Below are 69,885 nucleotides of genomic sequence, written 5' to 3' on the forward strand. Positions count from 1 at the left end.
TGATTTCTAAATGTAGAATTTTTTTGTTTGTTTATTTTTTTTGTTTTTTTGGACTGCATATGAATGAAAACTTAAATTATTATATTTATTAGTGTAAAATATCTCTAAGATTAAAAATCTTATAAATCCACACAAGTGGGGTTATTTTATTATAGTTTTAATTACTATTTAAAAATGGTTTTTATTCTTGTTTAGATTAGTTAAGTTTTAGTAACAGTTTAGTTTTTTTTTAAATTGTCTATAAAGGTTTTTTTTTTTTTTAATTAACTTTTATTTCAATTTTAGTTATTTTACATAAAATTACTATAAAACTAAATGAGAAATGAAATAAATAAAATAAATAAATATATAAATAAATAGTTATACCAAAAAATAGTTTCAGTTAATGTTTATTTTATTTCAGGCAAAAGAATGTATAGGTTTTTTTAAGAAATGTATAGTTTTAGTCACTCAAGCACAGAAAATATTTCTTGTTTACAAAGATAGAGTAGTATCTGTTGGATGAGTATTTTCGAGTGTGTTTTTGCTGTTGCATCTTCTTCCTCTTTCAGCAGTGTCATTTACTAACAGCTAATGATTAACTAACACACAGAATAAGGCCCTGCTGTTATCTGCACGGCCGTAAACGCACTGTCATGAGAACATGAAAAAGGAAAAAGTCCTGTCAGGATATTTAGAGGAATTAATTCATATGATTTTTCTGAAGTTTGATTGGATTTCATTCTCTTGTATTAAGTTTTTCAAACTCGTTGAGATAAAAGTGTGAACTTTTGTAAACTACTTCTGTTTGCTGCCTCAGAAATACTGAAGTGTAAAACAAGATAGTAATCTCTTTATCTGAGGATGTGATGTCACACTAATAGGCTGAATTTGTTCTAACAACAGGAAACTGATGTGAGGATTTATTTTTAAAGCATGAGCTGTATACGTTATTTGTGGAAATAAGCACGCACACCGACCCATTTACATAAATGTTTCTTTTTTTGCTTTACAGCTGTAGGTAGTTCTCCATTTATAAGTAATGCAGGCTTTCTTCTCTATTTTACTTGTTTGCATGTCTGTTCTACTTCAAGTGATAATTCACAAACAATCTGTCATTCTGTCACCCTCATGTCCTCTGTGACTTTCTTTTTGCTTGTGAAGATACACTGACTTATTTTGTGTGAACGAAAATAATGTTCCTCAGAAAAAAAAACTTAATAGCATTATTTATCTTATTTAAATACTCAAAACTAAAACTAACTAACTCTTTTAAACTTCACCAAATGTTATTTTTACTTAAAACAACCAATTCAATTTCAGTGTAAAATGTAGTAGGAAAGACCAGTAAAAAATAACATTAAAAAAAATATTATTTCAAACTTCTGACTTAAAGTCTTTGACCGGAGTAGTGGGTTTTTTAAATTTCATTGACTGTCATCTTCCAGTTTCTAAAGATGCAACATTTTTTTTTTTTGTGGTTTTCACTATTCTGCTATCAGTACCACCATCATCTCATTCTATACAACAACATCAGGTCTTTTCAGAAGAAACTCAGATAAAATTAGACTAACCTCAAAGCATGAACTTACCGGTTTAACTTCCTCTTTCCAAGTTTAACCAACATACGTAGTGTTCTGTTTTAGTGAACTCTGCCATCCGTCTGATGGTGATAAAATCTTTTCTCCAGCTCCAGGCACTGGACATCACGATGCACCACTCTCTTTATTTGTCCTTCGTCCACATCTTCCCTCCTGCATCACAACAGGGTTATGTTTTATTTCCACATTCCTGAAGGTTTTTAAAAGTCATTTTATAGAGATTAATGGGCCGGATTTCTATTTGTGTGTCAGTTTCCAATCACTGGAATTACTGTATATAAGGCAAGACACCCTAGGTCAAAAGAGTAATAAAATTAACTATTTCAAGACTGCAGACATTTTTTTTTTTAAATGTCATGTTTGTGTTATGTTTATATGCAAATGATGCATTATTCAAATAACTATTCACTGAATTACATTAAAATGGATAAGGCCAGGTTCAAAATTCTTGTTTGATTTTGTTGATTTATTTGAGTTAAAGTTTTTTCCAGCAGGGATTTTGGAATTCTCCTTTTAATATTCCATAAATCAGAAAATACTGTCAACAACTGTATTGTTTGTTTTTTTTTTTTTTTTTTTTTTTTGGGGGGGAATAAAATGTTCACTATACACTATAAATCAGTGTGAATGACATATGAACAAATCCCTCTGTAAAGCTCTTCAGAATATAACTACTAAGCTTGGTGAAAGTAAGTGCTGCTAAAGTGGAGGAAAAAAAACTTTTAAAGATATGTATTGTAATTGAAATCTACAGACGCAAATGGATGAAGTGCAATAATACAACCATTTGAATGATATATGAATAAAGTCCTCAGTAAAAATCTTCAGAATCAAGATACTACTAAGTACTACTAAATACTAAAACTACTAAGTTTGATATATGTCCTGCTGAAGTGGAGAAACAAACTCATTTTGAGAAAATCGAGAAAATGAGAAAAGTGCAATAATAAAATCAAGCGAATGATACATGAACAAACCCCTCAGTAAAAATCTTCAGAATATAGAGAGGAATAAAACACTAAGTTTTAGTTTACGTAAGTGCTGCTGAACTGGAGAAAAAAAAAACTTTTAAAGATATGTATTATAATATTATAAATAGAAGCAGACTTATTTTGAGAACACCAACTTTAAAAATATATATTGTAACTGAAATCTGCAGATGCAAATAGATAAAGTGCAATAATAAAACCATTCGAGTGATATATGGGCGAACCCCTCAGTGATAATCTTCAGAATCAAGCTTGGAATAAAACTGCTTAGTTTGGTATACGTCAGTGCTGCTGAAGTGGAGAAACAAACTTTTAAAGATGTGTATTGTAATTGAAATCTACAGCCGCAAAAAGATAAAGTTCAATAATAAAACCATCCGAATGACACATGAACAAAACCCCTCGATACAAATCTTCAGAATCAGGATAGGTATAAAAATATTATATTATACTAGATGAGTAAAGTTTGAGAACAAACTTTAAGTTGGCTTGAAAAAGCCTAGCCTTGAAAGTTTGAAGCAGTTGTAAAAGTATGAAAGCAGCTAACATGATTTAACACATTGCTTACATGATTTAACATGTTGTTAACATGATTAGCTTGTTGTTTGTATTTTTATAGGCTTATTACAACGTTGTTAGCATGATTAGCATGTTGTTAGCATAATTATCAAATTACTAGAATGGTGTTAGCATGATTAGCAAGTTACTAACATGTTTCTAGCCTGATTAGCATGTTGATAGCATGGTGCACACATGATTAGAATGTTACTAGCATGTTTCTAACATGGCTAACATGTTACTAGCTTGTTGTTAACATGTTTCTAACATGATTCGCATATTACTAGCATGTTGTTAACATGATTAGCATATTACTAGTATGTTGATAGCATGATTAGCATGTTACTAACATGTTGTTAGCATGTTTTTAGTATGATTAGCATGTAACTAGCATGTTGCTAGCATGATTACCAAGTTACCAGCATGTTGTTAGCATGATTAGCATGTTACTAGCACGTTGCTAGCTTTTTTCTACCATGATTAGCATGTTACTAACGTGTTGCTAGCATGATTAGCATGTTGTTAGCATGTTTCTAGCATGATTAGCATGTTTCTAGCATGATTAGCATGTTACTAGCATGTTGCTAACACGATTAGCATGTTGCTAGCATGATTTAACTAGATAGATTAGAAATATTAGAAATATTAAAGTGAAAGCTTAAATTAGTAAATGGATTAGAAATAGTACATAGAAGTGAAGCTTGATTGAGTCTCAAGGGATTCTGGGAGTTTAGATTTGAATTTTGTCAGTTGGAGTTTGAATAGTGTTGCTCATTTGAACATTCCGTCAATGTAAGTCTATGGGATTTTTGGTGGTTTGATAGTCTGGTTTACGAAAACCGTAAGCCGGATCAGTCTGAAAAGATACAGCACACCGAGTCAGACCAGTCTGAAGGTCTGGGCCGAGTTTGGTGGTTCTAGCTTGAAAGCTCTAGGAGGAGACAGATACCGAAATTTGGCTCAGAAGAAGAAGAATAACTAGACATGTACATTTCCTGAAGAAAATGTGAGTGGTGCTTGCTGTGACAAAACTTGGCACTTGGTTGCTAGCGTGTTGCTATGCAGTTGCTAGGGTACTTGGAGTGGTTGCTAGGACGGTTGCTAGGGTACTTGGGGTGGTTGCTACAGTGTTGTTAGGCAGTTACTAGTTATCACAGATCGTTACTATGGAGTCTTATAGAGTTCTTAGCATGTTCTTAGCCTGATTTAGCACTTAGCTAATCACTTTTAGCATGTAGCTATTCATTGCTAGCATGACTAGCATCTTAAGGATTCCTGTTTGCTAGCATGAGTTAAAAGAACCAAGTCCCGTGTCTCTACGATATTCTGATATAGAGATATTGGTCTTGCTAGATGGTTGCTAGGAAACACTGTTTGATTGCTAGGGAGTGGCTTGGCAGCTGCCAATGACGATACTCCAAAGTCTGCCTGCCAGTATGAATGGTATAAACCAACCCCCATGTCTCTATGACATTCGGATATGAAGATACGCCTCTTTGGGTTTGGGTTGCTAGGGTGCTCAATAGTGGTTGCTAGGGCGTGGCTAGGAAGTGGTGAAGGTGATGGCTGTTTGCTGCCCCGAGTCAAATGAACCCACCCCCATGTCTCTGTGACACTGTGATCCAAAGATATTCATCTGGGCTTTTATAATGGTAGTCTATGGGATCTGTTGGTAGGGTGCTCTAAATGGTTGCTAGGGCGTGGCTTGACAGCTTTACAGTGATCCTAAGAGCCTGATTGGTTGGCTGAGATAAATGAGCCCTCCCAAATGTTTCTATGACACTGTAAACCAGAGTGCAATGCAAAATGCAAAATTTCTAGCAGGAAAAACACATGCTTTTTAATGGGCCGTCCCTCACCATTGTACGTCTATGGGGCAACTTTGGGGGGCTCTTGCGCCCCAGGGGTACAACTTGTACCCCACTGCGGGGTATGTTCTCACACAGCTTGCCAGCCTCTTCAAATGTGGTGAATCACATGTTTCTACGAAATTCCTGCTCTGTGCTGCAACCTGTCAAATTTGGCCGCAATGTTAAGTCTATGGGTCGCTTCCATTATGAGCGCGGCTGCCGCACGTCTACATCTGAAATAATAAACTTGAGAGCGCAAAAGACGCGATATGTGAAAGGCCCCTTAAATAGTAGATCAGTAAGTTGGCTTTCTCAAGCCAACTTAATTATTATTATAGTTTGGTATATAAGTGCTGCTAAAGTGGAGAAAAACTCATTTTTAAGAAAAGCACCTTTAAGAATGTATATTGTAATTGAAATCTACAGATACAAACAGAAAAATTGCAATAATAAAATCCAGTGAATGATATACAAACAAACCCCTCAGTAAAAACCTTCAAAATATAGAGAAGAATAAAACTCTATGGCCTGTTTCACAGACAGGGCTTAAACTAAACCAGGATTAGGCCATAGTTCAATTAGGACATTTTAGCAATTTTTAAAAACATGCCTAGGGAAGATTACTGGTGTGCGTCTCAAGACAAAACAAAGGCACTGGCATATTTTAAGATCAGTCAGTGCAAGTTTATTTCAGTTGTAACAGCCTAGAATGACATTTTAGTCTAGGACTAGACTTAAGCCTTATCTATGAAACCAGGAGTAGGTTTCCGTTTATGTAAGTGGTGCTGAAGTAGAGAAACAAACTTTTAAAGATATGTACTGCAACTGATATCTACATAATCTATATAAAGTGCAATAAAATAAACACTTACATGTGTAATTTGAATGGGTTTGTTTCACTAATCTGAAATAACATATTACGAAAAACCAATTAGCCCACAATGTCATCATTTACTAGTCAAAAAGCAATGTGGCCCTGTAGCGTCTTGCATGAAGAGATTATTTATTTCTGTACAAATGTCTCACACTTGTACAAATACAGATATTTGAATGATAAATAGAAAAATGCACAAATTCCCACAACTTTTATTACGATGAAAATCTACATTGTTGTGCAGTTTTAGTGATTTAAAACATCAATCCACTGATTAAAAAAGACAATTCTTGGCTTTTTTTTTTTTTTTTTTTTTTTTTAAAAAGGGCACTTATACACTTGAGCAAATGGAAAAAAGCCTGATGTGTAGAAAATGTTTTTGAAAGAAGGGCAGCAGTTGAGATCTCAGTTCCTGTTTTTCTAATCTGTCAACATCCAGAACAGGTCTCACGCTAATATTAACATTATTATTGCTCTGAACAGGCTGATGGAGAATATTGGTGTGGTAAACCACTTTCATATTTCTCTCACACTTTTGGCTCCTCTTAAGATGTTCTGTTCTGCCTGATGTAGGTGTTAACCACTTGTGCTAAAACTCACAACCTCATCTTACAAGATGTGAAACACAAAATCATCTTAGGGGGTTATTTTAAAAATCTGTTGGCCATTATAAAAAAAAAAAAAAAAAAAAAAAAGTAATTTAAGTTACACTAAGCCACTTAAAATGTGATTACATTACATTGGAAAATTACAAAATAGGGGAAGGAGCTTTTCTTAGATCAATTTCACTTTTTTTTCTGAACCTTTTGCAATGACCTTTAAACAGCTAAATCAGACATTTAGTGAGTGAATTCAGTGTCTAAAAGAGGCGGCTTCATACTAATACTTTTGTCTTTCTACTTTTAAAATGTCTTTAATGTTGTGGCACAAAAACATTATAATCACTCATTAAAAATAAATGTATTACATATAGAGCAAATAGAGAAGATGTTTGCATGTGACATTCCCATCATCAGCATGTTTTTCTGGCTGTTAGATGGGTGTCAAATTTTCATGAGGTTTAGCGGAAAGGCTGACAAGAGTATGTTGGATTTCTGGCATGTCTGTTTGTAAATGAATGTTATTTTAAAACTTATTTCAGCGATGTCATTTTGACTATTTCAAGATTACAAACAAAAACTTTAATAGTATCTCAGTGCTATTTAAAATGTGGTCCTGGACCACAAAACCAGTAGCATGTGTATATCAACAATACATTGTGTGGGTCAAAATTATCGATTTTTCTTTTATTCCAAAAATCATTAGGATATTAAGTAAAGATCATTAAGATATTTTGTAAATTTCCTACCGTAAATGTATCAAAACTTAATTTTTGATTAGTAGTATGCATTGCTAAGAACTTTGTTTGGACAACTTTAAAGGTGATTTTCTCAATATTTAGTATATGGGTCACAAATACCACTGATGCACATATGAACTGTCATGAAATGCAGTGTATTAAATGCAGTGTACTGCCCTGTATGCAATTTTCAGACTGAAACTCTTTCTCAACAGTTTTCTTCCCTTTTCTTTATCAGCTTCAGCTAACATGTAAACACACACAGAGTCTCGCCCAGTTATAAGTGCGCTTCGGTTCTCCCACAGAGAGCGGCCGCTGCCTCAGACTCGCTGGCCTCTGCTACTGTAAGCTTTTGACCAAATTTGTCACTTCTTTCGACTCTCAAGACGCCTTGTGTTTAGACACATTTATGAATAGTCGAGCTGCTGACAATGGGCAACGCCTTCACACACTGTTTCATCTGGTGTCACACTCCGCTGTTGCCCATTTGCAACCATAGTTAGCTAACAATGCTTTTGGAAAATACAACCCTGTATGACAACATTCCTCGTCATCAAAATTTACAACATTGACTTTGTTAGCGCTCATTGCTGGTCTTGAAATGAACAATTATTCTGTGCAAGTTAATCCACTGAAGTTAACTTGCAACGTTAATACAGTTAATCCACTGGTGTTGTTTTACACAACAATTGAGGAATTTTAAACTAAGTATGTTACAGACATTTCATGGAGATCCCAAAGATTTATACCAATTTGTGGAAAATGGGCATGATGTCCCCTTTAAAGGTATAGTTACCCAAAGTATACCCAAAAATTAAAATGGGCTTGTTAAGTGGTAACGTAACACATCCATCGAACGCACCAATGAATGCGGTTTCGGGGTCCAAGCCCCAATTCATTTCACTTGAGAATACAGCAGCCGTTTATGAGCACTGTTTATTCATATTAAACATTTAAGCTAAAAATGTTCAAAGTTCCGGTGTACACTACAGTCTTCATGCACAACGTCCCAAATACAAATAATTTTTGTATTTATATTTTCATTGTCTGGCTATCTGGGATTTCAGTACGGAGTTAAAGGGTATAATTATAATTATAATCACATTGTGAGTGTATAATTAGTACCATCTGTTGTTTTCTCATGTCATCTGATCTGATCTGAGCTTTTGGACCACACATGCAGGCTTTAAAACAGACATTTAGCTGTTTTTTTCTGTATATTTTACTCACAGTGTAGGTCATTTTGTGCCTCATATTTTTGTTACGTGTGTTTGACTTATAACATTACGAACAACTTTACAGACTTAAATGAATCAATAACAATACTGAAATTGCAGCATTAGCATTTTAAGTTACATTGTGTTCAGATGTCATATCAATTGCATTACGTTTTCAGTTGCATTCATTTAATTAAGTTTAACTTACTCGTTTGAACCTTGATCGTACTCACCTGTCAGTAACTCTCTAGTGATCATGAAGAGCTTGATTAGCTTGTTCAGGTGTGTTTGATTTGGGTTGGAGATGAACTCTAAAGGAAAGTGCACCTTGACGGTCAGAGTTGAGAACCTCTGATTATCGTATAATATTTAGTCGTGGGACAAAATCTTCAAAATCCTATAAGACTGCGAAAGAACAGAAGCAAATTAAAGCCGTTTTTCAACTCGTTATAAATTTAAACATTCTTTCTCACAAATTGGGTCACGCCTTGTTTCGGGCCACGTGTGTTTGAATTGTGCTCTTTCTCTCACAAAACAATTTTTCTATGGCTTTTGATATTTTTGCAATAAATAAATTCAGAGAATAGATTCAAAGTGTCATGTTTTTCTTTATACTGTACATATTTTTAGGAAATGGTAACATTAAGTTGATAAGGAGTGGGACTAGCAACTCAAAATGTCTTTTTAATGCTACATTGTTACTAAAATCGCAGTTTTTTTTTTTTTTTCTTCATTACTATTAAGTAATGTGTAAACGCGCACACAGAGTCTTGTCCCCTTATAAGTGTGCTTCGGTTCTCCCACAGGGAGCGGGCGCTGCCTCAGACTCGCTTTTGACTAAATTTGTCACTTCTTTTGACTCTCAAGACGCCTTGTGTTTAGACACATTGATGAATAGTCGAGCTGCTGATAATGGGCAACGCCTTCACACACTGTTTCATCTGGTGTCACACTCTGCAGTGCGCTTCCAAAAACGTTCCGCTGTTGCCCATTTGCAACCATAGTTAGCTAACAATGCTTTTGGAAAATGCAACCCTGTATGACACCATCCTCGTCATCAAAATTTACAACGTTGACGTTGTTAGCGCTCATTGCTGGTCTTGAAATGAACAATTATAAATTAATCCACTGAAATTAACTTGCAACGTTAATACCTTTAATCCACTGGTGTTGTTTTACACAACAATTGAGGAATTTTTAAGTATGTTACAGACATTTCATGGAGATCCCAAAGATTTATACCAATTTGTGGAAAATGGGCATGATGTCCCCTTTAATACCCAGAAATGAAATGGGCTTGTTAAGTGGCAACGTAGCACGTCCATCGAACGCACCAATAAATGCGGTTTCCGGGTCCAACTCCTAATTAATTTCACTTGAGAATACAGCAGCCGTTTATGAGCACTGTTTATTCATATTAAACATTTAAGCTAAAAATGTTCAAATTCACGGTGTACACTACAGCCTTCATGCACAGTGTCCCAAACACAAAAAAATGTTTAATTATATTTTCATTGTCTGGCTATCTGGGATTTCAGTATGGAGTTAATGGGTATAATTATAATCACATTGTGAGTGTATAATTAGTACCGTCTGTTGTTTTCTCGTGTCATCTGATCTGATCTGAACATTTGGACCCGGAAGTCATGGAAGAGGTTTATTGTCATTGTTTACTCACCCTCATGTCGTTCCAAACCCGTAAGACCTTTGTTTGTCTTAGAAAATATTTTTGATTAAATCTGAGAGCTCTCTGACCCTCCATAGACAGCAAGGGTCCTATCATGGTCAAGGTCCAAAAAGGTACCAAGAACATCAACAAAATAGTCAATGTGACATCAGTGGTTCAACCGTAACTTTATGAAGCTACAAGAATACTTTTTGTTGTGCAAAAAAACTAAAATACATTTTTTCAGTTCATCGTCTCTGCGTCACCCTGGTGCTATTTTGGAAAGTACCATTAGGCTCATACACATGCTTTGATCTGTATTCAAATTAAGCCTAAGTGACTTGATTAGCTGGATCAGGTGTGTTTAATTAGGGTTAAATCTAAACTGTGCAGGAGCTAAGTTTGACACCCCTGTTATAGGCCATTCCAATTTCAGAATGCTTTTTTTTCCTTTTCTTTGGAACAAACTATTTTCAACATTTCTCTTGAGCTGCAGGGGCCTCATCTGTTATCAGCAGTGCATAGAAAAGATTTTATGCACTGTTTATTTTTGCAAGGTTCTATATTTTGTCCTTATATTTACACACATACCTACATACAAGCACAAGTTGGTAGATCGTGAAACTGTTCTTACAAATGAGGGCCCAGGAGATTCAGGTAAGACTTGAAGCAGAGGCTGATGGAGACCTCGTGTGGTGAACTTGAGTAATGACAAAGATCTCAGTCTCATTATTTTAGTACAAAATGAGCTTCTTTATAAGGGCAGGAGAAATGTTTTTACAAATTGCAATGATCAATGAGAGTTTGTTAATACACTTTCAAACCACACATGCAGCCTTTAAAACACACATTTAGCTGTTTTTCCTGTATATCTGACTCCCAGTGCAAGTAATTTTGTGCCTCATATTTTTGTTTTAATGGTTTAATGTGAGGAATATTCAAAAACACTTTAGAGATCCTGGATAGACTTTTGATGGTCTGTTTTACAGAGGAGTAAAAGGGAAACGTGCCAATCATGACAGATGTTTTTTTTTTTTTTTTTTTTTTTTTTTTTTTTTTAGATGTTGTTTGTGGTTGTCTTTTATTTTCACCACAAACAATTTTCCTTGTGGTTGATGCTTTTGTTTGGGGTTCATTATGAGCCCTGCTGGTATAAAAACAACTAAGGGTGACAGCTTATTAACATATTAAGTAATGTCTTAATGAAAATGTAAAACTTTTTTTTTCTCCTTTTCTCTTAATATGATCATTGAGTCCAATTTCTCTTGAGCTGCAGGGGCCTCATCTGTTATCAGCAGTGCATAGAAAAGATTTTATGCACTGTTTATTTTTGCAAGGTTCTATATTTTGTCCTTATATTTACACACATACCTACATACAAGCACAAGTTGGTATATTGTGAAACTGTTCTTACAAATGAGGGCCCAGAAGATTCAGGTAAGACTTCCTTTGAGAGACCTCGTGTGGTGAACTTGAGTAATGACAAAGATCTCAGTCTCATTATTTTAGTACAAAGGGCAGGAGAAATGTTTTTACAAATTGCAATGATCAATGAGAGTTTGTTAATACACTTTCAAAACACATGCAGGCTTTAAAACAGACATTTGGCTGTTTTTTCTGTACATTTTATTTACAGTGCAGATCATTTTGTGCCTCATGTTTTTGTTTCAGTGGTTTAATGCGAAGAATATTCAAAATACACTTTATAGATCCTGGATAGACAGTGGAGTAAAGTTTTTCATTTTTATTTATTTATGTATTTATTTATTTTGAAGATGTTTGTGTAAAAACAGCCAAGGGTGACAGCTTATTAACATGAAGTAATGTCTTAATGAAAATGTAAAACTAAAAAAAGCATTAGTCAATGGAAAGTTTGCAGCATCAGTTGAAATACTGTTAGCAATATAAACTGAGATCTGACTAGCAAGATTCTGAATCTGATATATGCCTCATATTTTATTCCAGCACCTTTTGACTAACTTGTAAAACTACACGAACACCACATTTATCAACCTCAGCTTTGCGTATTCTTATGCTGAAACGAAAATATTGACGTTCTGACAAAATCCAAAGACTTATAACATTACGAACAACTTTACAGACTTAAAAGAATTAATAACAATACTGAAATTGCGGCATTACTATTTCTAAGTTACATTGTGTTCAGATGTCATATCAATTGCATTACGTTTTCAGTTGCATTTACTCAATTAAGTTTAACTTACTCGTTTGAACCTTGATCGTATTCACCTGTCAGTAACTTTCTAGTGATCATGAAGAGCTTGATTAGCTTGTTCAGGTGTGTTTGATTTGGGTTGGAGATGAACTCTAAAGGAAAGTGCACCTTGAGGGCCAGAGTTGAGAACCTCTGATTATCGTATAATATGTAGTCGTGGGTCAAAATCTTCAGAATCCATAAGACTGCGAAAGAACAGAAGCAAATTAAAGCTGTTTTTCAACTCGTTACAAATTTAAACATTCTTTCTCACAGATTGGGTCACGTCCTGTTTCGGGTCACGTGTGTTTGAATTATGCTCTTTCTCTCACAAAACAACTTTTCTATGGCTTTTGACATTTTTGCAATAAATAAATTCAGAGAATAGATTCAAAGTGTCTGTCATGTTTTTCTTTATACTGTACATATTTTTAGGAAATGGTAATGTTAGGTTTGTAAGGAGTGGGATTAGCAACTTAAAATGTCTTTTTAATGCTACATTGTTACTAAAATTGCAGCTTTTTTTGTTTGTTTGTTTGGTCTATTAAGTAATGTTTAGGTTCGGGGTATACTCAAAAAAAAAAAAAAAAAAAACACACACACACCTCTTCAAACATTACAAAATAAATTGTTTAAACAATTTCAAAAGAGGAGTAAAATCCAAGACCTGCATTCTACCCTGGATTGGCCTTTAATTTATAAATCCAAAATGTCTCTTTAAGCTTAAGTTCTCCATTTCTTTCCTAACAGTATTGTTCACATGGTCAATACCTTTTATTCTAAGGAAAAATGGATTACTATTAAATTATATTCATCATTTAAAAGCACAAATATAATTAATATGAATAAGTGCCTAATAAAATAGCATCTAAAATAGATTCTAGTAGCATGAAAATAGATACTACTAAGTTATATATAAAATAAATTTTGGAATGGCTTGTCATACAAATTTGCAACCCTGATTTAAAAGGGTTGTATTTTAACGATTATAGATTGACTATTTACAAATTGAAAATTAATGATGCCACAACTGCGAATCAGCTGAGCTGAACTTGTATTGTCAGCACTTCTGCACAGCTTGCTCTTTACCTGTATGCTTCATCCAGCAACTTTTTTTTTTCCCCCTGTAAGAGTGGATGTGGCCATTTGTAAATTTTTTGGGTCTGGCTTCCAGTCTCATCCACATCCACATTTTTAGCTGTACAAATCAACTCGTTTTGCCGTTTGATATTGCAAAATTGTTGTCTTACCATGTAATTTTAATGATTTGTCTTAATTATGAGCACACTGATTTGTAGTACAAACAGTTTTACTGTTTACTGCAAATTGTTATTCTTCTCATTTTCCCATAGCGGCTAATGAATTGGAAGTCCAGCCATAAGTTTACTTCTGCACTGAAGAAAAAGGTGGATAAAGTCAGGACGTCACATGACCCATCACACACAAACACAGAGGCACTGAATCACTCACTGAACTTTTATTGCAAAACAGTGATGAACATTTTGATAGCTTAAAGTACAAAACATGTAATAACCAAAACATTTACCGAAGTGCAGTCTTAATGAAAAAATAGGCAGAAAATAGAAAATAAAAAGAGGGCAAAACCCTCTACAAGTAGATCTATCCACACTTCCCTGAATTATATCTGTCTACCAAAACTGAAAAAAAAATCTGAGAGCTTTACTGATGACTCTCTCAAAAAGAGGGAAAAATGTTACCCGTCTATTTCCAAGTTCTCAGTCTGAATGGAAAAATGCATGTAAATGTGCTAGCAAGCATGGAAGTAGAAAGTCTTGGTCCGAGTAACCATCAGTTATTCGCCGTGAAACCTGAGATGTGGAATTGTCTCTGTGCTGTCAGTGTAACATCAGTCAGATCCCGACTCCTCCTCTGAGCTGGCGGGTGTGGATGCGGCTTCCTCTTCCTCATCATCATCATCATCAGAAGCCTGTGACAGATCAACCAGGTTAAATGATGCACAACTAAACTCCAATAAGCCAAAGAAAAAAAAAAAAACGCGTCAGTCACAAACCTTGCGTTTACTGCCTCTGCCGTGGTCAGATTCAGACGAGCTCTCCTCACTGGAGATGAACTCTTTACTCTTAAAGCTCTCATTTCCACCCTCCTTCTTTCTGTCCTTTTCTCCTCCACTCTTCCTCTTAGCTTCCACCTTCCCTCCTTTCTTCTTCTTTTCTCTGAAAGTACAAGTAATGTTAAAGTAAGGCAGGGCACAAGGATGCATTAAGCATGTTACAGAAGATTTCTATTTCAAATAAATGCTGTTCTTTTGAGCTTTCTATATATATAAAAAAAATTATACAAATACTCACACAATGTTTAAAAATGCTTTAAAACAAAATTGTAATATAAAGAGTGAGTTTGATAGATAAGTTTGCTCACTTAGTATTAGATGCTGCTGCTGCTCCTCCTCCACTTTCTCTGTACTCTTTCATGGCTCTCTCATATTGTTTCTTGGCCTCTTCAGCTTTTTTGTCCCACTCCTGCAAAACACACGAGAAACACTGAGCTGAACGCACTGCTGAATCAAATAAACAAACCAGCTGACAGCACAACATCAGGAGTTTATGCTTCAATCATCTGTCTATGGCACAACAAAAACCACAGACAAATAATTCACTAAATGGCAATCAAACATCAGTGCTGCAACTCACTCTGCATTTGCAGGAGAGAAAGCAATTCTCCTAAAACTAGACTCTATGCATGAAATATTACATTTGGCAAAGAACTAAAGCCCACAAACAATGTGTTTTTCATGGATGAAAGAATCAAGACTGTATAATGAAAATTATGAAAATATAGGCATTAATGATGGACATCTCTAACAGTTTCTGCAATGAATTCAGTTTCAACTGTTCACACGGTTCATACACATAAAATGAAATGACTTAAGGACTCCCCCCACACCCCCCTAAAAAAAAATTCACACTAATGTCTTCCATTTAAAAAAAAAAAAAAAAAAAAAAAAAAGAAAAGAAACGGACCAATAAAAATATAAATTAAAAATGGCAAAAATAAAGTGAAGCACATGCGAAATATTACTGCTGAAATATTACAAAGAATAGCCTACTATACTTCTACTACAGTAAAACCATGGTTAATTTTCTTAAAGGAAATTGTATGTGCATACTTTTATTTCTTTGTTTTGTTTTTATAACCGTACTGCCTTAACGGTTTGATGTTTTCTACTGTTTAAGAAAAAAAAAAAAAAAAAAGACTGGTGAAATCGCTTCAAAATCCCGAAACAAATGATTTACGATCCGCACTACGAAGTTCTGATCTAAATCAAATGATTTGCGAGCCAAGCTCTGAAGTCCCTCAAACCATCATTTCAGATCAAGAAAAGCAGATTGTGAATCATTTGATTTAGATCAGCACTACAAATCGCATATAACAAATCATTTGATTTGTGAAATGATTCACAAACCCATTCCGATCTAAATAAAATGATTTGCGATACGTGACAAAGTCCTTTCTGAAACAAATGATTTACAATACACAAAGTTCCGATATAAATCAAATGATTTGCGATACGTGAAAATGAATGGCTCTTTTGATCTGGTTTTCGCTAGTGAATCACTTTAAATGATTGATCGAAGTCACAAGTTTGAATCAATTGGACCAGTTCTAGTGTAAATGACTCAGTTCATGTGTTCCTCTTTTCACATCTTCAGCCATGTTTATACAACGTCAGAACTACCAACTTAGCTTGATTGTTTTCTGAAATTAACTAAAATAAGCGAAAGTTTTTTGAATTGCGCGAATTTTACATGAAAAGATGTGCTTGACAAAATTAAACACTTATTTACATACATTGTCTTTCAATAATTCAAGCACTTTAAGGCCCTCTCTTCAGGAATATTGCTATTTTCAAGGGTTTTCCAGGCCTTAAATTTAAAAATTTTGTTAAAAATTTAACAAAAAGTCAAATTCAAGTAATTTAAGCACCTTTTTTGAACCCTGTGTTCAACATTCAGACTCATGATACATTTTTGGGTGTTTTGATGAAGCGATCGTTCTGAATCTGACCCAGACTTAGTCCAACTAAAAGATTTTGGTTTAAAATGTTGCCATTTTCATGAAACTTGGCCACATTCATATGTTGATGAAGAATGCATGATCGCAGAACATGCAGGATTCACATTTAAATTGTATTTTTGCGGTGTATTATTAACAGATACTAGTCCATATTGCGGTTTGATTTAAATGTAATGGCCTACTTTTGATTCAAACTTTGACAAATACTGTGACATTCCGCGTTATTCAGTAAATTCCGTTTTAAGAATTTTTGGAATTCCATTTCATAAAATTTTGTGAAAATGATCAAAAGTGTCGGCAGCAGCTGGACACTATAAAAACGCTGGCGGGGAAAGAGTTAATAGGGGCTGTGAAGATTTTCTGGTTAGTGGTGTGCATGCGTGTGATTTTCAGTTCACCTCTTTGCGGTCTTTGCCCAGCTGTTTCCACATTTCTCCAGCCTTCTTGGAGATTTCAGTGACTGATATCCCAGGATTCTCACTCTTGATTCGCTCTCTGTTGCCGTTCAGCCACAGCATGTACGCGCTCATCGGCCTCTTCGGAGCTCCAGCGTCCTTCACCTTCTTCTGTTGGCCACAGAGAGAGGAGGAAAGGGTTAATAAAATGTGCTAAGGGAGTCATGTCTGTTCAATTTCATTTCCTCAACTGTTCACCAAGGTTGCTCATTTTGTGCCATTTTAACAGAGAGAAGCAAACTAGCATGCTGCCAAAAATCACCATTTAACCTATGAAATACTGATATGTAAATATTCAAATACTGAGCAAGACCTCTTTCCGTGGTTTTCGCTCTTTCTTCTCCTTCACCACCTTCTTGGGCTTCTTCTCAGGTTTTTTCTTCTTGCTTTCATCCTCGCTGTCTCCATCTTCCTCACTATCACTCACTGAAGCGTTACTGTCATACCTGCACAGAGACAGCATTATATTAGAGTGAAAGACCGACAAACCGTCTAAAAATCAAGGGAAAAAAAGGATTAAATTGCTTACTCTTCTGGGACGTCATCATCCTCTTCTCCAGGGTTGAAAGACTCATCTACAGGAAGAGAAAGGGTATTAACTACAGTAACTACTCGATGGAATTCAGCACAATCCACTAAAACTTTGTGCTGAGTTTTTAAACTTAAAAGCAGTAGAAGCACCAATACTCACATATAGTCACTTAACATAAAACTAGTTTTAATAAACTTTTGTAGAAAAAGCATGATTTGTATCTTTATTTTAAATATAATGTCAGATATTTAACTGGCATCATTTAACAATATTTTGCATCTGTTAAAGGATGATTTAATACAGACAAAATTTGCAACCCTTTTATTTATTCTTTTTTTATCCTTTTTTTTAAATGACATTTAATTTTATTGTTAGAATGCTGCAAACCAAATCTACATAAAATGATTTTTGTAATGATTTTTTTTTGGCCAAATAATAAAATAAAATAAAATAAAATAATTTCAAAATCTGGATGAAAACATTTTGGTAATTTGTGTTTGTTTTTATTTTGCCAAAAAAAACAAAAGATTAACCAATTTACTTCCGAGTCTTGAATACAAAAACAGACTGTTCTGCAGAAAAGGTCGAAAACAGGGTAGAAAATAACCTGTTAATTCTAAATTATGTTGAAAAAATAAAAATAAAAAAATAAATAAAAAAATAAACATTAAGTGGACCTCAGAGAACATGCAGATGACTTCATGAGCCCATACATTTTATTAACTTAAAAAAAAAAAAAAAAAAAAAAAAACACACACACTATATATTTAGTTTGTGTTTTATTAAAGGGGTGTTCGTACCGCTGTCACCCTCCGATTCATCACTGCCGTCTCCCTCCTCTCTGATCTTGCCCTCTTCTTTCATTCTCTCCAGGTAAGCGTCATGCTGGTCTTCATCAGAGTCGCTGTAGCCGTCTGCTCCCTTCATGCCCTACACACACACACAAACACACAAAAAATGTTATGTGGCTGCTCTCCACAGGAAGTTCATGAAGTAAAAGTGTGTCGCCATCAGGGGCACTTCAGAATAAACACACACTGAGTCTGGATCAGAGAATTAGAGGTTCAAACGCTCTTCCTGCGTATTCCCATCAGAGCAGATCCGTCAACAGCACGGGTTGTTTATATAGTTAAAACCAGTTTCAGATTGCGTGTCCACCCGTGCGTGAACAACACAAAAAAAAAAAAAAAAAAAAAAAACACTCAATCATATCTCAGAAAACATTTGGAACAAAACATGATCATTAAGAGTCACATCAGAACAAGTAAGAGAAAGGATCCAAGGAAGAGAAAAGAAAATTAAGAAATGGAAAAAGGATATTGCACATCAAGGCCTGCCATAATGTGCTTTTATATTTAGATTATTAATTAACATTGTGAATAATGTGAAACTTTGAATCCTTCATTCAGGAGCAGAATAAACCTGAAGTTGTAATGTAAGATTTCATTTTAACAGAAGTCGCCTATGCTCATCAGGGCTGCACTTATTTGTTTAAAAATACAACAAAAATAGTAATATTATGAAATATTATTACAATTTAAAACGGCTGTTTTCTATGCAAATATGCATTAAACTGTAATTTATTTCTGTGACCAAAGCTGACTTTTCAGCATCGTTACTCCAGTCTTCAGTGTCACATGATCCTTCAGAAATCATTTGCAGCATTATAAATGCCTTTACTGTCACTTTTGATCAATTTAAATGTATCCTTGTTAAATGAATTTATTTGCCAAAAAAACCTACTGACCTTGAAATTTTGAACAGTAGTCTTAAAAAAAACAAATAAAAAAAGTACTGACCGACTACAAATGGGTTTAAAAAGGCTTGACTCTCACCCAAAGCAAACATATTAATAGAAACGTTTCATTTTTAACTAGTAAATTATGATTCATAAATTAATTATATTGCCCAGCCCTACTGTGCATATTTCTGCACATTTTGGCTTAAATCAAAATAAACGTTCTGAAAACAGCAGAACTTACCTCTTTAAATCCTCTGTTCTTGATGGTCAGCTTCTTGGCATTGACAAAGTCAAAGAGCTTTCCGTATTCTTCTCTACATAAGACAGAAGAGAGCTGATTACTTGACGCTCACATGGAGATCTTCTATTCATGACTGACAGATGAAAGATGCCGCTGTGTGTGATAAGGTGTTGTTTACCTCTCGATGTTGCTGAAGGTGTACTGGTTATTCTGCTTGGTCTCGATTTCGAAGTCAAAGGATCGAGTAGTGGTGGTTCCTCTGGCGAAGTTGACGCAGGAGATCTCCTCGAAGCGCAGGTGAACCGGCGGCTTGTGCACGTAGATGAAGCCTCGCTCCAGAGGATACAGCAGCCCTGAGCTCGCCTTATACGCACACGTTATACACTGAGACCCTGAGTGACTAAACACACACACACACAAAGATAAAGATAAAGACTGACATCAGTAACAACTTCAGAAACTTCACCTTGACACACTATCAATGCGAGAATTATGGGTAGGTAATGAGAGTAATTTACGACAGGGTGCCCAATCTTGTTCCTGGAGAACTACCATCCTGCAAAGTTCAGCTCCAACCCTGATCCACCACACCTGAACCAGATAATTAATCTCTTAGGCAGCACTTGATAATTACAGACAGCTGTGTTGGAGCAGGGCTGGAACTTAAGTCTGCAGTTAGGTAGATCTCCAGAAACAGAACTGGGCACGCCTGGTTTACAATAATTGTTTTAATGACATGCGAGCTGACATTATCAAATGTGTCACTCACTTTGCAAACAACACATCTTGAGAGTTCAAAAGCACTGACTGTGTGATGAAACCTATTAGAATACAGTTTTCTAAACAAATTTAGAGATAATGTATTCACCCCTTTGTCATCCAAGATGTTCTTCAGTCATAAAGAAATTATGTTTTTTGAGGTAAACATTTCAGGATTTTTTTTATGGTGCCCCTGATTTTGAACTTCAAAAATGCAGTTTAAAATGCAGCTTCAAAGGGCTCTAAAAGTCTTATCTAGCAAAACGATCAGTTATTTTCTAAAAAAAAAAAAAAAAAAAAAAAAAAATTATATAAAAAAAAAAAAAAAAAGTAGATGGGAGTTCAGCAATTAAGTTTTACAAAAAAAAAAAAAAAAATTAAATAAATGAAATATTCCAAGTATTTTCAGATACATTGGACATTCCTATTGAACCAGATCCTATATTAATTATATTTGGAGTTTCCGAAGAATTTGAGACTTACACTGGTACAGTGGGTACATTTCTGACAAAAACAAACAAACAAAAAAAAAAACGCATCTTTTTGTTTTGGAAGAAAAAACAAGTTCCAATTCTTAAATTATGGTTGACAGAGTTGACGGGTACACACGGGTGAATTCTTTCATCTGGAAAGAATTAAATATATCCTAAAAGACAAAATTCAGTTTTTCGACATACCCTAACCGTCTTGAACCAGAATACATGGTTCATGCAGAGGAGACAAGATAAGCGTTTGAGGTAAAAAAGTAATAAATTGTAATTTTTTTTTAGAAAAACAATAACGGGTTTTACTAGATAAGAGCCTTATTCCTCAACTGGGATAGTTTAGAGTCCTTCGAAGCTGCATTTAAGCTGCATTTTGGACGTTCAAAAATGGGGGCACCAGTCCAGTAAATGGAGAAAAATCCTGAAATGTTTTCCTCAAAAAAAAAACTATTTCTTTACGACTGAAGACAGAAAGACATGAACATCTTGGATGACAAGGAGGTAAGTTAGTTATCTGTAAATTTTTGTTCTGGAAGTGAACTAATCCTTTAAAATGCCTTTATAATTCAAGTTATGAAAGTAAAACAATAGCAACACTGCAGTGTTTCTGAATTAATCTGTTTTTGAATTAATCATTTGAATCAATGATTCAATGATCTATTCATAAAGAGAGCCACTTGATTTGGTTCTAAATGGATCATTCTCTTTGAACAAATTAATCACTCATTAAGACTAAGATTTGCTGCCACTGGCACTTCTAGTGTCATATTTGTTTATCCATGACTAAACCAGCCTAGGCACCAGCACAAAAACAGTGTAATTTAAAAGTAATTTTTATAAAAACAAACTACTATATGAATTAAAGACCAAATCACTGAGGAAGGACAGTTCTGAACAAGTTATTCCTCATTTTCCCTATAAAGGTAATAATGCGAGTATATCGTCCACCCCTAATGAGATTCATACAATGCTGCGTCTAATGTGTTTATAAGAGCGTCAGTTTGTGTGCTTTACCCTTGGAAGTTTCCAGGCACCGTGATCTTCCTGTTGACCAGAGCCTTCATGACCCTGCTGACGATCTCATAGAGCGGCCCGGACATGTTCTTACTGAGCTTGCCCTCAAAACGCTTCTGCACCTCATCCCTAGAGAGGACAGAGACAGATCCAGTCAGCAAAGTTAACAGCACTCAACCTCAGACAGACAGAGAAAGTCCAGTGTACTTACTCGTTCATGTTTAGAGCAAGAGTGATGTCTTCATCTTTGGAGAAGAGGAGGATGAGGAAATGATAACGCGTCTGACCCTGTTTAATGGGCGGGTCGAGACTGATCTGAAAAACAGAAAAATAAAAACAGAGTCAAGAATCAAAATGAACCACAAAGCAGCATTTTTATAAAGCATCTGCAAAGATTTTACTGAATAAAACCTATGATTCTACACAGAAGCACCAATGCATTATTTAGACACAACAGGTATGTTTACATGCACTCATCTTTATCAGTACAAAGGAATCAGTACAAAAGAATACAATTGTTTATATGCATTAGAAGTGTGTGATACTGTGAGAAAAAAAAATGGCACTGTTGCTTGTGTGATATTATTTAACTATCATTTAAGGTACCAGATGCAATACATTAAAAGTTATACTGGAAACATTATGGTATATAGGGTGGGAAAATAAGCTTTTGGTTCATCCCGCTCCTTTTCGGACATTTTGCAATGTATAACATCTTACAGACGTGGTTTTTCTTTGGTGTTGCAACACATTGTTGTGTCTGTATTAGAGATGCACTGATCAATCTGCCAGGGATCGGAATAAGCCAGTTCTCCACATTTTCCGAGCCCATCCGTTTTGACAATACACTTACGGTGACTGATAATGTCGTGACAAATGAAGCTTGCGCAGTTTAAAACAAGTATGTGAGAGAGACTCGTGCAGACATTGTTTTCATATTCAAAAGTATCATTGCATTTTTCACAACATTTCTTATTTGTATGTTTAAAACATATTTAAAACATTAATTTTATACAATTATTTATGCATGTAAAATTTTGCAGTGTAAATGCATTTTTAGAGATCATCTGTAATTTAGTCCAGATTAGGGGAATTGTAACGTTTAATCATTTTTGTAATAATTTTTTTTTTGTTTGTATATGCCATCTATTGTCCGAAAAATCGGAATCGGCAAAAATTGGTATCGGCAGGTACCAGGAAAATTGCAGTCCATGCATCTCTTGAAAAAGGAAAATTGCAGTCCGTGCATCTCTAGTTTGTATATTCTGTGTTATATTGTGCCTTGTTTGAAATAATTTAGAATTTTTTTTTGCTTTCATAATTTGAATTACAGAAGCATTTTAACTGCATTCTAATAGGCTTCATCATGCAACAAGTGTATTTAAACTCTCACAGTGTTTTTTTACAAAGTGAGTGACATACTAGATAATAGCAGCTCATATAACACTAAAAAAACAATTGATATTACTGTACACGATAAATATCACACACCCCCACTGTGCATGTGTAAAATGTTTTTGAACAATTAAGATTAAAAAATTTTCCTGTTGACATTTCATTTGATTTAAGCTCAATCACACTGATTGAGGTGTTTAGACTATGCTTTTAAGTCTGCCTGAGACATCAATTCAATGCAAAATGGATTATGTGAGTGCATGTAAATGTGGGCATTAATTTAGTTTCTCTTTGTTGGGGCGAATAACACAAAACTCACCACAAAGAACATCTGCCTCTGGTCCTTGTGTGGCAGAAGGAAGAGCCGCAGTACGGTGGTGTAGGGAATCTTATAGTCAAACGTCTTACCGTGTAGGTGCAGGAAGGAGGGGTAGATACGGATATCATACCTGAAAGACAGACACTAATTCGGTCAAACAGTCTCAAATACAGGCTATGTCATCAATAGATTGAGAAAAAAAAACACTAGAGTGAGCTTTATTACTGCCTTATGTGCAACTGAGCTGAATTTTAACAACTAGCCAACTGATCTGGCAAAAGATGTGTACTGCTGTAACACCAGCGCTTTAAAAACAACTTGCCTTCCTCTCGGCGTAAGGCACTGAAGTTCTTTAAAGATACACACAGCATCTCCAGTAGCCTGGATGACGTCTGCTTTTGATAGAACATTCTGAGCGAACGCCTGCGATAGCGAGAGAGATGACGATCATCATCAGAACCAATGACAGCAGCTCACACACTGACACAGGCTCACACACACAAACACACACACCTCCACAGGGTCTGAGCCGTCGTCCCCGGTGTTGGGCGGGACATAGAAGCGGACCTCCATGAGTGACACCTCCGCATCATCATTCTGATGGAACTCCACCGTCACCTCGTTCTTTCCTGTGGCACACTGGGATACGCTGGTCAGCGGGATCTCAAAGACAGGACTGTCGTTCACATCAAACGACAGCAGAGACCCTGAGCACAGACAGAAACGCACGATATATCAGTGTCCATGTCATACGGGGCAAAATTAGCTTTTTTATTTTAGCCTCGCTATCAAACAATTTTAATGCAATACAATCAAGTTTGGGGTCTCTTATGCTGGCCAAGGTTGCATGCATTTGATCAAAAATATAGTAAAAACGGTGAAATATTACTAAAATGTATTTTATTTGTTTACTATGTGAATATCTGTTTAAATGTAATTGAGTGCTGTGATTAAAGCTGAATTTTCAACATCATTACGCCACTCTTCAATATCACATGAGCCTTCAGAAATGACTCTAATATGCTGATTTGCTGCTCAGGAAAAAATTCAGATTATTACCAATGTTGAAAACACTTGCGCTGCACAATATTTTTGTGGAAACTGTAATACATTTTACTTTTTAGGATTCACAGATGAACAGGAAGTTCAAAAGAACAGCATTTATTTGAAATAAATATACTTTGTAACATCATACATGTCTTTATACTCACTTTCACTTTTGAAAACAATGACCCTAAACTTTTTTTAATGAAAATTTTATTTTGCTACATTACAGTTTAATATTTTGATGCTTAATATATGCTTGATATTTATCAAGAATACACTTTAAAACTACAATAAACCTCACAGTGGAGTTGGAGATACTGTAAAATGAAATTCCAGGACTTTCAAGGACTTCAAACAGATCTCACTTATCAATGTTATCTTTAAAATTCTACAGAAAGATAAATAAAGATATACTAATAAAACAACATGGCAAAAATAAAGTGAAGCACATGCAAAGTATTACTACAAATATTATTACAAAGTATACTACACTTTTACTATAGTAAAACCACAGTTAATTTTCTTAAGGGATCAGTATTTGTGTATACTTCATTTCTTTTCTCTTTTTTTCCTTTGAAAAACTGTACTACCTTAATTGTTTGAGGTTTTCTATTGTTTAAGAAAAAAAAGATCAGATCGGGACTTCATCGCGGGACAAATCGCGAATCATATGATTCAGATAGGAACATCAAATTGCGTATCGCAAATCATTAAATTAAATTAAATTTCAAAAAGTAGAATTCAAGAACTTTAAGCACACTACAAATCCTGTCTGTATTCCATCCATTTTTTTACATGCTCATTTCCCCTATTTTAGATTTAAATGACCTTTGCCAACATGTAAAGCCGACTCAAAGTGAATCTTTAAAAAAACACTAATACTTTTAAAATGTAACCTTTAACAAATTCTTTTTTTATTTTTATTTTAAAGTAGCACAGAATTTTCATATTGGTCATTTATCAGCCATAACATAATTATTAGTCGATTTTTAATGGACAGGAGTGTACTCTCATGCATTGCTAGTAGCGTATGTAGGCGGGTGTGTGTACCTGAGAATTTGGCAGTGCCCCAGTTCCAGCCCTTCACACACATGTCCTTCTCTGCCAACTCAACCTTGTAGTTCGCTTTAAAAAATGATGAGATCTTCTCAAAGTCCTGTGGTGGGGAGGAAAGCGCAAGAGAAAGAAGAGATAAACAGAATTAATGCCTCACTTCCCCCGACTCTCTCTCTCATCCAGTTGTGGGTTCATTAATAAGGAGAGTTGGCAGCGGCGCTCGGCCCTCTGGGACGGCAGAGGTGTGTGTAATCCGGCCGGAGGCTGATGCGGAGCACGCTCAATCAGCCTGTTTATTTATCCAGCGCTGCGCAATCGCTTCCACATGTCACTCCACCAGGTGTGTGCGCGTCCATCTGCGCGCTAATGAGCTTGGCACTGCTTAGCGAATCCCTCACGATCGCATTAACATTACACAAACCAGCAACTCTCACACGGTTTTCCCTGATCCTCAAAACATGGCTTTTTCCCTAACGTAAGGACGAAACAATGACGAGGCTGTTAAAGTTAGTAGATGAACAGCAAACAAACACATTCTCATGTCAACTTTGTCTACGTTACACGTTACAGATTCTTCCGGAGTTACGGTACACTGCTCAATGATAAACACCAAACACAATGACTTCATACAAACACACGCACACACTGAGCAAATCCATTACTGGAGGCCAGTGATTAACCCCTGGAGAAAAGCATTCCTGAAACATCTTGAATTACACACACTGCACTTCCTCTGACACAGGGGGGAAAAAACATTTCAGCAGAAAGTAGTATTACATTTAAACAATATCATTATCAAGATTGTGATCAAATTTATGCCAATAATAACGATAACCTATAGACTTTTGCACCAAATATGATTTAATCGAACAGCAAAAATAAAGACAACAGCAGCAGTCAATGAATCTGATCGCTCTGTGTAAATGAATGGCGCGGTTTCACAAAACTCCATCTCAGAGCTGCTCTGAGACTCTTTTCTGCAACTCTACACTGTTTAATTTGAGAAAAACTACCATCAAAAACACACTGAAACAAAGTAAAACTGCAAGACATTCATGACAAGCCACCAAAAAAGTCCTGTGTAACTTTAAGAAATACACTACCAGTCAAAAGTTTTTGAACTGTAAGATTTCTAATGTTTTTCCAAGAAGTCTCTTCTGCTCACCAAGCCTGCATTTATTTAATCCAAAAACAGTAAAAAAATTTAATATTTTTACTATTTAAAATAGCTGTTTTTTATTTGAATATATTTTAAAGTGTAATTTATTCCTGCGACTTTAATACTGAATTTCTAACGTCATTACTTCAGTCACATGATCGTTCAGAAATCATTCTAAAATTGTGATTTGCTGCTCAAAATCATTCATCATTATTGTTGTTGTTGAAAACAGCAGGTTTTTTTGATGAAAAGAAAGTTCAGAAGAGCAGCATTCGTCTGAAATAGAAATCTTTTGTAACAGTGTAATTGTCCTTATAATTGTTTTTGATTAATTTAAAGCATCCTAGAAATAATGCTAAATAAAAGTTAATTTCTATAAATTTCTTTTCCAAACAAAACAATGATACTAACTCCAAGCTTTTGAATGGTATAGTGCAGGGGTGCTCAACTCTGTTTCTGGAGATCTACCTTCCTGCAGAGTTCAGCTCCAACCCTGATCAAACACACCCGAACCAACTAATTAGGATCTGAAGAAGCACTTGATAATTACAGACAGGTGTGTTCGATCAGGGTTGGAACTAAACTCTGCATGAAGGTAGATCTCCAGGAACAGGTTTGGGCACCCCTGGTATAGCGTATAGTTTTAAAAAAAGCTTTCTATTTCAGATAAATGCTGATATTTGGATCTTTCTTTTCAAAGAATTCTAAACAAAATGTACTCAACTTTTTAAAATATTGATTAAAAAAAAATTTTGGAACAGCAAATTAGCATATTAGAATGACTGCTGAAGTATCATGTGATAATGATGCTAAAAATTCAGCTTTGATCACAGGAATAAATTACATCTATTTGAATATATTCAAACAGAAAGCAGTTATTTTAGATAGTAAAAATATTTCACAATATTGCTGCTGGTGCTGTACTTTGGATCAAATGAATGCAGGCTTGGTGAGCAGAAGAAGAAGAAAAAAAAAAAAAAAAAAATTTACTGACTGATAGTGTATATTACTAGTGTATGCTAAAAATTCATTCTCAAAGTAATACTATTTAAGGAATATCATATAACCAAGGTATTTTTTCCATACATTTATACAGTTCTGTTGTGCAGCATCTTGCTTGACAAAATTGCAATGTTTTGCTATAATTTAGTTTAATTTGACTGCATTTTAAAATGATCAAACTGCTAAAGTTTTTGCTAAAGAGTTAATTTCATTAGATATTATTTTATATGATACATTACATTGATTCACAACACAAAATCCACAAAACGAAAAACAGAATTTCGGGGAAAATAAAATGATCTCATGCTGCCCTAAAATAAAAAGGTGTTAACCTCCAAGTACAATTGTGAATAAACAAAATTATGTTTACATTTATTTTCAAGGTCCAACATACATGTGAAAAGTACTTCCTTAACTATTAACAACACATTAATAATGTAATAAATATTAATATCATATGATTTGGCCATATGATTCACCCAGCCCTAATTACATTTATGAATATGCAGCCCTGATCAGTCAGTTATAATTCAACCAAATAACTCACTGTGTCTTTAAAGCCGTCATATCTGTAGACGTGTCCGGTGCTGGTGGCAAGTTTGATCCCGTGACCCAGACAGACACGTCGCCACTGGGCCGCAGCGAGATCAGGAGCCGGGATACTGTCCACCTTCCCCGTTTTATGGCTTTTATAGACCACAGACTGCTTGCTAAACCTGAGCCGGCCATCATTCTGACAACAAACACAAACAGCAATGCAGGGAGAGCACTTAGAGGTTATTCAATAAACCACTGCATTTTTATTACATGTGGAAATATTACAAACAATAAAAGCTATTGAAATCTGTAAAAAATTACACAAATACATATGTATCATGACCTGAAGAGGACATTTATAGAATTATACTAAATCAGATGACAGATCAAATCAGTTTTGATCAGACTGATAATTTAGAGGTCTTATAAATTTATGTATTAGTGCTACATTAGGCTTTATAGCTGGCCAGTTGATGTGAAATGTCAGAGAGCGACACCCAGGGGTCATTTTAATGTTTTGCAGTTTTTGCGTGCTGTTTATATATACATATAAAAAAAAAAAAACAACCATAAAAAACCCCTCCATACTTACGTGAAAGTTTAGCATCACTTACCCAAGATCCCTTCACCTCTGTATGAATGTCATTAAACTCCAGAGTGTCTCCCATCTCTGTAAAATAAACACAAACATTAACACCCAACCATACAAATAACATCGCATTCATCAATAGACTAGTCTCAGTCTCTCATATTAGGGTTTTTTCCTGATTTGACTTTAATTCACTTCCATATGTTCCATCAGTATCACTGCTAACCACTCAGAGCTCGAGCTGTTCTCATTCTCCATCTTCGTGTGTTATTAAAGCAGGACAGTGTTTGTGAGCTTCTTACACAGACATCATTTTGTATAATATGTGCTGTAAGGGTTGAATTACTAAAGGTATAGAGTATTTTACGACTCGAGACGCTAGTAACTGTGGAAATGCTGTCTATGTAGACAAGTTGAGCGGGTTTTGAAACAACGCCGCAGTGTCGGCACATGTGGAGCGAACTCGATTCCCTCAACCGGCTTCATTTGAGTTCATCAGTTAACAAAACGAACTTTTTCCGCACTTACTTTAGTCAAAGAACGACTTTATAAACGTATAATCGTGTTTCCCGGTGTTGAAGACATTTGATGTAAACACACACAGATACCTGCGATGATCGAGCTCTTCTATTCTCCGGTTTCCCGCGTCAAACCTCCGGGTTCTGAACACAATGACCCGGAAGAAGTGTTGAAGGGTCATGCGTTTCCTTGACACCGCACTCACTTTTTCCTGTATGATTTCTTTATTTATTTTTTTGTTCCGTAAAAAATGGTGTCCGCGTTTCATTAAAAATTAATATTATTCCTAAATTATTTGTCTTTATTCAGACACATCAAAAAAACAAAAGAAACAAATTTCAAAATGTTTTTTTTTTTTTTTTTTTTTTTTTTTTTTTTTTACTGTAGAATTAATAGAACTTTTTGAATAGAACTTTTTGATTTGAACGTTTACTATTGCAGCAATCTACATTCCTTTAAATGAAAAAGCAGTATATAACAATGTTTATTTCATATTTATGGTTATAAAGATAACCTTTTATATTATGCATACATTATTACCGTCGTATGACCGAAAATATAACGAATTAAAACATCACTACAATATCTTAAAACATTAAAATATTAAATTGTTGGTGTTATTATTAAATATTAAAACGATGTAATTAAATATCAAATTATAAAAAAGTTGAATATGAAAATAAAGTCTGTATTATTGTCCTTCCTGCATATACATATATTCCTATATTCCTATATATATATATATATATATATATATATATATATATATATATATATACACATATATAGCCTAAATGTAAATGCTATTTATGATGTTATTATTAACATTCTTAATATGATTATTCTTAACACTAATAATAAAATGTTATTATTAACATATTCTTATTATGATTTATTATTATTTATTATATAATAACATTGAATTTATTATTAATGTATTATTAGTCCTGTCAAATGATTGATTGCAATTAATCGCATCTATAATGCACACATGCATGTATACATTTAAGATATATGTTGTTTACATATGGAAAATATGTATATATAATATAAATTATATTAATATAACTAGTGCTGTCAAACGATTAATCGCAGCTAATTGCATCCAAAATAAAAGTTTTTCTTTACATAATATATGTGTGTATACTGTGTATATTTATTATGTACTGTAACACATACAGTGTTTTGTGTTTCATACATATATTTCGAAAATATTAATATGTATTTACATGTATATATTTATATTCATATAATTAATATCATATCTAAATAATTTCAATATATAAACATTTTCTTAAATATATACATGTATGTGTGCATATTTATATTTACATAATAAATATACACAGTATACACACATATATTATGTGAACAAAAACTTTCATTTTGGATCCGATTAACTGCGATCAATCGTTTGACAGCACTAGTTAAATTCATATAATTTATATTATATATAAATGTAAACATAAACTTTTATTTTGGATGCGATTAATCGTTCAACAGCACTCAAATATATACATGTAAATATTTTCAAAATATATACTGTATGTCTGTGTATTAAAATAGGCCAATACACAATAGATATACACAGTACACATACATATATCATGTAAAAAACTTTTATTTTGGAGTGATTAATCACAATTAATCTTTTGACAGCACTGTTAATATAAAACAATAATTAATTAAATTTAAAATTGTGCTAAGGTGTTAATAGCTAATTTCCAAATGCTGAATACTGTTTTTTTAATGTCCTGCAGTGAAAAAATATAATATAAGCCTACCTAACTTTAGATTTTAGCTTCTGTTTTTAAGCTTTTAATATATATATATATATATATATATATATTTTAATATATATATATATATAATATAATATATTTATATATATATATATATATATATATATATATATATATTTTTATATATATATATATATATATATTTAATTATTAATATAAAAAGAAATTAGTTAAATAGTAATCCCGGTGTTGAACAGCAGAGGACGCCAGCATCACGATTCATCCAATCAAACCAATCAGCTGACAGCAAATCAGTCAAACATCACAGGCTCAGAAGAGTTATGCAATAATCACAGTGTTAATTCTCCCTGTTCTTTTAATGTCACGCCGTGAAACGAAGTGCTTATCCTCATATCACGCCTCTGAAATAAACCCACGCATGTGTGTTAAACACACAATCTCCATAATCTCACTGTCAATAAAGGTAACACCGGAGGCGTGACGCATAAAACGAGCAAAGACTAGGTCACAAAACACACCAGTCTAAACACCGTCCGCTCTGAATGAATTACTCAATGTCAGATTATGATTGAGTCACCGAACCCGGAAAAAACACATACACACACACACACACACACACACACACATGCTGTTGTTGGTGAGAAAATAATTGGACGAATTATGAAATATCTGTCAGAAGTGTAATTCCTCCCAGCTTTGTGGTTTCGGAGTCTCGTGGCAGGGTCCCTCACTTCAGAGAAGATGAATCAACAGTGAATCACTGAAGAGGAGAGAAGTAGGAGGAGGAGGAGAGAGAGACTGGGGAAGGAGGAGAGGGGGACAGAACTTTCTCTCAGGCATGTGTATAAAATCACTTCAGTCACTCACTCACTCACTGAGTTTCAGATATCTGGGCATCACTGCATTCTGTCTGAGAGACTTTATCTGTTGCATTTGATTACTTTTGTTTGTTTTTTAAATTCATGCTACAAATATTTTTCCTCTCTCTCTCTCTCTATATTACTCTTATATGTAAAGCTCCAGGAAAGCGCAGGCTAATTCGGGGTTGGAAGAAGCTTTGAGAGAGTTTACTAAAGTTTACTGAAGCACCGGACAGCGCACGGAAATAACGGAGTTCATTGTATTTCATCAACTTTCCAGACCTCAGAAACAATAAACGGATCCGAATTAAAATGCATCGCTGGAAAGGTAAGAGATGAGCGACTTTGGCTTTTCACAGTTAATTTTGATTATTAGTATTATTAGATCAGATAAGTATATCATTAAAAAGCTTTAAGCTTTTGTCGGAGCTTTAAATCCTCAATATTTTTTTAAGTTATTATTATTGTTAGTGTAGGCGCCTAAATTGTTTGCAAGATGAAAATGCGGTAATTCAGTCATTAGTCCTCTTATGATTTTTTTTTCTTAATTTTTCAGAACAAAAAATATTATACAAACAAGAGTACATATATCTTTACATGTCAGGGGTCACGCAGATATATAAACACAATATAAATAGAGTATATAGAATGCAATAAATAAATGAAAAGAATAAAGAAATATGTAGAGAAAGGCTTTTTACACTTGTACTTGAACAACTGTATAGTTTCTTTTAAATTTGTACTATTTCTAATGCCTCCAAATATATTTAAATTTAAAATTACTCAAAAATTGGTAATTTATCATTCCATTTGACTTTATGAATGTAGTAACAGGCAATTATAATAGTCAAATCAAACATAAATATAAAACTCTTTAAACATTTTAACATAAAATGAAAAAGTTTTTATAAAAACTCTCAAATCTATGAAAGATTGATTCTCTAATAATCTGCTTGAGTTTGGAGGTCTAACAATCAGTGCAGAAAAATTGCATGTTTAACGAAACTTTTCATGTCAAATAATCGATTGAAATGTTGCTTAAAAATCTTCTTAATTATTTTTATTTACATATGTTAAATCAATCTAACTTTATGCGCTGGCGCAAGACTGATTAAAGTGTAATAAGTCAGTATTTACTGATTACAATGATTACTTTTTAATGAAAAACACCATTTGAGTTTATATAATTTCTTGTCCATTTCAATGAACGTATTATATGATAAATGAATAGAAAATGGGTTGTTCTGAATAAATAAGTAAATTATTTAAAATAAACATTTGTAGTTTACTAAAAAAAATACATTTATAACAAAGCATTTCCAAAAATAGCGTCACAGCAGGAAAGGACATCTCATAATAGTTTTTATTGTTTTCTAAACTGCAACTCTCACATAAACCTGTTGAGCCTTTCAAACATTAGACTTTTTCAAATTTACTTTTCAAGTTCATTTTCATTCTTTCACTATATATGTGGGACATTTTCATAAATCACAAGTACAGGCAGACGTGTACACACGTACTTATGCTTCTATTCTTGTTCTCGAGTGCATGCGGTTCACAGGGCAAACTCACCCCTGTCTTGTTAACCGACACTGATATGAGAAAGTACATGATTCAAGTTAGTCAGGGTCTAAACACACAAACCCACACACACACACACACACACATAGCACCTGTCTTCAGGGAGACATGCATGTCTGTGAAAAGGAGGACGAGTGTGTGACGAAATGATGCGATTTACGCCTGAACAAAGCAGCAGAGTAGTCTGTCACGCTCACACACACACACACACACACACACACATATTCTCTATTCTCTCTGTTACAGTTCATCTTGCCCCACATGCATCCATCACACCAATCATACACAGCCCAAACTGCCAAATACACTCAAACTCACACAGATGGTTTCAGAAAAAAAGCCCCAAACTATTAACATGTCACAGCGCCCCGTGCATTTGCATTTTAATCCACGCAAAGATGCGGACAAGACGGTTTAGGGGAGAGAGAGAAAGAGGGAGAGCTTGTGTGTATAAGCAAGGCAGAGGGATGAAGAGCTTTAGGAAGTACAGGGCTTACGGAGAAAGAAAGAGATGGAGTGATGGAGGAAGGAAAGAGGGTTAACGCAGCCCAGATTCCCTCTAAAAGAAAAAGGAGCGAGCGAGCACAGGGGAATGATATAAAATGAGTTGGTCACGGTTTGAACAGTTACACATGCTGTTTACATTTTTCCCAAATTAACATGGCCCCTCGCTTCACCAAGCCCCTTTCGCTCTCCCACTTCTTTCTTTCTTTCTTTCTTTCTTTCTTTTTTCTCTTTCTTTCTTTCTTTCTTTCTTTCTTCCTTTCCATCTCAAACTGTTTGAGTTCCATTTCTGATCTTCTAGATTGGACGTGCAGATCTTCATTCTGTTGTATTTATTTTCAAGAGCGGGTCATTTTGGACGTTAAATGAGAAACTTGAGTCTGAGAGATGGGGGAATGGTGAGGGGGGAAGGAAGAGATAATTAAAAAAAAGCAAGAGTGAGAAAATTGCAGAGGTAGAGATATAGTGCATCGAACAGAAAAAAAAATGAGGAAAAAAAGATCAGAGATGGAGAATGTGAACTCTTTAAAAAAAAAAAAAAAGCTTTCAAAGGCAGTTTTCACAGTGATGAACCATTTTGGTTCCACAGAAAACTTTTCAGGGAACAGTTTTTTTTTTTTTCCACTAGTGTGAAGAGCATTTTAATAATCTAAAGAATTAGGGGCTATGGAAAGATTCCATAATTTGTTAAAGGTTCATCATGGACGTATTAATTGCCAGTAAAGAACTTTTCAGTGAACCGTTTGTTTTTTTTAGTTTTAATAATCTAAAGAACATTTTTCCATTATTAATAAGCCTTTGTGTAGTAGAAAGATTGATAAAGGTTGTTCATGGAACCAATTATGTCAATAAAGAATCTTCATTTTGTAAGAACAATTTTTGGTTCCCCAATGAACTTTTCAGTGGTCAGTTCTTAAAAGAACCATTTTCTTAGTGTAAAGAACATTTTAATAATCTAAAGAATAATTTTTTGCTATAAAGAACCTTTTGTGCAATAGAAAGATTATAGTTTGTTAACTAGGGAACTAAGGTTCTTCATCGAACCAATGATAAAATAAAGCACCTTTCAGCAAATATTCTTAAAAAGAAAAACATTTTAATATTTTAAAGATATTTTTCCCATTATCCACCTTATTTGTCCTGTAAGAGTGGGCGCGGCCATTTGTAAATTTAATGTAATAATTTAACGGCTTCCGGTCTCATCCGCTTCCAGCTGATTTTAACTGTACAAAACAGCTCGTTTTAGTGCTTGATATTGCAAAACGGTGTGTCTTACCATATTATTTTAATGTATTATCTTAATTATAAACACAATGATTTGTAGTGCAAAGAGTTTTACCATTTACTGCACTTTGTTATTTTTCTCGTTATTTCCCTATATGAACCGGAAGTCTAACACATTACCAGAAAACAGCTTACTTCCACATTGAAAAATAAGGTGGATACACCCTTAAAAATAAAGGTTCTTCACTGGCATTGATGGTTCCATGCAAACTTTCAGTTGCAGAAAAGGTTCTTTACAGGATGTTTTAAGGAACTGTTCACTGAAAGGTTCTTTGGGGAACCAAAAATAGTTCTTCTATGGCATCACTGCAAAAAAAAAAAAAACCCTTTTGGAATATTTATTTTTAAGAGTTTTTAAGGCGCCTAAATTGTTTGCAAGATGAAAATGCGGTAATTCAGTCATTAGTCCTCTTATGATTTTTTTTCTTAATTTTTCAGAACAAAAAATATTATACAAACAAGAGTACATATATCTTTACATGTCAGGGGTCACGCAGATATATAAACACAATATAAATAGAGTATATAGAATGCAATAAATAAATGAAAAGAATAAAGAAATATGTAGAGAAAGGCTTTTTACACTTGTACTTGAACAACTGTATAGTTTCTTTTAAATTTGTACTATTTCTAATGCCTCCAAATATATTTAAATTTAAAATTACTCAAAAATTGGTAATTTATCATTCCATTTGACTTTATGAATGTAGTAACAGGCAATTATAATAGTCAAATCAAACATAAATATAAAACTCTTTAAACATTTTAACATAAAATGAAAAAGTTTTTATAAAAACTCTCAAATCTATCAAAGATTGATTCTCTAATAATCTGCTTGAGTTTGGAGGTCTAACAATCAGTGCAGAAAAATTGCATGTTTAACGAAACTTTTCATGTCAAATAATCGAACCAATGATAAAATAAAGCACCTTTCAGCAAATATTCTTAAAAAGAAAAACATTTTAATATTTTAAAGATATTTTTCCCATTATCCACCTTATTTGTCCTGTAAGAGTGGGCGCGGCCATTTGTAAATTTAATGTAATAATTTAACGGCTTCCGGTCTCATCCGCTTCCAGCTGATTTTAACTGTACAAAACAGCTCGTTTTAGTGCTTGATATTGCAAAACGGTGTGTCTTACCATATTATTTTAATGTATTATCTTAATTATAAACACAATGATTTGTAGTGCAAAGAGTTTTACCATTTACTGCACTTTGTTATTTTTCTCGTTATTTCCCTATATGAACCGGAAGTCTAACACATTACCAGAAAACAGCTTACTTCCACATTGAAAAATAAGGTGGATACACCCTTAAAAATAAAGGTTCTTCACTGGCATTGATGGTTCCATGCAAACTTTCAGTTGCAGAAAAGGTTCTTTACAGGATGTTTTAAGGAACTGTTCACTGAAAGGTTCTTTGGGGAACCAAAAATAGTTCTTCTATGGCATCACTGCAAAAAAAAAAAAAACCCTTTTGGAATATTTATTTTTAAGAGTGTTAAAGGTTCTTCATTGAACCAGTGATAAAATAAAGAACCTTTCAGTGAATAGTCCTAAAAAAAGAGAAATATCTTAACAATTTGAAGATTTTTTCCCACTATAAACTCTTAAAAATAAAGATTCTTCACATCCGTCGTTAACATCCATGCAAACTTTTAGTTGCACAAAAGTTTATTTAGATTATTAAAATAATGTTCTTTACACCAAGAAAAAAAAATGGTTCTTTTAGGATGTGTTTGTTTAAAACCAAAACGGTTATTCTATTGCATCGCTGCATTTTGAAACCTTTTTTAGGAGTGTAAAGAACATTTAGTGCAATGGAAATATTCCATGGATGTTGAAGGTTCTTCAAAGAACCATCAGTGCCAATAAAGAACCTTTATTTCTAGGCGAAAGAAAGTTCAGGGGAAAGTGAGGATTTTTCTCCTAACGCAGGTTTTATTGTCCATTCCTGCTTAGTTCTGAAGCTCCTTGGCAGAGCCAACAACATTTCAGGCCAACTTCCATCCATTTAAAATTGAAACTAAATATCCACAGGGAGATTCAGAAGTGTGTGTCGCCTCATAGAGATCACGGGATGCATCACTGGATGTGTGTAAAGATGCATTTATATTCTAAAATTCAAGTAGTGCCCTGCATGTGTGTGTGTGTGTGTCTAGTCAGTGAAGGAATGCATGTTTGATTGAGTGCAGACTGCACATAAATCTCTACTTTAACTGTACACAGACACACAACATGACCCTGACCCCCTTCACAAACACACACGCACACACACGCTCATGAATATGAAAGACTAGCCTCTTTGTGCGCTGAACTGACCGGCCCATCATATGGGCAATATAACTTTATATGATGTGATAGGAGGGAACATGTTTTATGATATTGCACCATAATGCCGAATTCTCGGTATTGTTGACTGGAGCCTCCGAGACTCGTCTGTTTAGTGTTAACACAGAGGCAACAAATCAGTCAGAATATGGAAGGCGAGAGGCTACGTGTGCATGTGTGTGAGACAGAGAGAAAGACAGCGCAACTGACTGATATACCGATTTGACATCATATCATTGCTGCCAGCTGTAGGCTCCGTGCACACACACACACACACACACACATGCAGATCCGTCCTAATGAAAGCCGTTGTTATTCAATAAAGTCGCGGGGGATTTGTTTCAGGGGTTATGTAAATATGCCAGTGCTCTGTTTTTGAGCTGTTTTACTTACATCCAAATAAGCAACGAGAGAGAAAAACATTCTTCATGTGATTCTCGATAAGATCTACAATGCCATGAGAAAAACAGCGGTTCCTGAATCAAGGGTTTAATTGTTTGTTTGCTAAGAAACACCACTTTTATCTTTGTCAAACTGATAGATAGTAACTTTAAGAAAATGTTGTAAATATAACAGCAAATCATGCTGATTGTTGTGGAGATGTGAGCTGTTCGTTTTTGCAATCAGAGTTATGATTTCTGCCTGGCGGCGTTTATCGAATTACTTTTTTACAGGCAAATCCCACTAATATTTTGTTTAGAAAAAGTCTACTTAAAAAGCTTAGTAAAGTCTAAAATGGACATCACAACAATGATGTTACTGGTATGTGATGCCTACTTTCATGAAAAATGAGATCTCTTCTATTTCCTGATTATATCTCCAATTGTTTCCAAAGAATTACCTTATCAACTTTTAGAAATAAAGGTTGAAAAACTGGGTTTTTCCACAGTGATGCCACTGATGAACCATTTTTGGTTTCAGTTCTTAAAATAACCATTATTTTCTTAGTGTGAAGAACATCTGAATAATCTAAAGAAACTTTTGTCCAATGGCAAGGTTTTATGAATGTTAAAGTTTCTTCATGGAACCATCAATTTTAAGAACAAAGAACTTCAGTTTTTAAGAGTGTAGTCTCGTGTGTCTTCAGTTCATCTTTGATTTGTCTCAGAGAGTTTCAGAAGATACCAAAGTCTACAATCAAAATTAAAAATTTTCTTATCAAATTTTCAGAGGGCATAAATCAACATTACTTTGAAGCTCTAAGATCTCAAACTCCAACTTAAATCTTTTTTCCACTGTAAAGATCATTTTTTCCAAATGTCAACATGTTAAAGGTTCTTTATGGAACCATCAATTTTAAGAACAAAGAACTTCAGTTTTTAAGAGTGTAGTCTCGTGTTCTTTAGAGAAGATACCAAAGTCTACAGAGATCTCAAACTTTTCTCATCAATTTTTTTAGATTGCATAAATCAAACTCAAACTAAGATCTCAAACTCCTAAAAAAATGGTTTTTAAAAGGGGTTTTTGCCGTTTGGGCTTCCTTTGAGAACTTCTCAGTAAAGAGAACCATCTTAAATCTTTTTTGTCCACTAAAAAGAACATTTTTTCCAAATGTAAAGATGTCAAAGGCTCTTTATAGAACCACTGATGCCAATAAAGAATCTTTATATGTATATTATACATTGCCAGTTGTCTATTATACTATTTCTCTTTAGAAGTATAATAGCAGAAACATTTGAGACAATCTTAATGCTTTAATGAAACAAAATAGACTCTTCTGAGCTCAGAAAGAGAAACCTTGGAGCAATAAAATGTTCCTCGGGGTGCTCTTATCCAGTTATTCACTGGAACAAAAGACATTTGTAATAAGAATAAGATGTCAGTCAATGTTTATAAGACTTTAATGGAAGATTTCAGTATATCTGATGTTTTCAATAAGCCGTTTGCGTTGGATCAGGATTTTGGACGCATCTGAGATGCACTGCTGAACTCTTCCACACCCTGCTACTGATCTAACCGAGACACTTTGACTTTTATTGTGACCCTGAGTTGGGGAAAAGGTGTGTCAGGAGTGTGTGTGTTTCAGGTAGTGTTTTAGATGAGTGTTTCATAAGAATTCCTCGCTCTTGAAGAAGAATGAGTGAATTAGAGAGAGAAATGAGAGGAACAGAGCTGAAAAGAAAAACTGGCAGGGCTAATCGAGGTTAATAAGCTGTTGTTATTTTGGCCGGGGGCAAAAAGGAGATAAACCACTTTAAAGAAGGGGAGGAAACTTAGGCGTGTGTGAGAAGATAAAAAACAACCTGGAAAACTTGACAGGGGGAATATGAGGGGAAGGAGAGAGAAACAATGTGTGACAGCGAGAAAAAAGCTGGGGGAAGAAAGGATGGACGTGAGGAAAAGGAGACGAATGGAGATAAAAAGGAACAGCGGAGGGGAGGAGGTGCACATATTTCACACCTGTTGAAAACACAATGCCTCAAACAAGTAATTACACATCTCTGCCATGTTCCTCTGAATGCTTGACACAAAAAAGAACGAGAAGAGAGGCACGATGTGAGATGTGTTTGTGCCGGATGACTCCCTGAGGCTCACACACACTCATAATAGGAGCACTATGTGACCTCTTCTGAAGTTCGGAGGTTCGTTCTCATTTGCTGCCATTTTCCCAGTGTGATTTTGGGTCTAAAAGGGTCTGTGGACGGGCACGTTCACACACACTCGCGCTCAACGGCGAATGCAACAAATGCACTGGTCTGTGTACAGGCATGTATATACACATAATCCAAAACAGAAACCTACAAACACACACACACTACAAAACAAAAACATGTCCCAGAGTAGAGGACCACACACACACTCACACCCCTGAGCTCAAAACAAAAAAAACACACACACACACACACAGAAAGTACTGTTACTTAAAAGAAAAGATACACTGTTTAAAACATTTGTTTGTTAAACATTAGAGAATTCTGTGGATAGTTAATATGATGCTGTACAAAAATAACTCTTATTCATGTATTCAAATACGTTTGGGGTCACTGTATTTATTGCTATCGTAAGTCATGATAAAACAGAAGTAGCAACAGATCTTTTCTTATTGTAACACGCAAGTGAAACAGGTTATCAAAACAGAAAAAATAAGGCAGGGACTTGTCTGAATATTGAGTTATGACACTTTGATTAAAATGCATGCAATCTATATGTTATTGTGAGCATTTAAGCAGTAAAGATATATGGTCACTTAATGCTATAATACATTGCACATAAAATTTATTTCAACTTTTTATGACCCGTTTCAATACAAACATAAATCCCTTTAATAATCCTGTGCAGAACTTCTCTATCTCTATAAACAAACTGAACAGAGACAGAAGCAGAAGCAGTGCCAGATAAAGCCGCATGAAACCGTAACCTCTATAATCAAAGTATAACATAAAACTAACTATTTTAGTTTGCATACCTCAAAACAATTACAGCTACAACCACCGTATTACAAAAATTCACTAAAATGACACGCCATAATTTGTGTGAACGCTTATAAACCAAACATTTATCCGGAGCTGATTACAGACAGATTTTCTCCACTTGCTGTTATTCCTCAGCAGTATCACAGCCTTCATTTTGAGTTTTTGAAAAAATGACAGCATTATTAAAGCATTTCATGAAATGTATTGGCAGAAATGCTCCAAACTAGAGAACTGGAGGTTAAATTGTCAAGTGTGCATGCACTGAAATCCCATGTCTTCAGTCAATCAGGTTGCTGTGTTGCTATTGTTGGCGGCTGCGGTCGGGTTCGGTCAGGTGCTGGACCGCACGCTCATCCTGTCCAACGAGAGGAGCTCCATAGAGAGGACATACGAGCTGACCAAATACCTGGACCACCAGCTGAAGGAGATCAGAGACACTTACGTGAGTCACTTTGTTTGCGTGTGTGTGTATGTTATCAGTGTGTGACGATAAATGGAACTCTTTTGTTTATAGATGTTTTCCTGTGGATGCTCTTCCCAGATTTTTTATCTCCTGACTAGTTTTAATTAGTCATCCGTAGTATCTCCTATCTTACCTAGCCTTTGTATAGTATAGTGTATAAAGACCCATTTAAATTGTTTGATAGCAGTTTTATGTAGTGTGTTTATGTGTTTACTTAATGTTGAAACAGGACATTTTCATCAGGGCTTGTCCTTTTTATTTTAACTATTAAAACTGTTAACTGTTTAAAAATGCATATCTTACTGTAAACACCACATCTGTGATTTTGTTTGCACTTTATTTTGGGGATCAATTCACTATTAAAGGAAATTCCACTTCCAGAACAACAATTTACAAATAATTTACTCACTCCCTTGTCTTCCGAGATGTTCATGTCTTTTTGTCTTCAGTCATAAAGAAACTTAAAGACTTGATTGGTGCCCCGATTTTGAACTTCCAAAATTTAGTTTAAATGCAGCTTCAAAGGCTCTAAATGATCCCAGCTGAGGAAGAAGGGTCTTACCTAGCCAAACGATCTGTCATTTTTTCGAAAAATAAAAATTTGTATACTTTTTAAGCACAAAAGCTTGTGTAGCACAGGCTCTGGAATGTGCGTCCATGATGCTAGGAATTAGTGATGGGTCGTTCTTGAACGATTCTTTCATTTTTAACGAATCTTCAATGTGACTCGGGAAGAACGAGTCGTCTCGGGGAGTGATTCGTTCAGTCGCGCATGCGCAACATCCTATTAGGTTCTGTACTGGAATTAATTCACCTGTTTCAAGTCTTCGGGTTTTGAGTCGTTTGTTCATCTTATGAACAAACGACTCAAACTCGAAAACTTGTCAGATAAGAGGTGAGGTGAGCTAATCATAGACTAAAGACCCAGGTAAACAATGAATTAATCTTTTCTGTTTCTTGTAGCATTATAGTTTTGTCTTGTTTGTAGTGTGATCAACATTTGTGTAAGTAGTAGATGTGTTAGGGAAGTAACACGTAACATTTGAATTATATTTTGCTAAAATGAATGAAATGACTCGAAAAAAGATTTGTTCATATTGCTGAACGAGACTCAAAGGTCCAAGTCGGTAAAATGATCCAAACTTCCCATCACTACTACGAATCACGCGTAAGTTCATCATCTGTGTACTGAGTATGGCGAAAAACTCCATCTTATTTTCTCCTACAACTTGAGAGGAAAACATCGTTGTACCTTTTTGTTTGTAAACAGCGTTTACAAACTTACTTGCACTTTCTTAGTCTTTGCGTGTTCACCTTGTAAACACTGGGTCTGTAGTTCCGCCCACGTTCTGCGTGACCTTTCGACGTGATTCAGTAGTATGTAGCATCATGGACGCACATCCCAGAGCCTGTGCTACACTAGCTTTTGTGCTTAAAAAGTATAAAAAAATAAATTATTTTCAGAAAAAAATAAATTACTGATCGTTTCGCTAGACAAGACCCTTCTTCCTCGGCTGGGATCATTTAAGCTGCATTTAAACTACACTTTGGAAGTTCAAAATTGAGGCACCAATGAAGTCCATTATATGGAGAAAAATCCTGAAATGTTTTCCTCAAAAACCATAATTTCTTCACAACTGAAAACAGAAAGACATGAACATCTTGGATGACAAGGGGGTGAGTAATTTATTTGTGAACTGTTGTTCTGGAGGTGGACTTCTTCTTTAACTAACTACTAACTACAACGTTGCCTCATTAAGCTCTTAATTTGTTGCTCATTAATAGTTTTGTAACATAGTTGTCAAGTTTAGGTATGGGGTGGATTAAGGGATCAAAAACATGCTCGTGCAGAATAAGACATTAATATGTGGTTTAGAAGTACTAATAAAGAGCCAATATGTTAGTAACTTGCATACTAATACGCAACTAGTTAAGAGTGAGAACTGGTCCCTAAAGTATTATTGTGATTTTTCAATTAGAGTAGTTAAACTCTTGAAAACTCATGCTCATGTGTCTCCACTTTTAAAAAATCAAATCAAAAACTGATGCATAAAACAAAGTCCTGTACATTTTTATTTTTCAGTTAATCTGTTGCATTTGGATGTCAAAATACAGAAAAAAATCTGTTGCTACTTTCATTGTGACTTTAAAGAAATAGTTCCACCCAGAAATGAACTATAGAGTTTTGGTTACCATTTATTTTTTCATTGTCTTTTTCACATCTTACAAAAGAGACTAAGTCATACAGGTTTGGCTCAACATGAGGGTGAGTAAACCATGACAGAATGTTCATTTTTGGGTGGAACTATCCCTAACAGGCCAACAACAGAAATCCAAACAAACAGCATCGGCAATGAATTTAATACTTAAAAGGACATTCTCAGACTAGTATAAAAGCCAGTTTCCGCTACTGATTAAAAAATGAAAAAAGGTAATTGTGACCTTTTTCTCTCACAATTCTGATGTTTTCTCACAATTGCAAATTTGCATTTTGCAGTTCTTACTTTTTTACCTCAGAATTGCATGATATAAACTCAAGAATTCCAAGTTCATATCTCACAAATCTGATTTTTTTTTCTCAGAATTGAGATGCAGTTGCGAATTATAAAGTCCAATTCTGAGGCCAATGAAAAGACCACTAAATAAAAATAAAAATAATGTAAATGCGACTTCATATCACAATTCGGACTTTGTAACTCACAATTGCAAGGTTATATCTCACAATTCGGAGAAAAAAAGTCAGTATTACAAATTTATATCACAAAATTCTGAGAAAAAAAAAGTCAGAATTGCCACATGTAAACTCAATTGCGAAAAAAAGTGAGAATTGTGAGAAAAAGTTGCAATTATCAAATTATGCAATTACCAAACTTCCATTATCTAGAGAGCATTTTACTTACAAAATATTGTATACTCTCTGATTATTCAATATATACGAGAAGTTTATTTGCAAAAACACATAACTGTTTTTTTTTTTTAATTTTCAAAAATCATGTTTTTATTTGTGTTTTATTGTTAGTTAGCTGTATTTTTTTTAACTTTATATCAAAATAACCCAACTGCAATTTGATTGAGATTAATTGGAATGCACAATGAAAAAAAAACCCCCAAAAAAAAACATGATTTTTTTAAAATTGAAATTTTAAAATTGAACTTTTAAAGACAATAAAGAACTTTAATTTTAAAGTGACAGTTCACCCAAAAATGAAAACTGACATCCATAGTATTTTTTTGTCCATAATCAATAGCTACCATCAATTCTTTGGTTACCAACAATCTTCAAAACATCTTTTGTGTTTAACATAAGAAAGAAACTCATACAGGTTTAAAGGATGTGTAAATCCTTTGGGTGAACTGTCCCTTTAAGAGAGCAATAGAACAGTGGTTTTCAACCCATAAACGCTGCACATTTTGCATGTCTCCTTTGTCTGACCCGTTTCAGTTCTTGGAGTCTCTACTAATGAGGCGATGACCTGAATCAGATGTGTTTGATTAGAAAGACATGCAAAACATGCAGTGTTGGGGGGGCTCCAGGAATGGGTTTAAAAAACCTCTGCACTAAAATAAAGATGACAAAACTCCAGTTTTAACTACTTTGGTCTTATAAATCTGAAAGGACATCAATTATTCTCTAATATGCTCTCTCTTCATCTCTGGTTCTCAGCTGTCCTATCTCGGGCCTCCATTCAGCGATCCCGGCTTCTCTCCTCCGCGTCCCAACAGCTCCTCTCTGTCCGTACCCAGCGCGGCCACGCGAGTGGACCTGTGGCGTGGGCTGGAGAACGGCGCCCGTCTGGCGCAGAACCAGCGAGCTTACAGCGTTCTCCTGTGCGCCGTGAAGGAGCTGGCGCGCTCCACCCTGTGTCCGTACCTCCAGAGCTCCCTCCTGCACTTCTGCTCCGGCCTCAGCGGGTTGCTTGGCTCAATATCCGGCCTGATGAACGCCCTGGGCTACACCAACCTCCCACCCTCCACGGGATACGCCACGCCCGCTCAAGCATACGCCCCGCCGCTGTCGTCACAGTTTCAGGGCGTGAGCGAGAACAGCCCTGCCCCTCTGCGAAGTTACGTGCCTCGAAACCAGGGCGCTCAGCCTATCTCGGGAACAACTCGGGCGGATCTCAAACGGGACAGAGAGAGGGGCAGAAGAGGAAGAAGAAAAGAAGGAGAGAGCTGGGCTGCCAAAGAGGAGGGGGGGAAGGAGGAAGGAATGGAGAGATGGGGGAAAAGGAGAAGACTATTAAGCGTGGACGAAGAGAAAATGATAAAACTGAACATGAACTACACAACTTTTGGGGACGGATACAGAAAGCAACCCGTACTCTTTTCATCAGCATCTCTACAACATCGTCGACCTGTTCGTTCAACTCATGCCGGTCTCTCTTCTCTCTCACTTCTTTATCAGTACAGCGGGCCGGCTACTGAGGTTCACACTTTGCTGGCGGCCCCCGTGTTGTCGTCCCATCCCACCCCGAATGATTTCTCACGGAAGGTGGAGGGATTCTGGGTACTTCGAGAGCTGCAAAGCTGGCTGTGGAGATCCGCAAAAGACTTCACCAGACTGAAGAAACGACTGCGTGTTTGAGACAAAACACCGTCTCTGTTTCAAAACCTAGCGAGCTGCCTAAGAAGGCAGCGAAATTTCGCAAACAAAAAAGTTGCGATATACATGACCGTAGCCAGCTATGAGCTCACTGAGGTCCCGAAATTCAGAAAAAGAATTTGTTCTCTGAAAGCCTAATTAGCACTTTAAAACTCTTCATTTGAGGGCCTGCATGTATAATTCAGTTTAGATGGTTTGCCTAAATTGTTCAGTGTAGAAAATGATGGAAAGCTTAAAAGAGTGAGGGCGCGGGCGCAGCCTCTGCTGTGTTGCCAGATCCAGTTAATATAAGCATCACTGGACTTGTTTTTCCACTTAACAGGACACTATAGGAAGTTAATGAAGTGGGAATTTGCCATTTAGGGTTAGTGAAATCTGCATCGTGAACTTATTTTGGTTTATTCTATTTTTGGGTGGCTTGTTTTTTGCTACCATGGCAATACCTGGCAACCTGGCACTTAAACTGACAGTAATAGTAATAATAGAGAGCACAGGCATGCTATTGCTGACAGATGCCACATTCTAGAAGAGAAACACAATAATAGCAATGGTAGCAAGGCTATAAAAACACTAGTATAATAACACCAGTACAGAAATCTGTAGAACAAGTAGGTTACAGAATTAAATATTCAAACACTGAACATAAAGAACACTGTAAAAAAAAAAAAAAAAAAAAAATGTAATTACCGTAAAAATACAGTAGCAACGTTTTAGGTTTTATGGTTTTAACTTAAAATTACATTTAAATAATGTCATTTTATTAAATGATGTAATGTTGGTAATGGTGATGAAAAAGTCACATGATGAACCAGCTTGTAAATACTAACATATATATAGAAGGTGCACAGTGTCATTCACGCAAACACTAAACACCATCATGGTAACACACGAGACTGAAATAATGCAATAAACATTAATTTAACAACATTAGATATAACACAACTCTAATATACAAAACTGATAAGACTAAAAACTAAGAAGAAACATAGTTATTTCAACAAAAACATCAAAGTTGAAATGTAACGCAGGGAACTGTGTAAAAAAATAAACATTCTTTTTCACTTCGAAAAAACGGTATAATACCGTAAAATTACATACAATGTCCTATACAGTTTTTCACAGTATATAGTAGGAGAATTTACAGTTAACCATTTAACAGGATTTTACTGTAGCATTTTTACAGTCTTTAACTATTAATTTTAACGGTCATTTTTTTTTACAGTGAAGGCTATGCTATTTCATTCAATTTTAGTCATACTAAAACATTCATAAGAGCAATAGACAAAGTTTTTATCATACAGCAATGCTTACTAATGTAAGCTATTACAGTAATAAGTATTGTTGCATGAATAATAAACTATAAAGTATTAAAATGATCCACCCTCAACCTATAGTAAAGCATGAACAAACTTTGATGCAGTAAATAGACTAATTAACAAAAACAGAGAAAACATCTTTCACAAACATCTGCATGTCTGTTTCTTTTAAAGTGTGTTTGTAGTGTATATAATGAGTTGCATTTATTATAACACAATTCTTAACACTCCACCCAGACCTCAGTAATACAGCCAAACTGATATATGATGAACTCACACAGAAGTCACTTTCAAACCAAGCAGTTTTATACTGGTTTGTGTGGTTTTGTGAAATATACGTGGGGAGATCAGCTCGCTAGGTTTCTGCGCAGAGCGGAAGTGTGTGCGAAAGACTGATTCACGCTCTGTGGATGGAGATCTAAGGATCTCAGATGGTCACGCTTTGCACTAAATCACCAAACAGAAAAGAGCCGCCAGTACGTCACGGACAAAAGGAAGAGAGCGCTCATTGAGAGCTCCAGACGTGATTCAGCAGAAGGAAAGTGAATCATGCTCGGCGTCATGCAGTAGTGAAAGGGTCAACGGGCAAAAAGAGGAGGAAATGTGGCATAATCAACAAAACAATGGAGAGTTTTTTGCTGCCTCACAAACTGAGTCAGTAATGCCTCACTGACACTGACTCGTCTTTTTCCAGGCACACGCAAACACACACCTACACATTTGGAAACACATGCACAGATCTGATGTTCAGATGGCGTGTGTGTGAACAGAAAAGGAAACATATGACAGTATATCATACAAAAACTTTATCATGTGAATAAGGTCATAAATTAGTACCATGGTATATAGTAGTCAACATTTGAAGTGGATCAAAAAAGTTGATCAAAGACAAGAACAGGTATTCTTTTTGGTTTTAGGACAAATTTAATGAAAGGTTTTGATCCACTTTAAATGTTGACTACAGTATTTCAAAGTACTATGGCATTACTATGTTTTTGGGCATGGCACCATGGTAATACTAAGTTGTTGTTTTTTTTCAATGGTAATCAAAGGGTCATGTTTTTTTGGATATGGTACCATGGTAATAGTAGTAAAGTACGCTCTAAAAAATGCTGGGTTAAAAACAACCCAACGCTGGGTGAAAAATGTGACCCAGGACCACAAAACCAGTCATAAGGGTCCATTTTTTTAAAAAGTTGAGATTTGTACATTATCTGAAAGCTGAGTAAATAAGCTTTCCATTCATGTTTGTTAGGATAGGACAATATTTGGTCGAGTTACAAATATTTGAAAATCTGAAATCTGAGGGTGCAAAAAAAAAAAAAAAAAAAAAAAATCAAAATACTGAGAAAATCGCCTTTAAAGTTGTCCAAATAAAGTTCTTAGCAATGCATATTACTAATCAAAAAAGAGTTTTGATATATTTGTGGTAGGAAATTTACAAAATATCTTCATGGAACATGATCTTCATTTAATATCCTAATGATTTTTGGCATAAAAGAAAAATTGATAATTTTGACCCATACAGTGTATTGTTGGCTACTGCTACAAATACACCCATGCTATTTTTTTGGTCCAGGATCACATGGACAAACCCAGCTACGGGGTTAATTTGACCCAGCGGTTAGGTTAAATGTTTAACCAAACATTCTGGGCAGTTTTATATAACTCAACAATTGCTTAGAAATGACTATTTTTCTTGCTTAAAATGAACCAAATAGATTGGAAATTATAATTTATTAATATGTTCAATACATGAACATTTATTAATACGTTAAATAAATAATAAATATTTTAAAACATTTCTTATTAATAAATGTTCACCTTTTTATTATTTTTGCTGATGCCTCTAGTAATTATATGTCTGATCTTTAATTTACAACCTATTTTTTAGCCAGCCAAATAGTAATTTTAAACAATAGTTGAGTTAAATAAAACTACCCAGAAGGTTTAATTAAACATTTAACTCAACATTTTAAGAGTGTAGTTTGGAGTAACATGCAAATACAGTGGTATGTGAATATGGTAACCATTCAGTACTATATTCCCATGTTTTCGACATGACAGCAGTGTTCTTGAAGATTTATTGGGGTGTCATGTAAATACCACAGTACGTAATAATATACTGAGGTATTTACTTGAAACAGTGTACCTCCAAGAAAAAAAAAAAAGTACCGCAATGCGACAATGTTTTGGAAAATGTAATTTCAGTACCATGGTATATATGAAAGTATCATGGCATTATTGTATTTTTGAACATGACATGGATATAATATAAATGCAACTGTATATAAATATGATAATCATACAGTCCCATAATATGTATCAAAGTACTATAGTTTTACCATTCGTTTACCATGGTACCGCCACAGTTCCATTTTTGTTTTTTTGTTTTAATCAAGGGATTTTACACATATGATGAGAGGGTGTATACATAGAGTGTTTGTGTACAGTCTGTACAGTGATTTCTGTATGTGTGTATATGTCTGTTATATTTATTTAATACTATTTATTTCTCTGGGGTACAACTGTATGATGTCACTTTTTTTTTTTTTTACAAAAGAGTACAAAAGACCTTTACTGGCTACACTATGGGTGTGTGTATGTGTGTGTGTGTGTACTCTTACCCCTTGAGGAAAAACCAGAGGGACTGGGAGGATAGCGCAAGTTTTATTCGTCTGTCTGAGCAAAATTTATGACCACTCCGTTCTTTCATGTAATCCCACATCCTCTCATCCCTCTCTTCCCCTCTATCTCTCTCTCTCACGCCTCTCCTCTTCCCAAGTGCTCACCTACTGACACACACACACATTGAATAAACTTCTATTGTTTTTATATAGTTAAAAATACTCTAACAGATAACCCACACCCTACTCTTCCAACAGAAAACATTCTTCTTTTCTTACATTTTACTTTGTTTATACACTTTTTTTATGTCTCAAAAATTAGGCTGTCAAGTTAAGCTTACTTCCAGATCGGTTAAGCAGGTACACACACACACACACACACACACACACACACACACACACACAGACATTCATACAGATAAAAACAAAATGTCATTTCAGGCCCTTATGGCATAAACACTGCAGTACAAACACAATGAGCCGGCATTGAAATGAACGAACGTTCAGGTGCTTATTGTTTCTTTTCCTCAGGCTATGTTTGGGGTAAAATTAAAGGATCAATGAGAATTTGTGTTTCCCTTTGAGCAACACACCTGCGCTGGAGTTATCACGGCACCGCCACACCCACACACACACACTCACACAGGGGTGTGACACGTTCTTTTATGTGCAATTATCACAAATTGCGGGAAAAGATGAGTTTTGTGAGGGGGAACAAACTCACTCACTCTCTCTCTCACACACATGGCCAAAGACTCAGCGAAATGCGTAATGCAGAGTCCAGTCGTCTTCGGCCCCTAAATGGATGACCACACATCGGCAACAAAGGGCGCATTGTGCGCCTGTGTGTGTGTGTGTGTGTGTCATCACGTGTCGCTTCTCTGAATCAGTCCGAGTGTGTGTGACTGTTTATGTATCTGTGCGACTGTAAAGTAGTTTTATTTGTTTTGCTTTAAAAGGCCCCCTCTCATCTCATGCCATCACGTCTGCCTGGATCTTTCTTCCATATGTGCAGCAGAGCTCGAGTCCTCCCTGCCAATCACGCCGTAAATCACTTGTCTGTCATCAGTTCATCAGCAGCAGCCTATTTAGTGAGTCTTTATCGCTCCCTCCGTTCTCATTCGGTCTGCCGCCGTTCATTTTTCCCCGTGCTGTCCAGCACCCCCTCTTTTTCTCTTTCTCTCTCCGTGTTGAGCCCTGATCACCTGCAGCACATAAAAATTCCTTTTTTCTCTCTCCAGAGGATTGCGCCGCTGCCTAGGGAGTTTCTGCATTCCTGTTTCTCTCTCTCTCTATCTCTCTGTTTCTGTCTGTCTCTGCCTCCTCCTCAAATCTTGGCATTTTTTTCCTCCCGCCGCTTTGTCTTTCCCTCTCACCTGTAGCCCAGCCCTTCCTGTTCAGTCATGGCACCCACCTGCCGCGCTTCTTTGGCTGCAGGGCTGGGCTGACTCTCCGAAACCGCTCGGTGCGGGGGAAACCTAGGGCACAGGTTGACTGATTTATTGCCTAATCAATTGATCCTCCCAGATAAGAGTCGGTAACCACAGTCACCGTGCATTTATTTTATGTGAGTGTTGCCCTCGAGGAAAAACAGACTTTAATGTACCGTGGCGTGTTTTAGTGTTATTCAACATGCTTTCAGAAAAGATTATGGATGATTGTTTTGGATCGCCTACAGAGAGCTTGCTGTAACCTACGTGTGTGAATGTAGGTGAATGAGTCAACTATGTGTGTATAAAGTTGCACCTTGCTATCTGCCGCCTGTACAGAAGGCATCTTAACTGAGTGACTAATTTGAAATGCTTTACATACAAATTGTGCTCCTCCAAAGAGATCCATAATATCTGGAGAAAGCTATATGTTAGTATTCACATTAATCTCAATGGAAAATTCCAGCTATTGGAAATAGCTTATAGAAAATATCCTAAATATTAGCTATAATGTGACCCAGGACCACAGAACCAATCATTGTATGTAGCACGGGTATATTTGTTAGCAATAGCCAACAATACATTGTATGGGTCAAAATTATTGATTTTTCTTTTATGTCAAATATCATTAGGGTATTAAGTAAAGATCATGTTCCATGAAGATATTTTATAAATTTCCTACCAGAAATATATCAAAACTTAATTTTTGATTAGTAATATGCATTGCTAATAACTTCATTTGGACAACTTTAAAGGCGATTTTCTCAGGATTTTATCCTAACAAACCATACATCAATGGAAAACTTACTTATTAACTTTTCAGATAATGTATAAATCTCAATTTCAAAAAATTGACCCTTATGACTGGTTTTGTGGTCCAGGGTCACATATATACAGTTCTGTTCTGAAGTTTGAAGGATATTTTAATGTTTTTTTAAATAAATCTCTCAACAAGGCTGGATTTATTTTGATTAAAGTACTGTAAAAACAGTAATACTGTGAAATATTTTTCTAATTTAAAAAATGTTTTCCATGTGAATATATTAAATGTAATTAATTCCTGTGATCAAAGCTGAATTTTCAGCATAATTACTCCAGTCTTAATGATCCTTCAGAAATCAGTCTAGTATGATGATTTGCAGCTCAATAAACATTTCTGATTAATGTTTAAAAAATTTAAAAAAAACTCAATATTTCTGTGGAAACCATGACAATAAAAGCATTGTAAAAGCTGAATAAAACTTATGTTAAACAAATAAAAAAAACGAATTGACCCCAAACTTTTAAACCATAATCTATGTTGTATGCAAAAAAAGCTATTCAAATTTATACTTATCTAATATTAGTTTTATACAATTTAATAATTAATAATTTTTTGAGTGACTGTACTATGTGCAAACTGTACAAACCTTGGATCTGCCTACTTCTCTACTGTATAGTACGTGAAAAAGACATTTTCTTTAAAAATACAATTTTTGCATGTTTTTTTTATTTAGTACTGACCTAAATAAGATAGTTCACATAAAAACGTTTACATAGTCCACAAAAGAAAATAATACTTTTTTAAAAAAAAGTTAATTAATTAATTAAATCATTATGTAAAATGAGTGGCCTACACTGTAAAACCCAATAAGTTAACTCCAACCAAGCACCTTAAACCAATTAAGGTTAAAAAAAAATAAAATAAATTTAACTGTTGCAAAGCTCTCTTCTGGCAGTATGAGATTTGTCTTAACTTTCAACTGATTTTAATACAGGCTGACATATTGCTTAACAGACTGATGCAAAACATTGTGTAAAATAGCTAATTAAACTTATTTTTATCTTTATAAATTCATAATCGATGCTTTTCCACTGAACTTGTTGCAAAGCGTTTTATGATTGGCTTTTTGCAGTCTGTAGCACAACATAATTCTGTCTAGACAGCTTACTAGGATTCAGAACAGAGCTACAGTTCAGAATGAAGATAAACTAGATGATAGAATTAGCTCAATAGCCAGTGGTTTGGTTTGAAACGCATGCTGGCATTTCCTCAGAAGAAAAATCGGGTTAGCATGTGTTTGAGCGTGTGAAGGGAATAGGTGATGCTATTAAGCTGTGCCAGGGAATCTGAACTCAATTGTAAGTGAAGGACACACAGAGTTTGATTGTGATCGTACGAGTGAGTGAGCGAGCGAGAGGTAAATAAAAAGCTTTTAGTGTCAGAGATTACAGTATCTGATCTGTCTCCGTACACACGCACACATGGCCGGGCCTATTTTTGGAGGCTTTTAAAAGTTCCAAGAATCCTCAACGTAAACTAATGAACTGTAGCGGTTCCTTAAAATCCGGATGAGCATGAGACGTTCTTCCATTCCGTTCTGCTTCTCCTCTCTCTCTTTCATTTCGCTCTGTTGTTTTTCCGTGACCCAAACACGAGCTGACAGGTGAAGAATGGCTTTCTCACGCTGCGAGCGCGAGCGAGTGATTGCGCGCCCGGCTCGACCCCGGCGGAGGAGTTCGACTGCGCCGCGCACGCCCTCGAGTGATTCCACTTCTACTGCAGTTAAATTAGGCTGGCCGAGCGCCAGCAGCTCATTTAAGAAGAAGAAATGCATTTCTATTTTTGGTCCGTGACTTCAGAAGACCTGGAATATTTAAAAGCACATGTTTATGGTACTCTGTGTCCTCATTCGCCTTCATTGTATGGAAAAGTCGACCTTCACCGTTGTTGTGTTCCACAGAATAAAGTCGTTCTAGTGGGGAAATTCCAGTTTTTGTTTCTTTCTTATTCACTAGGATCGTCACTTCTTACGCTTATTAAGAGGCTTCGTTGTTTCCGCACAGATGAAACGCAGCCTTCTCAAATATGACCCAAGTTAGAATTTACAGAGAAACGTCTTGCCTTACGCTTCCATTGTACTCAACCTTTGAATTCGGTGAAGTGTGAGGAGTTTGTTTACGTTCCATTCGTTTGGGAACTGTCAAGGTGGAAACATGTTGAAAAGAGCCTTCTTTAAATGCTTGAGCAATACTGTTTAGATTCACACACCTGTTTTGAAAGCAAAGAGAACTACACGTGCACGCACACACACATGCACGGCCAGACGTAAAGTTTGGGGAAGCAATTGGGGTGTAATTACAGACATGTGTGGACGCTGAAGGTAAGAAGTCAGTTGCAGGAACTCTGACATGAGACCGTGACCTTTACGGATGCAGACTTAAAGGCAAGAGTTAAGCTACTGACAGACTGTATATATACATACCACTGCAAACATATGTTAGAAAATGCTCCTGTCAGCTTAACTAGACAAATTGAACAAAATGTTGTTCACAGAACATTTTTTGGGACAAAGAGACTGATCAAGCACACAAACAAATGCACATTTTGACCCTTTCAATTAATAATTTGTAAAACAGGACTTTGGTAAAAAAATTTTAAACAATAAATTCAAAGTAAATATATGTGCCATTAATTGTATTTATTTATTTATTGTATATACCTATTTTGTCAACCCTGTCTGATCATTTTGAAAATGTAAGTCCAGTTAAAAATGATTTTACTTCAGCCAAGGCAATATTTCTCATTTTCATTTAGGTTGACCTGATGTACTAAAATAAATAAAAATAAAAAAAATAAATAAAATAAAATAATAATAATAATAATAATAATAATAATAATAATAAATAAATAAAAATAAAATCAGCTAAAGCTATGTACACATAAAAAAAATATATTGAAATAAAAAAAATAATAAAAATAATAAAAACATAAAATATACAAATAAAATCTGATTTAAAATATTAATTAAAAACCTTAATAGTATTCTAAAATAATACTGTTTTTCAGTAGATAAAGATTAAAAAACATTTTTAAAGATTTAATAAATTGAAAATAATGAATGAGTACATAAAAAATCTGTTATTTTACATGTCGGAACGGAATCCGCGGTAAATTGCGTTCGCGCGTGTTTACGTCATATACGTAAACACAGAATGTAAGGGCAGATGTAAGATATAGCTCTAAACTGAACGCTTTCAACTGCAACAAATAAGTAAAACTGACCACGGATCATTCAAAGAGGCAAACCTCTGCGGAACCCGCTGTAAAAATAGAGAAACCGCGAACTAAAAAGATTTTGCAAGTAGAAAAAAACTTTAAATTGTGTAGTTTGGGCTACTACCTTGGTCTTGTCTATCATAGCTTAGCCAAGTTGTATGCTAATATTTTCCAGTGTTTTATATGATCTGATATACTTAGTAATGAAGTAAAAACAGTGGCGTACATACTTACTTGCTCATAAAATATATTTTCCGGACGTCTTTCATTCCTTACCTATTGATTGATTTGATGTCGTTGGTCAAAATCACATTGACTAGATCATTTTTCACCATGGCCACAACGGTGCACCTCAATTAAATTCATCCGCGCAGAACAGCGCAGAGCCGAAGCACAACTCACGCAAAACCTAAAACAATGCTCCTCCGCGAGTATTTTACCGAGATTTACGCACCAACCTCTAGAGGGCTAAAACTTACATTATGTTGCTTTTCTATTTTTTGTAAATTAGATTCAATTAAATTAAGTTACTTATTAAGATGTTATCTACAATTAATTTAATGTAGATTCAACAAAATTCTTTTAATTGATAAATAAAGTTGAGGTTAGTCATTTTTGACATTCTAATCTAACAAATATAATACAATTTTCTCTCTCTCAAAAAAAAAAAAACAAAAAAAAAAAACATGATTGTTCCTTAACTACAAATTGTACCTTATTTAGCGAAAATGCGGTTAAAATAACAGCTTGTGTTACAGAATCTACATCTAAACTTCTTCAGATGCCACACACAGCAGCAGCATAAATGATCACAATGACCAAACTCTGTTACTCAAATTTGATCTTCCAGCACAGAAGAGAAAACTAATGTTTTTTGACAAAAGGACTGTTATCTTGTCAAAGCTCATTGCTGATCTGCTCTAAACGCTCTGTTTATGGCAGCAGCGCTGTAGTTGGATCTCAGAAGTGCTTTCTGTCACGAGCAATCACATAATCAGCAGAAAACACAGCGCCGCTGCAAACACAGCAGCGTTTACAAGTCTACAGAAGCTGTGGGTTTGTTCAGTTTGACGTTTACAGAGTCTGCACAAGGGAAATTGGTCTCCTTTGGCTCAATAGAGGATGTGTGAAGAGTTTATGAGGGCTAACTGTATGAATGACAACACTATTGTTCTTTGTCCTCAGGATGGATGAGGGCACGGATTTTAATAACACCATTTTTGACATTTAAGACACCTTTTGTTGTTTTACAGTTTAACCCTATCCTACGCTTTTCCCCCTCAAGTTCTCTCCTCTTCCACCGTCATCCATCATCCGTGTCGCTGGAGGTCACAAACCATCGATCAGTCTCCACCTTACACATCACCTCCTGCTCTCGCTCGTGTCTTAGATCAATCGATTTGAAGTCTCAATTATAATGATGATGAGTGCCAAAATAATGATCTGGTGGTTTATGTGTTCAACTATTTCATCACTGTGTAGTTTGATAGTACTGGTACAGACACAAATAAAAACACCCACAACTCTATAGAGGGAAAAAAAAGAAAGAAAGAAAGATGAGAAAACTCAAAAAACATGGCAACATAATATCTGACTTTCACACAAACCACACAAATAAAACAAACGTGCATGACTTTTTTTCTTGCAAGGTTTTAAGTAACTACAATAGTAATAATAATAATAATAATAATAATAAAACAAAAAAAGCTACCTTAACTAAAATAAACGTTAACACAATAAAATTAAATATTTAAAAAAAAAAAAACTTTGGGCAGAGGTAATATTTCATTTAGTTAGGTAATAGTTCATTTTCATTTAGTTACATTTTATATTCTAAAATAACTAAAACTGAAATAAAAAATAACAACTATATACTAATAAAAAAAAATAGTTATAAAAATGACAAAAACATTATTTAATTACTAAAACTATTAAGAAAACTGAAAAACTTTTTTTTTTTTTTTTTTTTTGTGACCAAGTCATATAGATACAATTTTTAGCTTTCCAATGTAAAAACAACATTTTACATTCTATTTCTTGGCAACAACACTAAAAAACAATTCGGTGTAAAAACAATTTTCACTCAGAACTTGCTAGTAAATGGCAAGAAATGGCAAGTGACACACTGAAATGACTTAAGTAGAAATATCGAAAGTCTTTGAAATCTTGCAAACATACTCTAATAATCTTTCTTTTATTTACAACTTAAAAAATAAAATAAAGATCCTGTTCAGAAATGAGCAATTCAAATCTTTTTGTCATTATTTATCACTACCAAGCACTTTTTTATATGTTTGACTTTAAAAGAGAAAATATCACAACATAAAGTAGAATTCAAGATGATTTATTATTAACACAAAACACATAAAACTCTGTATGGAGACAATCAACAAACACATCAACAAATCATGTAGCATTTCAAAGTGCTTGAAATTGCACGAAATCAACTCCAAAACAGTATATTCAGTATAATTACTCAAAGTCGACAACAATAAGCAAGCAAACTCAGTGTGTATTTACTAAAGAAGAAAGATTAACTAACAATACAAAACAAACTCCAAGAAAACAGTGCTCATAAAAAGTTAGGTGTTCTAGTGCCACCATGTGGATATGAATAGCAGCTGTCTGACTGAGCGAGCCGGTCATCGTGGCCCCCGAGAGCCGACGAGAGCCGAACGGAGCCCCGCGGGCCCCTCGCTGATCCTCTGAGGAAATCATAATAAACTCAAGTCCTGCGTTTCTGCCTTGGAAGTGGAGTTGGTCTTTTACTGAAGTTTTACAATGAAACTCAAGCTCAGCCAAACTCCAAACGTTGCCTGGGGACGAAAATTAAAACCACATGAGAGCGAAAGAGAGCAAGAGCGAGAGAGAAAGAGAGAGATGTCTGTTTATATGTTCATACTGATTGCAGTCTGGTCATCATTAAGAACAGAGAAATTGAGGAATGATAATAAGGTCTAATTTGAAAGGAATTTAAATCTCATCAAAGCATTTGAGGCCGTTTGTTAGGTGATCTGCTATTGTCAGAGTGTATTTGTAAATCATAACATGCATAAAGGGTGAGGAGTCATTCGTGCAAAATGTGAGATGAAATGTAATCTGATTAAGGAAGATGCTCGTTTGTGCATGTATTTCCTGATCTGTTTGTGTCGGCCGCATTAGCGTCAGACACAACATGTGACATCTGTGTGGCACCAGTGTCTTTATTGGAAAATTCATGTCAGCTTCTTCACATTTGCAGGTCTGTATGTAACTGTTTGTAACACTTCATTTGCACCAGCTCTGACTGAGGCTGTGTGGTTTACACTGGAATCGCATACATGAACCATTTTCAACTGGAAATTTACAAACTCATTTTACAGTATATTCTCCCAGAGACATAAAGGCATGCAGGACATTGTGAGGTGAGCTATGGCTTGCTGCACTATGCTTAATGAGTGTAAGATCATAATTTGGCACAAAGTGTCCTAAATGTAATTTTGAAACTCTAAACAGATGTCGGGATGATCTCTAGAGTCTTTGACACACACGCTTCATTCTCAGTGATTTAATGACATCACCACCGCAGGTGCATCTAGACAATGTGTTTATCATATTAAACGAGAGCCGTAAACCTCTGCGTCTAGACTCGGCGTATTATATAGTTGCAAGAAAAAGTATGTGAACCCCCTGGAATTGGTTAGTTTTCTGCATTAATTGCTCATAAAATCTCATCTGATCTTAATCAAAGTCACAATGTGCTTAAGCTAACAACACACAAACTTTTATGATCTTTATTGAAACCAAAGCGTATGTGCTGTGGGAAAGAAAACACTTATCTTTACCTGTTTTAATGTTTTGTGATAGTTCAGTTCAAATGTGTCCTCTGTTCTTCAGAGAAATCCTCCAGCTGCCGCTCATTCTTTGGTTTCGCAGCATATTTGAATAGTTTACAGCAGTGACTGTATAATTTTGAGGTCATCTTTTCACAATGAGGATGGACAAAATGCATTAAGAATCGGGGGTGTAAACGGTTAGTGTCAATTGTACTTATTTTGTCTTCTTGGAAGGGCAGTGCTAAATGAAAATATGATATTTAAACAAAATAAGAAAAAAATACATCTCAAAATTACACAGTCACTGTTGGAAAGGGAACAAATATGCAGAATATGCTGGAAAACCAAAGAATGAGCAGGAGGCGGAGGAGTTTTCTGAAGATCAGTTGAACTGCTCAGGACTCATGAACAAACAGGTAATGACAACAAGGTGAAGTTGACTTTTTCCACAAAGCTGTGAATGTTTAATTGCATGGTTTCAATGAAAACATGAAAGAATAAAGAAATGTGTTGTTAGCTGAAGCACATTGTTTTTGTCTGTACTTGTGACTTTGATGAAGATCAGATGACATTTTATGACCAATTAATGCAGAAAACTAACTATTCCAGAGGGTTCACATATTTTTCTTGCCACTGTATCTCTGCATTAAAGGAGTCAGCAACCTTTTTGGTAACACTTTACAATAAGGTTCAATTTTTAGTTAACTATTAGTTAACATAACAATCAAAAATACTTGTAAACATTTACTAATACATTAATAAAATCAAAAGTTGTATCTGTTAATGTTATGTAATGGACCTAAGCTAACATAAACTAACAATGAACAGCTGTATTTTTATTAACTAACGTTAACAAAGATTAATAAATACTGTAACAACATGTCATGGTCATTGTTAGTTAATGTTAAGGTGTGTGTGTGTTACATACCTGCGCACACTTCAGTTAGCAGTAGGTAAACCAGTTACCTCACCTGAGTATGTTCGTAGATTTTGTATGTTTTCGACGTGAAAAGCAGTTAACTTAAGAATGGAAATATGAATCTTTTATTTGTAAACACCATAATCTCATAATAACCACGAAGCTAAACCAGTTGTAGTACTGACTGACAATGGCATGTGTAAACATGGCTAAAGACGCGAAAAGCTGAGGAACAAACAGACAAACCGATTCAACCGAGAGTCGTTTCCGCTGGAACAGCTCCGATTGATTCAAATGCGTGACTTTGATCATTCAGTTCAAGCGATTCACTAGCAAAAAACAGTTCAAAAGAGCCAACTGGAGAGTCATTCAGATCTGGACTTTGGAGCGCGTATCGCAAATCATTTGATTTAGATCAGAACTTCATGGCGGGTTCGTGAATCTTTTGATTCAGATCAGAGCGTGTTCGTGAATCATTTGATTCAGATCGGAGCTTCAGAGCGGGTTTGCGAATCATTTTATTCAGATCGGAGCGTGTTCGCGAATCATTTGAGTCAGATCGGAACTTCGGAGCGGGTTCGCGAATCATTTGATTTAGATCGGATCTTCGCGAATCATTTGAGTCGGGTCGGAGCTTCGCGGGTTCGCGAATCTTTTTATTCAGATCGGAGTGTGTTCGTGAATCATTTGAGTCAGATCGGAACTTCGGAGCGGGTTCGCGAATCATTTGATTTAGATCGGATCTTCGCGAATCATTTGAGTCAGATCGGAGCTTCGGAGCGGGTTGGCGAATCATTTGTTTTAGATCGGAGCTTCGCGAATCTTTTGAGTCGGATCGGATCGTCGGAGCGGGTTAGCGAATCATTTGTTTTAGATCGGAGCTTCGCGAATCATTTTAGTCGGATCGGAGCGGGTTCGCGAATCACTTGATTTGGATCGGAGCTTCGCGAATTATTTGAGTCGGATCGGAGCTTCGGAGCGGGTTCGCGAATCATATGTTTTAGATCGGAGATTCGCGAATCATTTTAGTCGGATCGGAGCGGGTTCGCGAATCACTTGATTTAGATCGGAGCTTCGCGAATCATTTGAGTCGGAGCGGGTTCACGAATCATTTGATTTAGAGCAGGTTCGCGAATCATTTGATTTAGATCGGAGCTTCGCAAATCACTTGAGTCGGATTGGAGCGGGTTTGCGAATCATTTGATTTAGATCGGAGCTTGGCAAATCATTTGAGTCGGAGCGGGTTCGCGAATCATTTGATTTAGATCGGAGCTTCGCAAATCACTTGAGTCGGATTGGAGCGGGTTTGCGAATCATTTGATTTAGATCGGAGTATGTTCGTGAATCGTTTGAGTCAGATCGAACTTCGGAGCGGTTTCACGAATCATTTAGATCGGAGCTTTGCGAATCATTTGAGTCAGATGGGAGCTTCGGAGCATTTTTTTTTTTTTTTTTATTAAACATTACAGATATTCAAAACAACAAGACAGTACAAATACAGACAAAATAAATAAAAAGAAACAAGAATACACAGACTTGTTGCCAGGGTAACAAACAAAGAAAAAAACAGGGTAATAAAATTACATTTTAGGATGACACAAAGGATGAATACAGAGATACAGTTTTCATAGCTTTCAAATTAGTAGAACTTTGGATAGTTTCCACATACATATCCAAGTCCACTTTGAACAAAGAAAAAAGAGGTTTAGAGCCAGTAAATTTTTATGAATGTGAAATTTAGCTAACAGAAAACACAAATTAATTATGTAATATTTTCCTGTATTCTCCTTAGAATATTCAAATAAGCCAAACAAGGCATCTTTAAAACAAAATGAGAAGTCACTTACAAAATAAGACTGAATAAACACCAAAAAATCTGACCAAAATTTCTCTGTGTGGGTACACTGCCAAAACAAATGAATGAAGTCTTCTTCAGAAGAATGACAAAAACTGCAGTTCACTTCAATGTCAGGCTTATATTTCCTAAGAAAGAGCTTCGGAGCATGTAAGACGAATCATTGTATTTAGATCGGGGCTTCGCGGGTTCGCGAATCATTTGATCTAGATAGGAGCTTTGCCATGTATAGGCCTAATTAAATAAGCAGGGCTCTATACATTTATTTTTTTATATTTCTAGCATGCATTTATACTGCACTTTGCAATTGCATAAATAATGTTATGAGACTAATGTTTTAAAGTGATAATGCATACAGACCATAGTAATAAAAACATTAGGGGTTTCAACCCCTTTAGCTCAACTCCTAGCGCTGCCCCTGAATAAAACAGACTATTAAAGAGACACAGGCCTCTATTTATTTCTGCTTCAGAATTTCATGTTTAATTCAGAGTTACTTGCCATTTCTTTGTAAATATCTGTGAAATTTACAAGCGATTTCTGAGTGAAAATTGCTTCAAAGTGCATCTTTTTAGACTGCAAAGAAATTACAGCTGACATGCACTGAAGCGAAAAAGCCCAAATAAATAATGTGTCCCAATTTTGATACACATCCACTGATTTGAAGTAATAAGTTTGTTTGGCCTGTTGCAAGTTGAACACTGTGAACTGCAGGACCAGAATAAAGGAATGACACAAACTCCTCATTATCAGATTCAGCTGTCAGTCATCAGCAGCATCTTCACTGATAGTCTGTCACCAAACCTGTTCTTCTTCAGCACTTGTTTCCGTGTCTCATCCCGTTGTTTTTTGCACACAATCTTGCGTGTTTTCTTATACTGGACTGGAGTAATTTCCCTGTCTGGATTCTGTTTATAATTTTGAGTTCATGATCCTAATCTGTATCTTTGACTTCTCTCTTTGAACGCCCCTCGTATGTTTGGATTATTGGATTACATCAGCACTGAATTTGGAACTGATTTATTGATTACTGAAACTAGACTGCAGATTTAGCTTTGAAGCTTTAATTGTTCACAGGAACGATAATCAAGTGTCATTGATACTGAAGGCATTACGCTGAATCTGTAATCTGTTCTGAGTGTATTTATCAGTACGGTTAGTCTGCGTTTCCCAGAACCTTTCACTCATATGCTGCCTTCATCATCGAGAAGCTTCAACGAATCTTAAATCCAAACAGCGTGACTTGAGAACGGTGACGGATCCCTTGATCATTCTAAATACAATAATCAGTTCCTTTCAGAAGACCTACAGTAAGCTTTATCATATTCATCAAAATGAAATGTATATTTTTATACATTTATGTGTAGAATCATGTGACACTAAAGACTGGAGTATTATGCATTACATAAATAAACTGCATTTCACAGCACAAGATTTGTCACTTTTTGCTTTTTAAAAAGTAATTGGAAACCTAAGTCTACAGTTTTTGTGAAATAAGCAGATCTTTTTATCACTTGTGACAGAGAGAAAGAGAGTTTAAGTGTGGATTTAGTGCTTGAGTAGACCTGTTTCCACCATCTGTTTGAATTACAGGCACGTGTGTGATCAGGAAGCAGCTGATTAATGTCAGGAAGGGTTTGCTTTCCACAAATGATGCACTATAGACACCTTGAGCGCAGCTGAAATTACTTTTTAACTCAGAGACAATTACACAGCACTGCATAAATTATTAATATATTTCGGATTTTACACTTTCCACCCAAAGTGATAATATTAAAAGGGTCCTGTCAATACTTGATTATGAACAAAATGTGTTTTTTTTTTTTTTTTTTTTTTGGCAATGCTCATATAATACATTATAGAAATTAACTGCATAGCCCAAACAGCTGATAAAAAATCACAATAATCCGCAAGTAATCCACACCACTCCAGTCCATTAGTTAACATTAGGGTTGGGTATCGTTTGGGGTTTTTTCGATACCGGTGCCAAATCGATACTTATAAAACGGTACCGGTGCCAAAACGGTGCCTGAACCGATACTTTTAAAAAAGCCACAAAGTGGTGGATGACACAAGAATATATTTTTATTGGACAAAAAAGTTCTTTAAATTGAACAATGTATTAAAAGTAAAAAAAAAAAAAAAAAGTAGTAGTACTATACATTATTAAGTCAATGCAAAATGCAGCAACAATAAAACCTAAAGCCACCTAACCCAACTACAATAATTTAACACCTTAAAATTTCAGCAGTTCTTTTGCAGAAATATGACTATATGCGATGAGATCTGGGAAAACCCGTCGGATGTCGCGGTGGGACGTTTTCAGGAAATTCGTTTTATTATTCTATAACATCTTGTCTATCATCTCTGAAAATATCTCTTCAAAATTCACTTGTTTAGTGCAGAAAAATAGACATTTATTGCAGCAAGCAGAAATGACTGTCTTTCTCCTATGTTAAGAACGCGCTGCGGAGGTGCTTTCCCTTAACACCACAAAAACAGTTTACCTATCAAAATAAACCACGTAACATATTTAGTAAAGGCGTATCAGTTCACATTCTCCACCAGTCCTGTGTAAAGTACGGCAAGCAAAGTTATTTATTTATGTATTTATTTATTTATTTATTTATTTTAATATCGTGAGATGGCGGAGCACAACAACGCCGTCTGAAGTACTGCAGCTGCTCACTTAACTGATCTTACTCGTCTCAGTCTGCTCAGTTTTGGTGATGTCAGTGCCCTAAATGATGTTACGGGCTATTTCACATCCATAGATGAAGGATCGGATGATGAAGTTACTAAAGAGGAGTCGTCCGATGACAGTCTGTAAATTTATTTACAGACTGTAAATAATCGCTTTTACTACAAGGTAGGCTGCATTATTTACTAAACATAAAATGGGTGATCAACGGAAAACAAACGTTAGTCTGTTTGTCTAATGATGCAGTAGCGCTCCTAACTTGACAGACAGCTCTCGTTAAACCCGTAAAGTGAAAGTGAAAGCCGTCTCACTTTAAAGCCGTTTTTCTCAAAATCCCATTCCTGAAAATCATCGCTATCAGCCAACCTAAGATAGCCATAACGTAGGTTATGTAAAAAATAAAAGATTTGGAAAGGGGCCTGAACTCAGCTTTCATATGGTGTCAAAACCTAAAAAAGGTCAAATTTCACCATGTGTTGGGTTTTCCTAGATCGCATCACATATTTGCCGTCTCTGGCAAAATACGACACCTCTCCAGCTGATGTCTGCAAACTGTCAAACACGGTGCATCCCTCTGCTTTCAACTTTATTCCACATACCATCAAATGTTTCATTAGGTTTGACGCGTTTTCCCTTTCACACGCAACTGCTGTAAAACATTTGCTGCACGTCGCAGTGTCTGAATCATTTCTCGTGAAATATAGCCGCACTTTAGAATGTTTCGTTTTTGGCATTTTAAGTTAGACACGTTTAATGTAGCTTGCTAAGCTAACGGCAAACCACCTGCTGCAGTCAGAGCAAGTGTAACGATAGCTGCAGCATTCACGCGCTTCTCGGATGGTCTCATTTCCAGACGATTTGTGCTTTTAATTCGAAATGTGAAAATGGATAGTAACTACAAAGATGTCTTGGATTTCTATCATCAAAGCTTTCCGACGTTCACGTGAGTTTTCTCATTCAGTAAATAAATGTTCTGATCATTCTGACACCCCATGAATGCAGTATTTAAATTTAACTAGCGATCATGCATGTTGATGAATCAATGCTTCTACATCCGTGTCACAGCACCAGAAGACAAATACTTCAATCGACAGTTCGGGCATTTAAGTGGCACCGAAATGAGGCACCGAAATTCGCGTTCTGATTCGGTCCGGTACATACCGGTCACATGGGTACCGGTGCCGTATTGGCACCGGGTTTCGGTACCCAACCCTAGTTAACATCCTGAGAAGCCAAAAGCTGAAACAAATTCATCATTAAGATGTTTATAACCTCAAATCACTGCTAAAATACGAGTCCGTAATCCATAATAACACTTCCTCCAATGAAAAAGTCATCTGGACTGAATCAGGAGAGACATCTGCACAGATCAAGCACCGTTTTCAAGCCAAAACAGCTCTAAACAAATATGTGGCTGGATTTTAATGTGAGAGACAACAGGATACAGACTTTTTGACTGTAGGAAACATTATTATGGGCTATGGACTCATATTTTAGCCAGAAACTATTTTAATCGGCTGATAACAGGACTGATGTCTTAACATTTATATTTAGGCTAATTGCATTTCAGTAAGTGACAAAAAGCTAATATTTACATGAAAATAACACTGTGCCATCAAAAAGTAGAATATAAAAATCAGCTCATGTTCTTAAAACTCTTGGGAAAATCCAACCATATTTTGATCAACTCTACTGTTACACAGATCAGATATTTATCAGCTCTGTGTTTATTTTGTTGACTGTTTCTGTGTTAATTTGCTGATTCCCACAGCGACCTCCGATTACAAAATGAGCTTTTCCTAAATGTTTGATGATTGTATGTATAATAGGCTACTCCAGCCTTCTGCATTGGTATTTAAATACAGTGACAAAATAACTTCTTCAGCTTCATTTCATCACAGGTCAAGACAGAATTCAACTCTGACATTTGGATTTTTTATTATTTGTTCACTCAACAACAAAGCACCACAGTTTTGGGATCAACTGAAGGATTGTAAGTTTGATTTTCTCTGTTTAACTGAGACACAGCAGCAACTAAATGACTCCCAGTTAAATCAGTCAATTCCTCCCGGTTCTGTTTATGCTTGCCAACCCCAAGTCTTGGGTCAAGGTGGTGGCCTAGCGATCCACCTTATTATTCAGTGGGAAGTGTGTTAGACTTCTGGTTCATAAACCATTAAGGCAGAGATCTTCAACCCTGCTCCTGGGGACCCACTCTCCTACAAAGTTTATTTCCAACCTGCTTCAGCACACCTGCCTTTTTGTTTCAAGCAATCTTGAGCTTGATTAGCTGCTTCACATGTGTTTGATTGTGTTTGATAAACTCTGTAGGACAGTGGGTCCCCAGGAACAGGGTTGAAGACCTATGCATTAAGCCAGGGGCGCTCAACCCTGGTCCTGGAGATCGACCTTCCTGCAGAGTTCAACTCCAACCCTGACCAAATACACCTGAACCAGCTAATTAGGATCTGAAGGAGCACTTGATAATTATAGACAGGTGTGTTAGGGTTGGAACTAAACTCTGCAGGAAGGTCAGTCTCCAGGAACAGGGTTGGGCACCCCTGCATTAAGCTATTAAATTTACAAATGGCCGTGCCCACTCTTACAAGAACAATATGCTGGATAATAAGAAATGGAAGGTGTTTATTATATCTGTACCTTCTTATTGTTATTGTTATTTTTTTTAATCCATTATGTTACAAGTTATAGACCACTATCATAACTACTATATATACCATCCACATAAATCTAACTTTATCCTAATTTAATAAACTCTGGTGGTTGGAATAATAAAATATTATTCAGTACAGTGAATAATATTTTATAAATATGCTTTTTCATTATGTTCAAATTCTATACCTTGTGTGATACTTTTGACTTATTTTAATGATAAAATTAAAACTATTCAAAACTTTTGACTCAAAATAATGGGGCATGTAGTACAGCTTTTTCTAATTTCTGTTTGCCTATAGCCAAATATGAAATAGCTAAGTGTGTCCAAAAATACACACTTGATTACTCAAATCATACAATTTTCTTTTACTACTTTTATTACTCCTTCATCCTTTAAAGTTGCAGCCATGACTTCCAAACTTAACCCTCTTAATACAGTGTTGCCATATGGCAACAATTACTTTCTACTTATTTCCTTGTTATTTTGAAAAAATACAATATATTGCAATATGTTAAATAAAAGGGGCGGCCTTAAGGTAGTCAGTGATGTGCTGTTTTTAAGCCACATGACATTTGAATGTTCCTCCAAACACTTTTTTTTTTCCACTGTCATCCCCACATGGAGGACACTGGTTGAAGTGCTCCAGAAATTGCTCTGTAAACCTAATTTCTGAATGTCTCTTCTCAAGGGAGATTTTTTTGCATCATCTTTGGTTAGTAAATTAGATAATTTTATTCAGAAATCAATATTATCTAACATAGTTTTTCTGTAAAATGAGAAAATATCAATGTTGCCATACCACAGTGGAATTGAAGTAATGTATTTCGCCATTGGGATTTTCTATAGATAGTAAAATCAATAATTTGATTGTAATTATTTATGTATTTGAAGTGTTTATTGTAGTGTATGTGTATTTATGTATAAATAAGGAAATTGTTTAGTCTTTGCAAAAAATGAATACAACAATATTTTACAGAAAGGGCAATAGGAAGAGTGCCAAGTTACCTCTTCCATGTGATGATAATGAGGATGAGTGAGCCTTTAGTGACCATAATGAGTGTGTTTGTGCATTTGTTTATGTGTCTGTATGTGTGTGTGGCAGATTTTGATGGAAATTAAGAGAATACAGCAATTTCTAAAGGAAATGTGCATTTTTTTGATCAATACATTATTCAGATTATTTTTTTTTTTTTTTTTTGCCATATGGCAACGTTTTCCTAAATTCAAATGTAAATTTTTTTTTTTTTGTTTTATTTCATTTTTTAATAAAACCTTGAAAAAAAAAAAAATATTTCATGGTTTGTAACATAACGCGTACTATAGAGGGTTAAGAAACCTGTTATATAATGTATATAATGAATAAATAAAATGAATTATTATTATTATTTTAATAGTTTACCTAATTAATCACTGCATATTGATGTTAGGGTATTTATTTTTTAACACAAACAGCTTTTGTTGTCTCTTTAAATTTCCCTTTATTTTTTAAAAGTTCCTTCGATTATAAAAACACAATGCATGAATGTAAGTTTCAAAACCTTTATAAAAACACATTAACATTGTTTCAAGATACACAGTTTAAAAATAATAAGGCTAAAATGTTTTCATTAGTCCTTCTCTCCTGTGTATGTAATGAAACCTATGCTCCTTTTACTCATCCAGATTTTCATTCCCTTCAATCCACCACCAGAGGTCAGCCTTACCTCATTATTGACCTCTATCTTCACATCTGCCACAGCTGCCCTTGTTATCAGTGATTAGATAATCTCTGTATGTGAATAGCACTTTGTAAAGTTTAGCTATTTCAACATTGGAATTTTCTTTGTTTATAATTCCAACCTGTAATTTATATTATAATATGTGATATCAAGAGCAAAGTAATTAGCAAACGGATGCTATTTTTCCCCATTATTTTATGTTTTAGAAATGTAACATAATACAAATGATACAAAGCAGAATTTATAATATAAAAATTATAAAAGTATAAAACTACTTTAAGACATATTAATGTTTTTATTTGATGTAATTTGCTAAAACCTAAATATTTCCTTTAAACATATTTTTTTGACATCTTATTTACCAGCATCATATTATTCCAAATCTTGCCAGCAGGTGACATTATATTATTTACATTTCTTATTAATACAACTCTAAACTGGTAGACTACTATAGAATTTCATGTATTACCAGCAAATATTTTTTATTTAAAGGATGTGTCTTCAATGTTTCACACAGTGGTTTATTTTTTATATCCCATAGCTGTAGTAAATCTTGCAGGTTGTTAGTGATTAAATATTTTAGGTTATGTTTGATGCAAGAAGCATGTTTAAAGGGGTCGTTGGATTGCTAGTTGGCAAGTTTAGCAGCTAAATGTGGCTAAATGTGGCTAAAGTAAACAGGCTTGTCTCTCCACAGAGAGAAGAGAGGGGCGGGGCGAGCAGAGCTCATTAACATTTAAAGCAGCCTCGACCAGAATGAGATGATTTTTGCGGAGCTGATTTTGACCAGATA

At 35.2% G+C, this 69,885-nt stretch overlaps 2 protein-coding genes and 1 long non-coding RNA gene across 4 annotated transcripts; 1 reads left to right on the forward strand and 2 right to left on the reverse strand.

Moving 5' to 3' along the window:
* Positions 1-13,750: 13,750 nt before the first annotated feature.
* Positions 13,751-29,392, reverse strand: ssrp1a (structure specific recognition protein 1a). Of its 2 annotated transcripts, none has more exons than XM_051101283.1 (18): positions 29,284-29,392; positions 28,701-28,756; positions 28,097-28,282; positions 25,383-25,488; positions 23,799-23,992; positions 23,608-23,708; positions 23,286-23,415; positions 21,783-21,886; positions 21,572-21,700; positions 19,492-19,713; positions 19,314-19,386; positions 18,132-18,261; positions 17,329-17,374; positions 17,113-17,245; positions 16,743-16,910; positions 14,689-14,789; positions 14,321-14,483; positions 13,751-14,236 (listed from the first exon to the last, which is right to left on the reverse strand). In XM_051101283.1, the coding sequence occupies exons 2-18, from the start codon at positions 28,752-28,754 to the stop codon at positions 14,156-14,158; spliced, it is 2,121 nt and encodes a 706-aa protein (XP_050957240.1). In that variant the 5' UTR covers positions 28,755-28,756; positions 29,284-29,392; the 3' UTR covers positions 13,751-14,155. The 2 variants fall into 2 exon arrangements, with proteins under 2 accessions (XP_050957240.1, XP_050957241.1); XM_051101284.1 differs by having other exon boundaries at positions 29,204-29,298.
* A 2,451-nt stretch (positions 29,393-31,843) lies between these two features.
* On the forward strand, positions 31,844-49,869 carry clcf1 (cardiotrophin-like cytokine factor 1). Its single transcript, XM_051101269.1, has 3 exons — positions 31,844-32,145; positions 41,214-41,374; positions 45,060-49,869. Exons 1-3 carry the CDS (start codon positions 32,130-32,132, stop codon positions 45,978-45,980), a joined length of 1,098 nt encoding a protein of 365 aa, XP_050957226.1. The 5' UTR covers positions 31,844-32,129; the 3' UTR covers positions 45,981-49,869.
* LOC127158119 (uncharacterized) lies at positions 41,260-55,747 on the reverse strand. The gene is made up of 3 exons (XR_007826068.1): positions 55,687-55,747; positions 49,942-50,109; positions 41,260-41,350 (listed from the first exon to the last, which is right to left on the reverse strand). It is a non-coding gene; the product is annotated as an uncharacterized LOC127158119 (long non-coding RNA).
* Between the last annotated feature and the right edge of the window lie 14,138 nt (positions 55,748-69,885).

This window comes from Labeo rohita, unplaced genomic scaffold, assembly GCF_022985175.1.
Source record: "Labeo rohita strain BAU-BD-2019 unplaced genomic scaffold, IGBB_LRoh.1.0 scaffold_135, whole genome shotgun sequence".
Classification (NCBI taxonomy): domain Eukaryota; kingdom Metazoa; phylum Chordata; class Actinopteri; order Cypriniformes; family Cyprinidae; genus Labeo; species Labeo rohita.

Excerpts from the sequence above, each read along its gene's own strand:
- clcf1 (XM_051101269.1), top strand. Across the intron at positions 41,375-45,059 it reads AGGAGATCAGAGACACTTAC|CTGTCCTATCTCGGGCCTCC; the intron begins GTGAGTCACTTT and ends TCTGGTTCTCAG.
- ssrp1a (XM_051101283.1), bottom strand. The coding sequence starts at position 28,754 with ATGGGAGACACTCTGGAGTTTAATGACATTCATACAGAGGTGAAGGGA. Across the intron at positions 23,993-25,382 it reads GGGCACTGCCAAATTCTCAG|GGTCTCTGCTGTCGTTTGAT; the intron begins GTACACACACCC and ends GTCTGTGCTCAG. Across the intron at positions 23,416-23,607 it reads TGCCTTACGCCGAGAGGAAG|GTATGATATCCGTATCTACC; the intron begins GCAAGTTGTTTT and ends TCTGTCTTTCAG.